At 41.0% G+C, this 72,089-nt stretch overlaps 2 long non-coding RNA genes across 2 annotated transcripts; both read right to left on the minus strand.

Annotated features, from left to right (window-relative positions):
• Positions 1 to 3,897: 3,897 nt before the first annotated feature.
• LOC311262514 lies at positions 3,898 to 7,475 on the minus strand. Its single transcript, XR_014623268.1, has 2 exons — positions 4,990 to 7,475; positions 3,898 to 4,854 (listed from the first exon to the last, which is right to left on the minus strand). It is a non-coding gene; the product is annotated as an uncharacterized lncRNA (long non-coding RNA).
• An 11,291-nt stretch (positions 7,476 to 18,766) lies between these two features.
• Positions 18,767 to 34,827, minus strand: LOC311262552. The gene is made up of 4 exons (XR_014623272.1): positions 34,688 to 34,827; positions 34,138 to 34,237; positions 20,875 to 21,017; positions 18,767 to 19,086 (listed from the first exon to the last, which is right to left on the minus strand). It is a non-coding gene; the product is annotated as an uncharacterized lncRNA (long non-coding RNA).
• Between the last annotated feature and the right edge of the window lie 37,262 nt (positions 34,828 to 72,089).

Raw genomic sequence — 72,089 nt, forward strand, 5'->3', positions numbered from 1 at the left:
CGCTACAAACACAGCTCAGCCACTTCGCCGACACAAATAGAATCCCAGTCACACGCTCTGACACACATACACTCAAGAAGATGTATGCTGAATGTGTACACCGGTGTGTGTGATCCTGTGTGTGTGTGTGTGTGTGTGTGTGTGTGTATGGTTGGAATACAATGACTGTGTGTGTGTGTGTGTGTGTGTGTGTGTGTGTGTGTGTGTGTGTGTGTGTGTGTGTATGTGTGTGTGTGTGTGTATGGTTGGAATACAATGACTGTGTGTGTGTGTGTGTGTGTGTGTGTGTGTGTGTGTGTGTGTGTGTGTGTGTGTCTGTTGTGTGTTTTCAGGCATTGTGAGTATTGTATAGATATATAGCAGCAGGCTAGGAGGGAAGTCCAGACGTCCCTCTCCCATGCTATCTCCACCATGTTCTGGGTCTGCCCCAGAGTTTTCCATCAAACCTCCACAGAAAGGCAAGCCGGATGCCAAAGCACTTAACAGTTGTCTTTTGACGTATTCCCTAAAACTACAAAAATGTTCACAGATGAATGAACTATGACATTTTAGTCAACAGGTTTACAGATATCACAATTTTAAAATATGACTAAAATTGGAAAAATGTTTCAACTTAAATCTCTGAACAAACACAATATTAGAAAATGTATTTTACAACATTTAGATGCTGGTAACTGTAAAATATTACTCAACTAACAGTTAAGGTGATTTAGAGTTCTGTGGCATTTTAACTGCTGTTATGATGTCATCAGGAATAGAGCTGTCCTGAATGAGGGAGGTAAGTGAGTTCAGACCACATCCATTCTCAATATATAATCTGTTCTCCTCTGTGGAGATCTGTCACATGAACCTTGCCACGCCATGAATACATTTTTTTTAGTTATTTGGCAAAGTAGATTACTCAACCAGAGCAGAGTGACTTGGAAGGAGGCAGACTTTTGTTGCCCTTGTCACTGACAACTAAACTTGACCAAAGTTAGAAAAACTCAACTTATATAAAAGCAACTTAATTTATCACCACCCAAACATTGCTACACTGACATCAAGTTCATCAAGAGCAGCTGTGTATGTCAGTCATTTAATCTACAGCAGACTCTGTGTAGGCAGAACATGTTTATCTCTGGGGCATCTCAGACTGCTAAAAAAGGCAAGTGATTTAAAGTTACTTCTTTTAATAGACATTCACAGCACAAGTATGAAAACTGTATGGCCATCCAGATCAAAGCACAATTAATCTAATACATTTAATTATAGCCCACCATGACAAAAGCAAAAAAGCAGGAAATGTTTTGGTGAGGAAGAACAATGAAAGCTAATGAATGGCTCAATAAATGTCATGAGTGAATGGTTCAAATTACAGGAGAACTCATGTCCGACAAACACAAAACAACCCAGGATAATAAATGTTTGCAATGCTACAGATAAAAGATGGACTATTGCCCAAAGCAAACAATTATCAAGCATGGTTTAAAAAAAAAAAATCAAGTGTTTACATGAACAAGAACATGTCCAGACCAGAATCAAATACAGTCTCAGAGACTGATGGAGGCCACTGGGAATACAGTACAGAGGTGATTTACAAAAATTCTGACCAAAACTTTGACTCCGAGGAGTGAGGTTGGGCATCATAGACAGGCATCTGCGTTGTCCACCTCCAGAAGCCTGAGCTGTACTACCGGACTACTGCTCTATAGGTACAAAGTGGTATTACAAGACAGGGTGGGCTGGGGCTAGCTGGTTAGCATTCTAACTTTGAAAGATATATCCACAGCATGATCAAGAGACTTCTTTGATGTAACGTCAAAACTGATATTTTCTTTTGCTTTGTCCTTTTGTTATTTCTGCCATCATAATGGTGTTATTTGTCATGCAAATCACTAGTGAAAATGTAAAATCCTTTATGTTAGCTCCCCTACGTGCATGGAAATATAGGTACTTAGGTTACGTTCTTCTCTGGACTATAGGCAGGATTATTTTAAATAGTAACGATAGTAGTGTGGTATTCGGTGTGTACCTTATCTGACTGTGCTGTCAGGAGATGTTTGGATCTCAAACTCGATTCAGCATTCTGAAGAAGCCATTCCACCTCTCTCATTGAGTCAAAGGTAAAACAAGCTGATTGTGGCGATAAGAGAAAGTGCTTAGTGTCATTATAACTGACCCTTGATAAGATCACAACAGTGGTCAAATCTTCCCCCAGTGTTATATGTATGTGCTCATATGTGAACGTGTGTGTAAATGCATACGTGATTGTGTGTGTTTATAGCTGTCCTTAAGGATCTCGACCTCCCTCTTTGGCACTGATAGTGCAGCTGCATTATGAGGTCAAAAGTGTGACCCCATTTAAAAAGATGAGCTCCTTTAATAGACACAACAGAGCCCTGCTTCATGCAAGTGGTCTTCTGTGATATCAGAAGATTAGTGCAAATTAGATTTGCTCTAATCTTAAAATTTAATTTATCAATTTCAAAGTTTGTCATTAAAGGAAATTCATTCGTTGAGACTGAAACAAATGCATGTCCTCAATGCTGTTATGGCAGTTCATCTGAAGGTCGGAAGAGAGGATTTGAGTGGCTATTGATTAGTTTGGTGATCACTCTATTAGTGGGTTGCCATGAGGTGAAAAAACATAAAACCAGCCTGCTTTGGTCTTGGTTGGTGTGATCAGCAAATTATCTGTGGTTTAGTCATTAGATTGCATTAATGCAGCTTTCCTGTTGAAGTAGGTATGGTAGGAAAAATGGACTGTTTGATACATGCAGCTCTGGGAAAATTATTTTCAAGTAGGTGTGCTACATAACTCATTTTCTTTGTAAAGCTATGCCAGTTTACACATCTCCCCTCTCTCACACACTCTGCACAACCCCGCCTCACTCACAAGTTCTCCTGTAAAATGGTGTAATCAGTCTGTTTATTAGTCTACAGTGTGACATAGGCTTGTATGTTGCACGTGCTACGCAAAAATCTGCCATAAAAACAATTTATTGCAGTAGCTCACATGCAGAAGCCTTCATGTGAGACAGAGCCACTTGTTTGTGTCTGGTGAGGGTTTGTGTGCTTGTTTGTATGTGAGGTGAATCATAGTGCGTCACTATTCTACTTGGTAGTTGTCTACTGTAACAGTCAGGAAGTGCCTGGATGTGCAGTACAGGTGGTTTTATGCCTCCTCACCAGTGATAGTGGACGGAGGCATTATGTTTTTCGGTTTGTCTGTTCATCTCATTCTTGTAAATGCAATATCTATCTATAAGATCACCTACAGGGAATTTGTTCAAATTTGGCACTTAAGTCGACTTCAACTCAACAATGACATGATTAGAAAGTGGTGGTCAAAGGTCAAAGGTCACTGTGACCTGACATTTTTGTCCATTACGCAACAATTCATAATAATTATGAATAATTCTGACAACATCTTACACAAATGTCTAATAGAAAAAATGTTCTTGCCATTATTCAACAGCACAGCTCAGGAACAGCGACTTGACTGGTGCAGTAATTGTTTAAATTTGGTTAAAAATATATGAAACAAAGAAAAAACAAAAATGATTGGAATTTATTCTTTTATAAAAAGAACTATTTAATGTTTTCCATGTGGGGAGGCAAGCCCTGCCATTAAATTGGCCAAATAAGAGCTGCTAGCTTGTTTACCGTAACAGTCCAGGTAAGAGTTAGAGTAACTTGCCATTTATAGCATGTAGGTTGCCAGCTCGGAGAAGGTTGTTGTTTCCCATAGAGACGCAGACACAGAAAGAAGGAGAATGCTGATTGAAATGGTCAGCCACTGGCAGGCTTATAACAGTCTACATCAGTGAGTCAGACCAAGAATCGTTAAACTGCAAACAACATATTAACTACTCCTGTGAGAAAATGAGGGTAAAAAAATAAACGTGAACAGGCTTAACCAACATAGCATGATGTTTATTTGGTACGTTTTTGGCTTGATTGAAAAAAAAAAAAGAGAAAACTTTCATGTCAATGTAATGCATTTTTTCCACAATGAATATCTATAATGCAGAAATGAGTCATAAGGTGGCCTCTAAAAACAAAAACAAAAAATAAGATCAAAACTGAGGATAAGCAGAAGTCAGAAACAGCTATTTCAGCTGGTCACAAAATGTCTAATCCTTGAGAGGCCATGGTTGCGGTGCAGATAGACAGAGCTAATGGCTAACTGTGCTATTTGCTCACGGCAGCCAGTCACTGCAGCCAAAGGTAGGTACAACAAAGAGTATACCAAGCAGGTAAAGGAGCAGAGAGTAGAACTACAAGTTGAGGTGGTTTGGATATCTGAACAGGACCCCCCTGGAGACAATCCCTTAGAGGTACCCTAAACATGTTCAACTGGTAGGAGACCTGGGCAGGCCCAGAAACACATGGAGTGAATAAACATCCCATTCCATCCCATCCCATTAGATAAATGCATTTTCTGCATTAACCAAGGCAGAAACATTGTAAAAGTTTGATGCCTTAGTGCTATGACATTCAGAACAAGTAATACTCAAAACTGATTGTGTCGGTTTGAAGGTTTGTAGATGGACCCTAAAGCGGACAATCAGACAATTGAGGGTTATAAGGTGATCTATTCAACAATCAGAGGGACAATAGTGCAGTTTAGGGGTAGCTCGTCGAAGCAGGTAAAGAGGAGAGGAGAGGGGTTACTTGAGGTCATGAAGCTCCGGAGCGTGCAGTGAAGCGTAGTGGCTGGCTGGGTTAGGATGCAGGGTTACCAGAGAGTAGACGGGGTCCTGAGAGCGTCTTGGCTCGGGGAGTCTTGGGTAGAGTGTGGCTGGTGGCAGAGGTACGCAGGCAGGAGGCTGGTTGGTGGAGAGGCTGGAGAGCGTGGAGAAGCCAACACTGGGGAGGACGAGGCGAAGAACTGGGTTAACTCGGGTAGAGAGACAAAGTAGCACCAGGACATCTGGCTAACTACCACGGTGTGGTGTCAGAAACAATCTTGCAAAGAATGCAAAGTTGACCAAGGTATCTAACCAAGGGGTGATGAGGAGATTCACTGCAGGTATGTGTGTCCAGCTTCAGCCCTCTGGGGAAACCACGCCTCAGCCTAAGACGCACCTCTGAAACTCAAAAGCAGAATTCCACACCAAACATGAAAAAGTCCATACCAAATACCAAAATCATGAAACTGATAGGCCTACTGCCAGTTTATATTTGCTGTCACTTTCCAAACTCACCTCTTGTGCTCTTCAAGTCAGGAGAACGAGGGTTAGGGCACTCACTAGTCTGTTTGCCTGATATCCCGGAGATCACACCCCTCTCACTGCTCCACTTCAAGCTCATTATTGCGGTTAAATTATTTCCTCCCACAAGAACGTTAATTAACACACACGTCCAGACCACGTCTGGCACAAATTGATTACAACATCAGAGCCAGTGAGTGTGTGTGGTTGGCCTGTGTAGGAACAAAAGGCGATTGGCCCTCAGTGGGGCCTGCAGGCCTCTAATGGCAGCAGAAACATATTACATATGCCACACAATGTATAGGATACTACCCCCTGTGTGTGTGTGTGCATATAAAAAAGAATGCATGTCCTCTCTGCATATGCTAATGAGAGAAGGGAGGTAACACATGTGTGTAGCTTTAACAAAGGGATAGTGGTAATCAAGAGGTATCAGACACAAACACAAAAAGACAGCGCCTGTGTGGCAGCACAAACACACACACATACAGACACACACTTCAAACTAAGGACGTGAATGTCATTACGATAGAGCAGGATGGGTAATTTCAGGCTTGGCCTCAATCACCAGTGTTAAGCATAATTTCAGTCCTGAAGGGGTTAATTAGGGGCTGTGAGGAGAGGACTGAATTAATTGGCTTGTGTCTGAAAAGACAGAGAAAATAATAGGGGGGGAGAGAGCAGGGTTGTGACGTTTTCATACATCAGAATCTGTTGACAGTGTTGACTTGCCATGGCTATAACTATTTGTGTAGTAATTATCAGACGTGTTTGATGGAAGGTAAATTACTTACAGATGTTAAAGAATGAGGCAGTATGCTATATTATTTCTAACTGTCAACAAATCTCATGGAAAGACCAAAACCAACACTGAACTGATTCTACTTACAATTATTGTTCTCTGTGTATCCAAACTCTGATAGATCTTATTCCTCTGGGCCACGGAGCTTCACTGTTGTCCAAAACAGTCAGTGAGTCACACTGTTGCATGTACTTTTTGACTCATCGGACATCCGTCCCACCATCCTGCCCTAGTAGCGCTTGCCTAGCTCGAGAGGTATCACACAACAGACCTCTGAATTTCCCCCACTTTACCATTTCTCTTAGGTCTGGTTGGAGAAACAATTGATCCAATTAAAGGTTTGTAGGCTTGGAATTGGGACATCACCTTACAGCGCAATTATATAGACATCACACAAATGCAAGGGCATTGGAAAGCAACACAGATGTAAAGATAAACAGGTGCTCACTAATCAGCACGCAGGTGTTAATCTATTTCTAACAATATCTTCTCATAAGCCAGAAATAATGGCAGCAAGGGTGGAAGCCACTGACAAAAAAAAAACAAAAACATACAACCAATCAGAAGACGACAGACATGAACATAAAGATTATTGGACTTAACTAGCATACCATGTATAGCTGTAAGCAGTGAATGTGGTAACAGACAATTTTTCCACTCAGGTCTTAGTGTAGCTACGTACTCACTGCTGAGATCGTTCAGCTCTACAGTCCAGCTGTGGAATGTAAGTATAATTACTCAGGTACTGTACTTAAGTTCAAATTTAAGGTCCTTGTATGTTACTTGAGTATTTCCATTTTATGTAAATTTGAACTTCTACTGCACCACATCTCAGAGGCAAATATTGCACTTTTTACTCCATTTCATTTGTCTGAGAGCTTAAGTTAATTTTCAGAAACCCTCTTGGATTAGTTGGAAAACACATCTTCACAAAGATGAAAGCAGGCTGTTTTTCCGAGCTCATGAAAAGCTGACTTTTTACGCTGCAAACATATGACCATCTTTTAGAACATGAGGCGTTACGGTAAACTATACTACCCAACCATATATAAAGACGCTAAAATGAGCTCAACCATTAACATCTACAGCAGTAAAGTGTAATATGTACATTTATACAGCAGTAATATTAATCCAGTAACATCAAAGATAATAGTAAAACACTGACAGGGGCAATTTTACTGCACAATGAGCACTTTTACTTTTGATACTTAGGGAAATTCTGCTGATACTACTTACACACTTATTATGTTGGTAATGAGACTTTTGCTTAACTAAAGGATCTGCATACTTCTTCCACCACTGTTACCAACACGCCCAACTTGACCTGACTTGACTCGGCTGAATGAATACCAGCTCTCAGAGATACTGTACCTGCTGCCCTCAACACTTGCCGTACATGCTGAACTGTACACTGTAAGATGAAGACTACCGATGAGACTGCTATGAAGCTTCGGGACTCACCAGGTTTGTAATGTAGCTACCAGAGTCAGACAGTAGAGTCAGTAGATTAAGCAGTTAGTTGATATTTTTATGCCTGTTCGCGCTCCATTTTGATTTAAACGTCGTAATCATCTTGGTCATTTCTTATTTCTGCTAGTCATAATAAAACATACACACTAGTTGGTAGAATGTTATTTACTGTAAAATACATGTACTAATGATGCCGTTAGTTCAGTAAAAACACTTCTTGATTTCATAAGTTGTCATCTCTGTGTTGGAGGATAATTAAAAGTAAAGCGGAAGTAAAGCGATTTGCTTTACGTCCAGTCAATACCTGTTTATCACATTTGTGTGCCCTGTGTTATTGTGGCCTGAAAGATGGGCAACACAAACTCAAAAACTCAAAACAATCAATACATTTATAGGTCCAAACCTGAGTATACTGAGGCAACATAACACTTGAACCACCTGGTGCTACTGACAACTACAGTGGGCTGGTCTTGCTTATTTTCTTTATAATCAGTCGGAACATATAATGCTTGAGTTTGTCTCTGGAAACATACCTGTAGATCAACACAATGACAGAAAAACAATGCAGGATGAAACAAGAGGCTCAGAAGGAGTGATGTGGACTGGACAGGTGAGCACATCTGAGACGAACACATAAGCTCTTTGAATCTACAGTTTTTTTTTTCTCTCTTCTTTTATTTAAGTGTGGGTGTGTTGATGGGCGCCACGCCTGAGTGCCCATGAAACAGAGCTGGCAAAAAGCTGATGGGAAAAAAAAAGAGTCCTCCATCCCCTCACTCTGTCTCTCTCTCCCTTCGTCTCTGCAGCACTGAAAGGCTCATCAGGACTTGTCATCGCTCTAATGAATATCATTTAAATTGCTTTGTGTATGGGAGTGAGTTTGGATGTCGATTTAATTTGCGCATGTGTTTGAGCTCTTGTGCTTGGCGGGGCGGACGGACGGAGAGCGGCAGCCCTAATGAAACGCCGGCCTTGGTGACAGGCTGACGAGGCCCGACCCGATCAGACGGCTTTGAAAAGAAATTCTGACAAGGCGGTGGAGGTAGGGAACGTAACACACACACAAGCATGATGACAGAATGTTAGATACAAGGATGCAGAAATACACAGACACATTTACACACGCACGTGGAGATTAAGACACAAGATACACACTTGTGCCAGAATATTAATGTGTGCCTATTTGCATGCAAACTCAACTAAACACATGTACAGAGATAAACATCAGCACACATCAAATCTGCATTTCAGGAAATAAACTGACTTCAAGCCAGGTTTTGTGTTATCACAGCATCCCAGTGTGTTGTGCTAGCAACGCTAGCTGAGCACCTGTCCTAATTTGCAGATCCTATCCCCTTTTAGTGCAGCCTTGCTAATGATGGCACCTCAGTGTCCCTGAGCTGGGGGAATATGTAAAATAACACCCACTTCACTCAGCTCAAGATGAGCCTTACCAGGCCATAAGCATGGCCTTATCAAAATGAAATTACAATATATGCTGATACCGTATTTCAGCAACCCAACCCCCCCTCCCTCCAAATCCTTGCATGTGCACTCCCACTTCCGCACACCCGGTGAAATATTACAACCTTTCCCAAAGCAAAAGATATAAATCCGCATTGAGGAATTGCAAAAACAGCACAAAGCATTCCCAGGCCAGCCTCTATCTAGTGAGGCGCTTATGATTTAGCATTGCAGGTGTATCAAGAGCTCACTCTCCCCCTCTCTCACTCTCTCTCTGCCTGTGGCACACCAGCTAGCGTGGTCGCGATGCCACCCGCTCAGCCGCAGCGCCCTGTTTCATTACTATCACCCAGAGGTTTTTTAATTGAGTCAGATCCAATTATGAGGCAGCAATTAGCTATTAATGTAATCAATTACTCCTCCACGCTTGTCACATCAGAATGTGATGCAGATGTGGAATGTGTGTATGGTGCATTCAGCGTATTACCAGGTTTATCACAGTCATGGTGGGGAAAGGGAAAAGGGTCCAGGTTAAAAAAAAAAAAAGAAAGAAAGAAAAATATAATAATCACAAGAACTGAGAAGACAGCAAGGCTGCTTTGAAGAAGAGCCCTGCATACGATCACATCCCAGCTGCTTCACATCTTTCTGTCCATCAGTTAAGAGGCAAGTCAGGTTGCTTTTACATTGATACAAGAAGTAGAGCTGGAGCAGAACATATTGGTATCTGCATACATTTCCACGCACAAAATGAGAAATTAGGTTTCACGCATTGCAGTACTGTGAAATTTACATATACATGCATTAGGTCATTAATCAGATCACTCCCTTACTGATCACCTTAATTTGGAGCATTGGCTTAATTATTTAAGATTTTCCTTATGACACAATTGTATCTGAATATTAGCTGTGAATATTAGCTGGATACAAGAATTCTTTATTAATTTGCTATATGTAATGAGCTTTCCATTCATCCTTCCCAATTGCTGAATTCTTATTTATTCACATGCACTCATGTAAAACATCTGGTGGGAAACAAAACCGCACATATACTGTACAAACATGGCCATAACAAACATGTTCTCACTTTCAACTCATCAATATGGCAGCTTTAGTCAGTAGCCCTAACCCCCAGTTTCCATTGGGCCCGTCATGGCTGCAACATGGTCTACGGAGCTGATCGCGACTGTTCTAGAAGATGCTAATGTTTCTCCTGGCACGTTTCAGCAGTGTCCCGTGGCAAGTCTATTTTCATTGGAAGCGGACCGCTTCAGGTCAAGCCACACAGGAAGTCAGTCGGTGGAACACTGTAGTGCATTCGGTCAGTTTTCAAAATAAAACACCCAATGCTGACTCAGTCTCTACAGCACAATGAAGTCGGAAATATTAACAATAAACACACTTAAAACAGACAAATAACCAAACAATGTAACTACGTAGCCTACTCAACTACAGTAGATGCAAACAAATCAAGGAGAAATGATGACACAAACACAGTCTGACAAAGTCAACATCATCATTCAGGCATGACACTCAGCTTCTGAAATTCTCGGGATATGAAGTCGCATGTATATAAACATTATAAAGTTAATTACTGATGAGAATCACATAATATCAGCTTTGACTTTTGGTTTCACATTGGACTCGACTCAGGTCCCCTGGGTGAAAGTCCTGTGGAATGTGTTGTCAGGGTCCCCAAACTGTGGAAAGGCTTCCTGTCAAAATTAGACTTGCTACCTCATTTTCTCCTTTCAATCATTATGAAGAAGATTTTAGGAACTTCTTTCATTCCTTCATTACAGCGAAAATAGACCACTTTTCAAGCTTCCTTCTCTAGCATTTTCCTGTGGTATTACTGATGGCGCTGCTGTTGAAGAGACAGTGATAGCAACATGGCCACTGCTAATGGTGGTAGAATCCCAATTTGACCTAGAAACCTTGATCTCAGTGCTATGAAAAGGTGGACTAAAACATCCGGTTATATTAGTAAATAGCAGATTTTGTTACTTACTGATCTATCAGAAAGAATGCCCTTTTTGAACCGTCTCAAGGGGAAACACACGTCAGCAGGGGAACAAATTTTGACACAACACCAGAGCTTTTCTTTGAGTGAATGCCAGTCCATTCACTTCTGTTTTACCTTGGTTTCTATCACTCTTCACCCTCATTGCCTCCTCCATCAGTATGGTTCTTTTTCTTTTGCAGTATAGAGACCAATCTTTATGCGGATGGTGTCATTTTTCTGCAGCCATTACACTGTACAATCAGTATTTACTACTTCACTTTTGTTTTGTGTAATATTTTCCATTTTTCAATTGAAATGTTTTTATGTGTTGAGCTGGTTTACATTATATTGCACTTTTGTGTGTCACATCCGCAGCTCCTTCCTCAACCTTTCTAAATGACACAAATCTTCCTCTGGAGGCACAACGTGTTGAATAAAAAAGCATATTTGAGCTCATAAGCCCTGGAAAATATTGAAAAATCCCCGAGAGCGAGATACAAAGAAAGAAAGAGAGAGAGAGAGGTCTCTGACAGTCCAGGCAACCAGGCAAGTTAAACAGACACACATAATAGGATATTAAACTTTAACTACCCCATATTCATTCCAATCATCCAGGAGAGAAATGGGCAAAACTTCAGGCTCCAAATTTCATTTGTGTCTCATTGGAAAGGTTGAATTTATGAGGCCTTTTTGTTAACAGAGAGGTATGTGCTGGATTAAAAAGTTCTCCAGGCCTTTTTTCTCCAGTCTCTCTCTCTCTTAGTGACATATGTCTTCATTTGTGAAGGCTCAGCTCTTGCCAGGGTGGAACTTTCATTGGCAAGAGCCTGTTTCCCCCAGGAGAACTGTTAAGCAGTGCACAGGAAATAAAAAGGAATGCCAAGTTACTTCCTAATGTCGTGAGTGATTTCATTACCTCAGACACCGGACTAATTTAGGGCAAGCGAAGGAATGGGATTTCAACATGCAAAACAGCCGACACTTACCCACCAGCAAACTGCATCACTCTGAATTCACACAAAACTGCATTCATAAATGAAAACAAATGGGGATATGAAACTGCATGGAGGTACAATGGAAAATACACTTAACTGCCTCACATCCTGAAGGCAACTTCTCTTACAGCCAACTAAAAAGGGTGATGAGTTAAAAACCATGCGATTAAGAGGGACTATAAGGCAGGAGAGGAAGACGAGACGGAGAAATGAGATCTCACTGCGGGGCCGACGTGAAGCTTAGAAGATCCTGTGATGAGCAGAGCGCTTGTCAGGATGGCAAGGTTGTCGCCAGCCAAGATCTCTCTCCTCTTAACTAACCTGCATCTTGACAAGGCAATCAAGTCCCTCCCCAAGTGTAATTAAATGATAAGTTCATATTTGAGGGACAATTGTGAGGCGGCCGGTCGGAGAGCGCTGTCACGGCGAGCTGCTGCCGTGACGAATACCCTTATTAGCAGCCACACTGCACCCTGTCAAGAAGAGGGCTGACCGGGAGAGTGTGTGTGTGTGTGTGTGTGTGTGTGTGTGTGTGTGTGTGTGTGTGTGTGTGTGTGTGTGTGTGTGTGTGTGTGTGTGTGTGTGTGAGTGTGTGTGAGTGTGTGTGAGTGTGTGTGAGTGTGTGTGAGTGTGTGTGGTAGAGGTAGTGAACGAGGTAGGGTCGTACACTCACACACACGGCCTCTATCCCACAAGAGCATGCGTGTGCACAAATACACATTGTTGCACCGTGGCAGAATAGACGCACGCAACGTGATCGTTTAAGATATGCCTACAAAGGGCAGATGGAGGTAAAGGGGACATGCACTCCAGCATGTCAGCACAACATGCATCTCCCTGTAAATCAATGAGAGATGATGTGAGCTCTGTGTCCCAGCTGTTTGATATGCAAAGGGCTTTTCTATGCAAATCTGTCTCGACAGCGTTAGACACAGAGCAGGAGAGTGGCATCACGGCCCAGGTGTACTGAGGGAAAGAGGATAAAAAAGAAGAAAAATCCCCACCAATGACAAACAGCCGATTTGGACAAGAGGTTTGTTTAAGCACCTGTGATGTTTGCTCCCCCACTTGTCCCTTTTTGCTCACCCTAATGCTGGGATCATCTCTCAAAACACCAAAAAAGGTGCTTGCCAGACACAATGTACCTACAGCTTTTATGAAAGGGTTAGCAAACATCACACTATTCACAAAATGTCTTCATCAAAAGAAGCTCCCCAGATAGCATTTTGTGTTCTATTTTCTCTGTTGGTGTCTGTGTGTAAGATATATCCCCTCCCTTTCCTTTCATGGGGTGGATCTTGAAGTGTGTGCTCGCTTTAATCCTGTGTGTGCGCCTCAGTGTAGTGCAGGCCTGCTCTCGGCATGACTCCCATTGTGGCGTTTGCTCATTGTGTCTGTGGAATAAAGCTGCCTCTGTTGTCTAGCCAGCTTCCTGCTTCAAACACCGCACGGCTGCTCTATGGAGATCTCCCTCCTCCCATCCTCCCCTTTTCTCAATCTTTCTCTCTCTCTGTGTCATTCACCCTCTCATCTCAATTGTTTAGCTCTGTCCTTTCAGTCTGTCTCGCTCCCTCTTACTTATTTCTAGAACTGCCCCTCCTTTCTTCCCATCTTAAAAAAATAAAACCTGCTCTTTGGAGCTCAAGCTGTACAGTAAGAGGGATGAGGGAGGCGGATCGGACGGGGTTTTTTTTAACATGGGAGGAGGGAGTAAAGAGGTGAGGGGATGAAATGACACAAGCAGCCAAAGAAAACCAAAGACCAAAGAGGGGGAAATGAACTGACACATACGGCACAGAAGCATGACTCACTATTCATGATTGCTTTTCAATGCCTGAGTCATTTTTGAGCTGCCACTTGAGCTAATATACAAGCGCTAATGTTCAACTGGGGAATAGCTGAGACAAAACCAAATGAGAGCATGTAACTCACACCGATACAAACTTGGAAAGAGTTGCAGACTCTTGAAATCCTCCACAGGTGATACTTTTCTCTCTGCCCATGATTTCAGAAGTGGCACAGCAGCAAAGAACTGGGCTCCACTTCAGATTTCAAGTTAATAAATCATAGAGGAGAGGCTTGTTAAATTGAACTTTATATAACTTCTGTGTAAAGGTCAGCGCTCTCTTTTTCGGAGGTAATTTAAAGATTAGAGGAGTCAGTGTTTCCATCACACTCACACACACACATTTGGGTGGGCATATGTGCACGCACACATATGGACACGCACAGTTGCCAGTCATATAAAGCAGCAGGCTGTAGGTGAGAAGGGGCCCAAGGTGAGACTTTTTAATCATTTCTTCACTGGTGCAAACTAATCTAGGTGCCACTTGCACATACCGGAGCACAGTCTAACTCTAACTCCCAAAGCAGCTAATGATATATTTTCCATTCTTTTCTTTGAATTGAGGCCTTGTTTGACAGATTAGAATGTCATTATAGGCTGCCCATGCTGAGAAGCTCCAGATGCTGTCATTGATTGGTGTGAGAGCCTGCTGTAAGTTTCAGTAGCTAGTAGTAGCAATATTTATGGAAATGTTGACTGAGTGAAAGTTACCTGATTTTATTGTCAGAATTTATTGTTAGAAACTGGTGATAGCATTATTTTCACGTCATTCATTTGGAACCGCAACTGATCCAGTCCTGTCATACTGCACTAGTGTCCTGCCACCATGGCCCTGGATGGCTATCAGAGGGAATGTAGACATGTTCCTCTGGCGGGCAATCATTATGAGAATAATGTTGAAAATACAATGTCAGTGGTGGAAAGGTACAGTGGAAGATCATTGGAGCCAGACTACGGCCAGTTGTTGTTTAAGCAGGGCCAGTTAAATGATCTTTGAAACTGAACTCTCATTTCAACACTGAACTGGTTCATAAGCATGGTGAGACAGATCATCTAAAATAATAAGTGTTGCTGTCAGAGACACTTGAGTCAAGGAATTAACCATTACAGCAAATGTTTAAGCTGTTCGGTTTTGGCGGGAAAAGTTCTAAATGAATCAGAGTAGTGATGTGGTTTCTGCTGAGAGAGCAAATATCCCCTAATAAACAAATACATGAACCTAAATTTTGGTTAAATCAACAACAAAAATACCAAATAGGGAACAATTTGGGGTGTGATGTGGCTCTGCGGCTCTGACATGTTAAAATCAGAAAGGATGCATTAAACTGACTATAGACGCGTCCTGAGGCGCACCCTCATTTTTTCCTTGACAATGATGCATTGTAAACATTAAGAAATAAACATTTGTCACCTTTTTTACCCCGACAAGCTTGCATCCCTGCATGCTGCAGTTCAGCTTAGTGCTTCTTGTTCATTCTCAGAGAATACATGAATGAATATCTACATAGATAAAGCTGTGGCAGGATACTAACAATATCCTAAATCAATGGAAACATTCAAGAATAAATGCATCGCATGAGCATCTTGCAATTTTAGTTAAGTACTAGCAAATCATGTCTCATGAAAAGCTCCATCAGAATGCCTCAGCTGAACAACGAGCAAAGTTCAGCATCTTGATTCAAAGAGAATATTCTAAACTAAATGTACCTTATGTGTGAGCAGCAACGAGCATATTGCCAATTTTCCTTGAATGCTACTGATCTGATGTAGGAGATTTAACTCAGTGCTATGGATCACAACCAGAAAGACACCAAGAGTACTTTATACAAGAGAAATATTCCAGACAAGTTAAAGTATACCTAGTAGGGGTGTGCATCTCTCCCTTATAAGATGATGCGATTCGATACGTATCTAGATACATGGGCTATGATACGATTCAGGGACCATTCTTTTATAATGGAACAATTCGATACGATTCTATTCCAATTTGGTACGAATCGACCTGGTTTCGGTACGATACAATACAATTCAATTATTAGTTTTACGTAGACTTTCATTTTCTATTAAAAAGTTAGAATAAGTCAATTATATAAAAGTGGCATTGCTTACCTTCAAATAAATATTTTGTAAGAACAGGGAAGACCAGGGAATCCTATGTATTTTTCTTACTATTGATCTATTACTATCTTCATCTGTTTTTACCTCATTGTATAAAAAACACACCTGTTGTCTCATCCTGATCTGAGGAACAACTATCCTGTTGTCTGGGTCTCCATGAGCAGAGTCTCTCTGAGCTGGATCTGTCTGCATTGGACCTCTCTGAACTGGATGTCCCTGACTGTCTGTCTCTTCTGCTTCCTAGTAATGATCAGTGTATAAAATCACACCTATGATTAATAATCAGACAAATGTTTACTACTGACAACAAACTCAAAAGTTGGATCATGCACTGTGCGGCAACTGTCAGTAGACAGTAAACAGTGTGCAGTATGGTTTAATTCAGTACATAATTTCAGTAGACAATGACAGTTAACAGTGTGCAGTACTACCAGCAGTCACAGAATACAGCTAATGATAGCAACATGTTCAAAAGTGGACAGGTCGTAAGTCCTTAGCAATAAAATGGGATATAGATGATGTGACTACCTTAGACCTCAACAAGTTGTGGCTAAGTTGTGGCTTGAAAAAGTGTTTGATCTCTGTGTCTTTATCATGTGTGTTGTTGCTAGTGCTAGCTTTACTAGCATCCTTGTTGTCTGCACAGGTTTCACCGTGCTGTCTCACCAGGTGAATGCTAAGATACGTGCTACCACTGTACTTAAATGCTGTTCTACAGAGTTTACAACTGGCCTGCCTCTGGTCCAACTTTCCATCCTTCTTATAAAATCCAAATCTCTTTCAGACTTGCATTGTAAATCTTGTCGCTGTTGTTGGACATATTGCTTTTGTTTCCTTGGCAACGCTACCCTAATGCTTCTATGCCACATCTTGCAAGAGTCTCACACTGACATTCATGAGAGTTTGAAGATGCTGTGAGGAAGTAGCAGCATAGCAGCTTCATTCAACTAATTCATAAATTTAAAATTGGGCCATCGGCCGGTTGACGGTACATTTAGTTTGATCGGGAGGTCTGCGTATCAGTATAGTGGTATCTTGAACTTTAAAACCCATTTCCGATTCATATCGGTTCATTTTTACACCTCTAATAACTAGACTAAGTTCAGAAACAGGCTTTCTCTCCACTCTTAAAGCAAACCAAATTAGCCATTATCAGGAATTCAGCAATGAATTCCATTATGATATGAACAACCATAATCCAAGTTTGAGTAAAGTATTCTCCACTGATTAGTTAAATAGCTTCCATGAGCTAAAAGAAAACTTCATATCACTTCAGCCAAGGGTTTTAACCCCTTTCCTGATGACAGATTTGGACATGCGTTTAATCTGACTAATCAGAGCTTTCAGAAATGCCATTGGTGAGTACAGTGTTATCATATTGTGCACCACTGGTCACAGTAACAAAAAAATAATTACAAAAGTTGTGTAACAAAATAAATGTTGTCCTCTAAAGAACCCTTCCTTTGGTAAATATTCCATGGAGACAAGCCAGTATCAAGAAAGTCAAGACCATAGTTTGTGTCATCTTTAAGCTCTAAATTGACAAAACCACAAACTAACCAAGACAGTTGAGTGAACTTTCAAGACTGGCATTTGACTTTTGGGTTTGGACTATGTAGTTACTTAAGTAGTTCATCAAGATTTAAAGTATGTCTTGTTTTCTATCCTGCAAGCTAGTTAAGTGCATTAGTCTGGCATACCAGGTGTGAATGAGTCCCTGATGGCTTGATGGTTTCTAGATGACTGGAAAGAGAGCCAGCAAGTGGAGAAAGAGAGTTTGAGCTCAGATGTCTATCAGAGTAATACTTTTAAAAAGCACCTCTCTCCTCTTCTCTCTTCCTCCTCTCAGAGAGGCCTGTCACATGCACTTTGCGCTGATGGCTGACGGATCGGGCCAAGACACTCGTCTCAGGGCACTCCTCTATATATCGTTAATTTAATGCATGATGACGTGGCCAATTACAGCGGGCCTGCACGCTCAAATAGCATGTCAAAACCTGTGTATCAATCTATTAGGTCCCGTCTCCTTGCACATTACAAGGCACCTTAAAGCCCATCCCTGGTGCTGGAAGAAAGTGCTGACCTCATGGGAAACATGCCTCTGATCCTCTCTCCGGCCTTTTAAAGTCTATAAAAAACATAACAGGACTTAAACTGGCATGAAAGTAAGCTCAGGGGTAGGAGTAAGAAATATATGGCTGTATACAGTATATGTATAGATTCATATGCATACATCCAAAGAGCAGCGTTATTGTTATGCAAGAGGCTTTTTACCTCTTAGTGTTTGAAGATCACTAAGTTGGCATGGTCTGTGGTAATGGGAAGTGGTTGGTTGGTGCTCTGCAGTGATGGGCTTTCACATTTCCTCCCTGAAAACTTCTCCTTTGTCTCTTTGTCTCTATCTCCCTCCTTCCCTCTCTCTTTCCTTGCCTCCCTCCCTCCCCGTGGGATTCTTGCTGACAGGAGGGGCTGTGAAGTTTGACTGGCTCAGCTCAGGCTTTGATGCTGTCACTTCCCATCCACTCAGAGAGTTCAAGGCCATCAAGCTCTTGCAAATGAGCAGACACCGGTGCAGGGAGATGTACCAAGTGGTGAAGCCAGGGGCATCTTGTCCGTCCCCATGCCCAATGCTACACTTTCTCAGCTACAGGGTGATGATGTGCAGCCATCAGTCATTTGCTTTCTACCATATATGAAGGATTCAGTAGGCCAGTCTTTACCTAATGACTAAGTTTACAAAATGAAGTTCTTTCTACAGTTATTTCATATTGTGTGACAACATGTTGGATTTGGCAACATACCTCACAGCAAGAATTAGTTGCTGTTTGGTGCAAAAGAGGAACTACATCCTGTTTTCCAGCACAAAAGGAGCCCATGTAGCCACAGTGTCTGATTAGAGATGAAAGGTCTTCCTACATGTGAATGTTTGTGATGGAGTTTATAGGGGAGGTGTTATAGTGCACTCAGACCAAACAAAGTACATTTCTTGCAGGTTTAGGTTACATACAAAGTCAATGCAAAGATGTGAATTGACACAAATTCACCTCTTCTCAAGATGGCCAGTGCTAAAGATGCATATTCATCAACCTGCCTGCAGCAGTGATCCGCGGCTGTCCTCCATTGTAGGGTGTTTATGTACTGTGTTGACTGTAGCTAACTGGAGCTGGAGAGGAAATGTACTTTATTTTCTGAACATAGAAAGGAGAGAGGAAAAAGAAGAAGAGAGAAGCTGTGAGGCTAAACTGAATTTAAACAAAGACATACTCACTGCCCGCTGTTGCCCGCTAGCTTACAGCTAATGTACATTAGAGTGTTCTGGCCTTTGCGTTTGGTCTGAACACACCATTAGGAAATAAGGAACTGCCCTGCAATACCTCTTATAAACTGATTGACATCTTTTAAGGTAAATTCACAGCACCCTTATGAAATGATGTATATAATACCACTTTTACATGAAAATTAGCACCTACTGTATATGTTTGTTTCTTAAACATATGTAAACAATAGGCGATTGAATCCGTTCACATTGCTCGAAGATGAGTATGCCTTTTTGTTTTTGTTTTTTTATGTTGTGTGTCACATTCATCAGCACGATTGCGCTGGAGTTAACAGGGAACAAATGGAAAGCAAATGGATTTTATGCCTCATCAGACAACATCCAGAAGACATTAAACTTGTTTTTAAAAAGCCTTAATCAATAACAATCTGCATTGGACACATTGTTTTTTTGTTGGAGCAAGTTGATTAGGAGTGAGACATCTCAAAATTATCATGTCCATCTGGGTGTTTTTTGCACAGCCGAGAGGAGCTGGAGCCAATAAACACCTGTGACTACTGCTGAGTCATTTGACACAGGAGTGAATGCTGATTGTACACATTCACATTAAAGGTACAGTGTGTAATATATAGCGGCATCTAGCAGAAAAGACTTGGCAGAAATGGAATATAATATTCATAAGTATGTTTTAAAATCACCCAAAAATAAGAGTTGTTGTGTTTTCAATACCATAGAATGAGCCATTTATATCTACATACGGAGCGGGTCCCCGTCCATGGAGGTCGCCATGTTGCACCGCCATGTTTCTACAGTAGCCCAGAACGGACAAACTGGCACTGGCCTTTTGCGTTTTCGTGTGTCTGCCAGAAATGACCGGGTTGGATGACGAAGAAGAAGAAGAAGAAGAAGAAGAAGAAGAAGAAGAGCAAGTGGCTACTGTTTCCTGCGAAACAATTTGTATTTTGAGAAGTTTGGAAACCAAAATCTGATAAAGGATGAATGATCATACTTATTTTGTCCAGGAAAAATGACAGGAGCGTGATTTGCTGTTGAAGAAACAAAAACTCAATCTGGTCAAGCGACAGCATAAAACAAGAATAAACACTGGAGTTGCCTTTCCAAGATGGAAATGTGATGATAGAGAAATGCTGATGCAGAAGTGTCCTGCTTTCTGCTGGACCGGTAAGAGTAACGTTAAAGATTACAACTGACAATAATAAATATTTCTCCCTACTGCTAATGGTACAAAACCGAGATAATGTACGATCTTTATTAGAAGTACATTAGTTTCTCTGAAAAGAAATGCTGCCACGTATAACATTAAATATTATCACACGGTAGCCTCAGTTTGTGCCTCTCAGAGAGCTGGCAGTCACGTAGCTTTATTTAGATGTAATCCTTGTCTGTTGCAGTAAGACAACACATGGGGTGATAGCTAACTAAGGTGTTTAGGGCTGGGAGTGAGCCAAAGACAGCCAAAGTAATGACTTAGTGTGACAGATAAACTGAGGAGAAGTCTGCTCATCACCGAATTAATACATTCTGTGAATATTTTTCACAGTGCTCCATAATTTCTTTGTATGAGCCTAATTGTTTTGTTTTTTTGTTTGTATGTTTTTTTTGTTATAACCAGTACTTTTATAGAGTAAATAACTAAATACATCTTCATCTCATCACTTGAATTAGTAGAAATACTCACGATGTTGTGGATGAGTCCATATTTAGAAAATTGGTTTCTTGTCCGTGAGGGCCACCGTAGCTTCTGGAGCGTCTCTATCATCTTCGGAAAAGGAGGGGTGAGCGAGGGAGTGTTGCAATCTGGAGCCTCACCACTAGATGCCCCTAAATAAAGACAAAAGTCAGATATTGGCATGTGTTAGTGTTTTTTTTTGGGTATAGCACAACACATAGTAAAGATGCTGTGTAGTCGATGCTAGTTCCTCAGTGCCATACACCCTGTGATCCAAACAGTTTCTGTCAAAATTGTCTATGTCTACGTATTGCATAAGTGGAAGATAAATTCTAGAATACAGGTTTAACCCAGAAGGTTTTGGCACCAGTTGCTGTCTATCAGCTTTAGCGTGCTAGTCAGCTTAGCCTAGTTAGCCAGGTTAGCCAAGCCCACATGGTGTTGCTACCATCCAAATAGCAAACACAAATGAGAGACCAGAGCTGGAGGAGACTTCTGGGACATTTAGATCCACTGTACAGGCTAAATGACACATGAGCTTATTTATTTCAGACACAGGGACAATGGTGGTGTTGGTGACTATATTAGAAAACTATGTAAACCTATTCTAGTACTAACCCAAAATAAATGTATGAAATCATTAAACTGAAAATAAGCATCATATATCTCCTTTGACCTCAAACTCTTTCCCTTTTGAGATAGAAGGAAAACAGGAGGACTCTGAGTTGGAGTTTATTGAAATGCAATGTACCGACACTCTCCAAAATCACCATCAGCAGCTCCCACTGTCAGCTCTTCAGGGGAAAGGTCCAGGTTTCCCCAGATGAAGCACCATGCTCTGTTTATTTGTCTGTACATACATATGTGAGCAAACATTTTCTCTTATGAAACTGAACAAGATCAGACTGAGGTCCAAGATAACTGTCACTTTGTGATGTACTTGAACTTGACTTACCTGACATTCTTCATTCCAAGGCTCAGCATCATTGTTCCCTTTAGGGATTTTATTCACTAGTAAGTGAAGTTTAAAAGTGACCATCTTACTGTAGAATCACTTTGTAAACAGCAACCACCACCACCACCAATAAACAAACTACTCTTACAAGATAAGCATAACTTGAACATGAATGACAGTGTCAGCAGAGCTACACTCTACTCACTTTCCCCAAAACCATCTACATAGGCTACAAGGAAAGACAATTGTGTGTGTGTTTGTGTGCATGACTGTTTTGCAGTTTTCAATGGTGTTATGTAAAAGATCCAGTAGGGTTTTGTAAACTGTGCACTACCTTGTTGCATGTACTACATAGCTGACAGATACAGTGATAAGAGGAGAAGGTGTGTGTTTGTGCCCGTGTGTGTCGAGAGCAGTAATGTGGTTGTGTGGGCTTCAAATCACAATGTTTGCGCGTCCTTATGAGCATGGCCATGAGAGCTAAAGCCATAAGTGCAACTAACAACAACTACATGTGTGCTGCTACTGGATGTGTGTTTGCTTTTTTGGAGAAATCAAGAATGTTCAGTGTGTATGTTTATGTGTGTATGTGAGCAACAGTGATGGGCACTGATCTGTGGAGTGACAGGGCTAATCTCCCCAGTTACTGTCCCGCTCTCCTCATCCTGTCGTGCTCCAAGTGGCTCTCTGATCAGCTCGCATTAAAGCCAAACACTTTGACTGATTTGGAGGAAAATCAAAATCAATTTGTACCAGGGCCCTCTATTTCGAGCTGTCCCCCCCGGGCCCTGGAGCTTGTCACATCCCCTTGGTGTGGAATTGACGTTTTGACACGCAAAGTTAGATTAAAAAAGAGACTGAGAGAGAGAATAAGAGAGAGACAATAAGAGAGAAAGAGAAGGAGAATGAAGTTTTCTTCACGCCTACTTCCATCATTTCCCAAAGCAGTCATGAGATCAAGGTAGCCTGGGACGTGTCACTGCTGAACGGGTTCAATCATGAGATGTCAGTCAGTGCAGCATGGCTCTGAGCTACCTGGTAGCTCGCCGTCCCGTTATGTATGTGTTAGCGTATGTTTTCAAGAAGGTCCAATGATACTGAGAGGAAAGTGGCGAAAGGACTCACAAACTGATGAACAAATTAAATTGGCGTTTGACGGACGGGGAGACCAAAAGACGGCTTGGGGACAAGCTGACTGACAGGCTTGATTGAAAGCGGGGCCACAGAGGAGAGACAGGCTGACAGACAGATGGAGTGTGACAAGCTAAAGCTGGTGCGTGACACCGAACACCATCAGACATAAGGCGACAATTGTGGCATTTGATGGACAGAAGGTTGTCACTGTGAGTAAAAGTAGTGAAGGGTGATTGGCACAGGGAGTCTTATCTAAGAGGTTTAGAAGTTTTAACATTTGCATGTGTGTGTGTGTGCGACAGGAGCAGCAGAGTGGAGCGGGGAGGAAGAAGGGCATATTGAATTAAAGTGACAAAAAATGGGGATGTAGGATGAGGGAGAAAGACAGAGGAAGCCAGGAGAAGAGAGATCAGGTCATATGGAGGTGAGTGGCCTTATCACACACACACACAGAGGATGTGGTCCATTTGCAGTGACATGCGTAGTGATATCTCAGCTGGCGTCGGCGCGGAGACGAGCTGTTTGTTGGTCTTGACAGTTTTGGGTGGGCTCAGTGCATCACACCAGCTCCTCCACTGTGAACTCTGCTGAACAAACGTCAATCTCCAGTTGTCTTATGGGGATTTCAAACTTGAACGAAACGGGGAGGGCAGAGAATTAAATAAGGGAATGAGAGGATGAGGAAAAATGTCTGGAACTGATATAAACCTACAGTACTCTTCATTTTTTTTCAATTTCCTCACACCTAGGAATACATGATTTAGGTTTGCATCATGATCCTCATCTGTTTTTTCCCTGTGTAATCTCATGCACTTGTAATGAATTGAGGTACTGTTGTGACTTGTTTGTAAAACAAGCTGTTTTATGTGTTTGTACATAAACACATGGATCAACTTCACTTTATTTTCAGGCATCATCGGTTCTTGATAACTGCAGGGTTTCAGACCACCCCCATTTAATTAGCCTGATTATATTGTTAGTTCTTTTCTTTTTTTTACTTGCTGACATAACCATAGCCGCTCTTTTAATTAGAATTAATTGCGCTCTAAGTTGAGGTCTTTCAATGAACATTAATATAAATTGTTAACTAATTAATCATCCTGTTGCTTCCCCCATTTATTAAAGCTTATCCTGACCTCCCTGTGTCTCTGGTTTCCTGCAGAGGATGTAAAATTGTCACCAGCGATATCAAAACTGGGCAATTGACAGAAAACCATGTGCCATTCAACGCATCCTATCCTATTGATATTCATTAGGGTCACTCCTCCTTGGCCTCTCGGCTAATATGATATCATGGTCAGTGTGTAAGCGAGTGAATCAGGCGTGTCACAGTGCTGACATTATAGGCAAGTCACGCTCACTAATGGGCAACGGCTATGATGTCCAGTGCTGTCACGTGGTTCGACCCTGCAATGTCACAGCGCTGACAGGCCTATTAGCTGTGGTAGACAGTGTGGGGGGGCATTGACACAGATAGCCCCTGACAGAGGGAGATGTAGGAGAGACTAGGGTCTGTTGACACAGATAGCCCCTGATAGGAACAGAACGGTAGTGGGGGGCTGGGTGTATCTAAGGGAAGAAACATACTGTAAGTCTGTTTGGAAGTCAACTGTCTGTTGACTCCAAATTTATTTTTATCTTATCTTTATTTTTACCCCTGTGTCAACTCACAAGATATCAATGCTGACCCAAGCATGTCTGTTAAAAAAGTTTGGCATGGTTGAAAAAACTTTCATTCTCAACATTCTCAACCTGGCCTGCAGACTTAAGCACCCTTGTCAACAACAATGGATCCCAGTTAGTGTCTATGTTTTATGACGTCTTCACTATGATTATGATGTATCATATAATAGCACATTCATGTCAGCAGAAATTGATTCATTCAACTTTTTCAGTGATTATTATTGTCTTCCATGTTGAACAGGATGGTTTCTAAACTACTGAGTGGTTTCTTTGAAAGGTCCAGTGGATTTAGGGGCAAATATGGAATATAGTTTTCATAATTATGTTTTCATTAGTGTATTATCTCCTGAAACTAAAAATCAGTATTTTCGACTACTTTTGAATGAGCTTTTTACTTTCACACCTTTTACAGCCACCACAGGGGATGGTGACGAGGGGTGTTCATTCTGCAACTATACCCCTAGATACCACTTAACCCTACATGTTAGGACCTTTATGTATCCATAGCCAGGAATTACAAAAGGTTTGTGCTGTTGAGACCAACAACAAGTTCAGAAATGAGCTGTAATAGGCAATACTGAGAGACAAAACCTGGGGGTCAGTATACTGCAGTATATATGCAGGGAAATATTGCTTTGTTTAGAGGGCTGTATTCAGGATAGCAGAAGATTATTTTTCCTTCTAGAACTCCTGCAGAGGTTTATTTAGTTTCTTAATTCCTTTCTTTGATTTAAATGTAAAAGTGTAACGTAAAGGCTAGTTGCACTGTTATGTACAGTATACAGCATGTACTACACATTTTATCAATTGCTTCGTCTACATTTGCCCCTGCCTTAAAACACTGGGATTACTTTTAAATATGTTAACCAGATGACTTCATTTTTATACTATCTGCAAATATTTGTATCTGGAATGATACTCTGTGGCTCTCAAAATATAAATGCTTGATAAGATGTTTTAACTATTTGGAAGAGTATTGACCACACATCTGCAGAAATGAGCAAAATTGAAGTCAGATTTTACCTGCTGCCGACCAGCTATCCTAGGCACCATACTGGTGGCAATGTTTACCACCCTTATTAATTGCTGTTTATCTTTAATGTATTATAATGTGACTTAATTCAGCATAACAGTGTGGATGGGGATGCTCAACAAGTTTGTGGTATTTAATTGAAGCTGGGACAATGTTGCAGCTATGTTAGGGCAGCTAGGGCAGCTGGATACTACAGTATTAGTGTTCAATAGGTAGTTTGCCTCATTGAAGTTTTAAGGTGATTGAGTAGACCACAGTATTCCTTATTATCCTTTACTGAAGCTAAAACCAAATGTACTTCTTCTTTAACAATTTAGCATGTGGTCACGAGGAAGTAATTGGAAGTTATCAGACAGTGTTGAGGAACTAGAAGAGGAAGAAACCTATGACTGCTACTTGCAAAACAGTGGGAGCAACATACAGTAATGGCCTCGAATGCACCAATTGCAGAACTTGCCATTGATGCCCCTGAAAGGATGCAAAGTTGAAGGATCACCATACAAGAGAACACAAGCTTGGTGATTTTCCATGGAAAATGTCTGGATGCCATTTGTGGCAGTACAGATATTGACGATGGCAGTCAGGGAAGCTGTTGCCTATTTGGAAGTAAATTTTTTGAAATACTTATACTTAATACGCATTATCAGACTTGATGGCTTCACGTGTATGTTACCGAAGAGAGGCTTCCCTCTGTTCACTCTGCCATAAAGGCCAGATCGCGATGAATTCACCACATTTGGACTCACTGATTGAATCAAGGTGTAGAAACATCTCAAAGATAATCAAGATACTGTAAAATTCACCTGAGCAAAAAATGAGCTAGTTTCTTTTTCTTTTTAATGTAACTATGGGGTATTGAGTAAAGATTGATGGTAGACAAAATTGATTTAAGAGATTCTGGCCTACAGCTGCACCATAGCAAAATGTTGAGAGGGTCTGAATAGTTTCTGATGCACTCTGCTTCTTGTCCTTGTTGAGTATTGGGTGCAGATCTCTACTTTATCAGATAACCATATGCACATAACTCTAAGTGAAATAGCTGTGTTTGATCATTAGATCCTAGTGTTAGTTCTACACCATACAGCAACAGTTGCCAAGTCTTGGTTAGGCAGGCCTGTTCACTGTAGTCAATAAAACTCCATTTGAGCATGGCATCAATTTCCTGCCATCATCTGCATTTGGGTTCTTATCTCACTACCGTTGACAATGATTCCTGTTATGATATGGACTTTGTGAGATGAAAATCATCATAAGACCTGACTTCATAACAGAGGGGGTATGGGACAGTGCCAGCTAGGGACAAAGCACCTAATCTGGGATCAGTTCCCAGAATAAAAGGATATCTGACACCACCCAGCCTGTGAATGATTAGGATCAGTCGCAATCCATCCACCAGAGACCTACACAACAGACCTACATCAATTTACTGACGGCCTGGGTTGGATGGTTTTGGATGGACAAGGGGATCTTTGGGATCAGAACTGCAGCTGTAAGACAGAGACTTCAAGATTTAAATTGATATTAAGGAAGAGACTGTTATGTTGAAACAGGGAGCTCTCAAGCGATAGCATATGAACTATTCAGTATAGGAAGGGAGAGAGAAAAGGAAAGAAGGCAGTGTTCCTTCTCAGATATGCCAAATGTCTTGGATAATGGTGTGACATACCCATAATGCACTTGGGGCTTCAGGCCAGGCGAGATGACACTATCTCAATCATGCTCCACCATCGCAAAACACTGATGTTCCCCAGCTGGCCCAGTAAGACAGCAAGGTTAGAGGACACACACGCAAACACACACATATCTACAGAGACAGAGTTTATGGTTATAGCACACTCTCAGTCCTCTTCCCCGTCTCATTCATTGGGCTGTGTTGCACCGCAGGTAATGGTGATGATCGAAAACAACCAGGACCTAATAAGAGCAGCAGCTTAATGACACACTTCATCTCGGTTTCTCATTGCAACACGTGGAGCTTTTCAACTGCATTATTGTCCAGGCACGGGATTGTTGAATAGTTCTCAGAAAGTTGTTTTATTTCATATGTCTTTTAAGGTTTATTTTTCTCTATTTGAGCCATTTTTGCTGAGTGGATGATAAACCCACCAAAATTCAGCTAACCGTTTGCTGCGCACCCCAGCAGTATACATTGACAATGATGGCAGTTGCGGGACACATCGTAACAACTAGGACCACAGATGCTCACCAATGGTAAACTGTTGCCTGTTAGCCTGGTGTGTCAGGGCTTTTATGCTGAAAAGGACCACTATTGCCTGAAATTATAATACGGTATAGGTAGGCTACCTATTATACTATATATCTAAACTTTAAAATTCATTAGCTAATTTTGTTTTAAATAAATACACTGCATAATTATTGCTTATTCATTTACCTTTGCATCTGTGAGAGAAAGAAATTACTTATCGCAAAGGTGGGATAGTACTGCTTTAAGCAATTATTATTAATTACTATTACTTGAATTAAAATATTAAAAAGCCTGTTTATCAGATTCACTTTAAAACATCACAAGATAAACTCTTGTACTTATTAAAATAAAAGCACTTAATGCTATAGCCATTGAGCCTCAACATTATCCACCAAAAGGAGTAAAGCACAGAGTGCATTCTGGGTATTTTTAAGCATTATCCTCCATATTTGGCATCTCAGTCAGTGTTTGTCTACCTACTATCTCTCTCTCTCTCTCTCTCTCTCTCTCTCTCTCTCTCTCTCTCTCTCCCTCTCTCTCTCTGCTGTAACCAACCATCCCTTCTCCCCTCAATGCTGGGAGCACACAGGCAGACTCCCTCCACTCACCAGGGTGTAATCTCTCTTTGTTTACACTGCCAAGGGGTTATTTGGCTGTCTGTTAGAGTGTGACACAGACAGCGCTACACTGTCAAAGACAGCCTCAGCACACTGCAGACAAGCCGATTCTGTATTCAGTGTATCTAACACGTCAGCCTGCACTGACAGTATGTGATGGCCTACAATCACACAATACGCTCTGAAAGACAGGATCCATCCATATGTCAGAAAAGTTAAGATTGGAGAATAGCCATTGGCTGTGGTTATACTTGTCATTTCACCCTGTCACCCTGAGTTTTAAGACCTGATGTTAACGATGGGAAAGATTGCATCGCTGTATAACACACTTGGCATGGAAGTAGCTGTCATGTAATTCCTGTTCCTAGATTTATTGGAATCTGAGTCACTATTATTTTTCACTGTCCGACTCTCGTCTACCACGTGTTCTCATTGTAATGGGTATCATCGAACCTGGAATTTATTCACATGTAGAATAATAGAATATTAAGAAACATTCCCCCTCAATCTGATAACACATGTAGAAATCGCTTCAGATAGACATTTGCATTTTGTATTTGCAGCGTTTTTAATAAATGCGTCAAATTGATGTTTCAGCAAGTCTGATCTCTATTAATTATTAAAGATAAAGAATACACACTCACAAAGATAAATAAATACAAGAAAACTATTTTCACTTTGAATGAATGAATGCAAACTTATTTCGGACATGTGAAAACAAAACAAAAAGTTAAATTAATACTGATTAATAGTGTTCTCCACACTGGCCGCAATGTATTATATGTTTTATGTTTATTTTGTCACAGCTTAATTTTGATTAATATATTACTTTTGTAGTCATCTTGTTTGAGTGTGTCTACAACAATAGTCAAATTTTAAGATATAGACTGAATGCGAATCCTCCTTAGGTCTTTAAAACCCCCACATTCCCAGAAGAGGAGAGGTGGACATGACCTTGGTGTTCTCAATGGTAACTGCAGCCCTGACTGTAGGTACATACTGTACAATTCTGCCATACTGCACCTAAAATAGGTACCCGACGACAGGCTTTACACCAACAGCCTACAGATGTTTCTCCTTTCAGAGGACGCCATTGCCATGGCGTTAAAGGTAGCACGGCAGAAGAGCAGGGAGGACTTTGATTTTATCCAGCTGATTTTGCATTAGCTAAAGTGCACACCACCAACCACCAGGTAGCACATGTGAGCAGTCCAGACTACAGTGAAGGGACTCGAGTTTCTCTCTCCTCCCTCTGGAACCAGACACGCTGTTTTATTTCCTCATTGACTCAGTCCGTTTCTACGGAGCCCCTCTAGGGTCACATGGAAGGAAAAAAAAAAACTGGATGTGGATATCTGTGCAAGCGGTTTTGTAAATCCATGCTCTCAGAATCACAATCCATACACACGGATTTTGCCCCCTTCTCATTGATCAGCTAGAGGCACCATGGATACAAGCAGCCCAGCACAGCTACTGACAGTCCTGTCTTTCTACATGGAGTTTGCCTTCGACATTTGATCAATAAACAATAAAAATGATGACAACAACTCCGTTTTACTGTATATGAGCAAAATGCTCTATATAACTGGAGGAGGAAGAGCGCTGCGGTGCTGTGCGTCTCTTTGTGTGTATTTGGGTGCACGGATCTCAGTCCTACCCTAACCGGACAGGTCATACAGACTATCATTCTGATTAAAAGGGGATGTGGTGTGGGTGAGTGGAATAATTCCTTTTAGATGAGGACAATATTAATAACATAAACTGCAGCAATCCTCCAGCATCAGGGCCCATCTTTTTGCCGGCAGAAGTGGCACACAGCACAGCGCAAGTGTCGTTGCCAGTTTTAGACCGACAGTCTTAAACTGAGATGTGATCAGGTGCTTTGCTGGCACATCTCTGAGCAGCAGAAATCGTTTGCAGTAATAAATGTCAACGGGCCCTTGATCTAAAGTCAATGTTGCAGTGTTTTACCTGCTACACTACCGTTCAAAAGTTTGGGGTCACTTGCAAATGTCCTTATTTTTGAAAGAAAAGCACTGTTTTTTTCAATGAAGATCACATTAAATGAATCAGAAATACAGTCTAGACATTGTTAATGTGGTAAATGACTATTCTAGCTGGAAACGGCTGATTTTTAATGGAATATCTACATAGGTGTACAGAGGCCCATTTCCAGCAACCATCACTCCTGTGTTCTAATGGTACATTGTGTTAGCTAATCGTGTTAAAAGGCTAATTGATGATTAGAAAACCCTTGTGCAATTATGTTAGCACAGTTGAAAACTCTTGTGCTGATTATAAAAGCTATAAAACTGGTCATCCTTTAAGCTAGTTGAGTATCTGGAGCATCAGCATTTGTGGGTTCGATTATACTCTCAAAATGGCCAGGAAAAGAGACTTTCTTTTGGAATTCGACAGTCTATTCTTGTTCTGAGAAATGAAGGCTAATCCATGCGAGAAATTGCCAAGAAACTGAAGATGTCCTACAACGGTGTGTACTACTCCCTTCAGAGAACAGCACAAACGGGCTCTAACCAGAATAGAAAGAGAAGTGGGAGGCCCCAGTGCACAACTAGGCAAGAGGACAAGTACATTAGAGTCTCTAGTTTGAGAAATAGACAACCCACAGGTCCTCAACTGGCAGCTTCATTAAATGGTACCCGCAAAACGCCAGTCGCAACGTCCACAGTTGAGAGGCGACTCTAGGATGCTGGCCTTCTAGGCAGTGTGGCAAAGAAAAAGCCATATCTGAGAATGGCCAATAAAAGGAAAAGCTTAAGATGGGCAAAAGAACACAGACATTGGACAGAGGAAGATTCAGGAAGAATACACAACTAAGTTTGAGGTGAAACAGAAAAGAAAAACATTTGTGAGACGCAGAACAAGTGAAAAGATGCTGGAGGAGTGCCTGACGCCATCTGTCAAGCATGGTGGAGGTGATGTGATGGTCTGGGGCTGCTTTGGTGCTGGTAAAGTGGGAGATTTGAACAAGGTAAAAGGGATTTTGAATAAGGAAGGCTATTACTCCATTTTGCAATGCCATGCCATACCCTGTGGACAGCGCTTGATTGGAGCCAATTTCCTCCGACAACAGGACAATGACCCAAAGCACACCTCCAAACTATGCAAGGACTATTTAGGGAAGAAGCAGTCAGCTGGTATTCTGTCTGTGATGGAGTGGCCAGCACAGTCACCAGATCTCAACCCTATTGAGCTGTTGTGGGAGCAGCTTGACCGTATGGTACATAAGAAGTGCCCATCAAGCCAATCCAACTTGTGGGAGGTGCTTCAGGAAGCGTGGGGTGAAATTTCTTCTGATTACCTCAACAAATTAATAGCTAGAATGCCAAAGGTCTGCAAGGCTGTAATTGTTGCAAATGGAGAATTCTTTGACGAAAGCAAAATTTGAAGGACAAAATTATTATTTCAAATGAAAATCATTATTTCTAACCTCGTCAATGTCTTGACTATATTTTCTATTCATTTTGCAACTCATTTGATAAATAAAGTGTGAGTTTTCATGGAAAACATGAAATTGTCTGGGTGACCCCAAACTTTTGAACGGTAGTGTATATAGAGGGCTCGGTATTCATATGGTAAGATTCACCTTCACAGGCAGGTTCACAGTGTGTGTACACTGTGCTTCAATGATTAGAGAGGCTGCTTTCAGTCATTTAAAGGTTTCCTTTCCATGCACATAGTAATGTCACTGTAGGAAACATCATGGCTCATTTAAAGCTGGGGTCAGTAAGTTGGAAAAACCGTCAAGCCAAGGCTAGATTTTTAAAGTATCCAGCCAGTAAACCCCGCCCCCTGCACTCAGGCCCAAACCATGAACGCACACTGTCCGACAACTGCTGAATACCGCCGACGGAGTCCTCACGAGCGGTGAGTATTGGACTCATGATAATACGATGTTTTGCATGTTAGAGCTTCCATGATGACAGCATAGTTGACTCTGATGACGCGGACACACCAGAGCGAAGCATATCATCCCATCAGAGGACAATGGGAGGGCAACCAGCAGTGTCCGAGGAAGTGGAGGCAGAGGCAGTGGACATAGGAGGGCGACAGGTCAAGGAGCAGATGTTCATATATCGAGTAGAAGATCTTCAAGCTCAAAGGATTGCACATGAGCAGGTCAGCATCTAAAGTAGAACATTACGTGTGCTTTTGTCTGATAAACACCACCTACAACTATTTGTGTTTGTACAGTATATTGACCAGGCATGTAACTTGGACACACAAGTGCCCTAATCAGAATCAAATTTTTTGCCAAGTAGTTTTTGACCATTTGAATTTGTGTTTTGGTGGATAACAATAAACACAGTAAGTAGAAAAATGTAAAGAAAGATAAAGGGCTGGTACTTAAAAATGTAATATAAACTGGGGCATATTTACAGTTTTGTCCAGGAATGTCTGAAGTATTGACCATTGGAAGTCTATATGTTCACAGTATGCTGAGGACAGTCGAGCTCTGTTCCATAAAAATATCTAATCATGTTCTAATCAATTCAAGGACTACGTTTGGAGCAATCACATCAAGTGCTGGAACTCTGCCTGACACCTGTTTATTTGTTGTTCTGTGTTTACTTATTATCTCTAACTTGTTTGAATAGAGTCCTGAAAATAATAAATGCCTTTTCTTCACACTTCCAGCATAAACAACCAACCCATTACCGTTCTTACACTTTACGTGATGCACTAATAATAACAACTGAATTAGGTACGACTCTTGTTTATTACATTTTTTGGAACACATGTAAATAAATAACACTACAAATATAGTATACCTTTTATCGTTTAGACAATATTCGGTACAATTAGCGTAAACAACTATATACAGGAAGGACGTCCAGAGGTTTCTGGACTGATTATAAACACAGACCAGTGTTGGCTAACAGGTTAGGCTGCTGCCGCAATCCTCTACTGTTTTGGCAGTGATTGTTATGTAGAAACAATAGCACAATTACTTCTCTGACAGTAAATACAGCTTTTCAAGGACGTTGAAATAATTTGCAAGTTATTATATCGTCACAACTATGGATGCATTTTATGCAGTTACAAATATTCCTGAAAACAACCAGAAATTGGCTCTGTAACATCAGAATTGTTATTATTATAATAATTACAGAAAACTGGATAAGGATGGAGAACTAAATGTGTTTACAGGACATACAGTTACATCTGAATGTGTTTATGGGGCATAATTTATGGCATGTTATTGATTCTGTGAAAGACAACACAGGGCTGTTGCTATGTAAAAAAAATGAAGTCTGGAGTTAGGTGGGTGATAGGAAGCATATGTGATTGGTGGCAAGTGATTATTTCATGAATCATGAATTGAAATGCAAAGTCTATTTTCTTAAAAAATGTCTTACTAATATGCAATAGTCTCAGGCAGTAGGCTAACATGTGACTGCTAGGTACAGTACTTGAAGCATTTTCCTAGTGCAGCTAATGAACTGATGCCATTCCTTTTTGTATTGTATCTCTGCTAAGGAGCACATTCATGCACATAAAGCAAACCAACATGATATGAAAGAAGGACACATGTATGTATGAAATGTATCCATCAAAGACACATATTACATGAATAACAGTGGTCTGATCCATGTTGCTACCTGCATCAAGTTACACTCACCTGTTTGAGAGAGACTCTACAGAAATAGTAGAAACATCAGGACATGGTTCTGCTCTGAACTGACTCTTCGAAGGCTGGAAGTTGATACTCCCTCTCATAACTATAGGACACAGAAATAGGCAACATCAACACATTTGTAAAACGTCCAATTCAAAGGCTATATGAATGACGTCACATAAATACCATCTAACAACATCTGCTCACAACTACAATACAAACTATATTCACAGATATATGTAATCTTCCCAGGACCTCTGAACAGTGGACTTGGCCTTTCACACGTGTAGCACACAAGAATTAGTCCGCCCCTCACATACAGCTTGTCTGGCTAATGTCCAAACAGCCCAGGGTAGCAGTGCATGTGTGAACACTGCTATGTGGATTAGATCCACAGTGCGTGGTAAACGGTAACGTTATATGTAAATATGTTTCATAACGCAGTAGTCTTTCATAGCTAGCTAGCTAGCGTTAGCGACAAGCTGACGATGCTAACAATGTTAGCGTTGGGCTTTTACATACTACAGTACTCCAATGTTGACTCTCGTTTCACCTCTTGAGCTCTCCAACTCTCCAACTTCTTTTTGTTTGTAGCCTTCTCCAGTTCTGTCTTTCTTTTCTTGCTCTGGTTGGCAGTACAAGCTGCTGTAGGTACAGCTGCTAATGAAAAGTGTGGCTGTACTTTATCTGACATTGTTGTCCGTAAACAGTGAGCTCACTCCTTCACAGCTGCGGCAGTGCGGTGAACAGACTCCGGTCACTCGCAATGAGTGGTGGGAGGAGTCAGCGCAGGGTGGGCAGGTAAGGACCGATTGATTGACAGGTAGGCTGTCCATACAATTTCTTCGCCGCTAAAATTGATTGGAAGAAGTTTTTACAGCCCTGTCGCTGCCACAGACCATGGACTTTTGTCTTTCTTTTCCAAATCATTTTATATTTTGATTGCTGTCTGGATGTTAAGAGATTGTATACAAATACAATAAATGAAATATGTTTCTGAACAGAATTACCAACCCCAGTTTAAGCAGCAAAACTAAAATCTGTAGTTGTAAACAGGCCAGTACAGAGGATACTCTCCAGAGGAAACAGCAGTGATGGAGCTCAGGACTTGGGAGATTTCAATAATCAGTGAAGTTAAACTATACTCTGTCTTTTGCGTAAACGCGCACATCATCTCTCTTGAGAGGGAGAAGCACTTAATGTTTTCCTTCATACAGGTCATATAAAAGGAGAAACATCTGTACATCCATTAATTCAGACTATATCTGTGGCAAAGTGATTCTGTATAGTGTCTGAATTATGCTTAACCTCAAAGTCATGTCACAAAAGGAAAAAAATATTTCTTACTCACTAAATGGGTTAGTTGAACAATCACAGTCTTGTGCTACTAGAAATGAGGCGTACTTCAAGAACAGAATGACGTTTCCCTCTGACAGCTCAATGAACTGGCTCAAATAGATGTTAATGCTAAGTGTGTAATGGCCATTCTCTAAAAACAATGACAGTTGTTTTCACTGAAGGACAAAGGTTAACAGCTAAGGAAATAAAAAAGTAAATTCTCAGTGAACTACAGTAAGGACTCACACTTAAAGAAGTACGATGGGCCTTGCACAGAACTGGGCTGTCTAGTCAGGACAAACATGTTAATATTCTTGAAACTGGTGCTATATGACCAGGGAAACTTCGTTCGTCTTTTTCTAGTGCAGCTTAACAGTATGCTAAAATATATTTCTGTAAGCATTTTTGGGGATAAATATGCAGTGTTGTAAGACAATCTCAGTTTATAGTTTATCAGCATCATGTAGTTTATACAGTTTGATCGGGGTTTGGTGAGATGCCCCTCACTTGATCCAAGAGAGAGGGAGAGTCTTGAGCCAACTACACTCTTTGAGTCCATGGGTGCAGGTATGCATAACTTCTGAAGTACAATCTGTAGTTGATACAACAGCTCTGAAATCTGCCAGGTGACGCTTTTTGCATCACTTGGTGGAGTGGGGGGGACTCTGGGTGTAGGCAAAATGGAGAGATTCCTTTTCAATAAGAAGTGGCAAGTGTTATTTTCCCCAAGAAGACTCACTTGTGAAGAATGAGCTCCCAATAAGGATGTCGTAGAGAAAATAAAGAGCAATCTCCTGAACCGGTAACCGGGCCACCAGTCAGTTATTAAAATATGATGAAAATTAGCTGATCAATGTTCAGAGAACTTTATTCTTCCGATCTAGCAGCATGATAGGCATATGACACGCTGTATGTCTGTGTGCTTGTTTGTTCTGCACATCTCCATGCTTGTGGTGTGTGTGCATGTATATATGTCTGTGTGTTTGTTTGGTTTGCTATTCATTAAGGAGTCTGGTACATGGTGTGTATTTTCATTACTCACACAAAGGTGTGCGCCAGCTAATCAGACTGAAATCACCTAGTGTGTGTGAGTATGTGTATGTGTGTGTTCTTAAAAAGCTCAGAGACAGATTTCATCCATTACGTCAATTATGAATTAGCACCTCTCTGCCATCTCTCAGCTCTCTCTCTCTCTGTCGACTGCTGTCTTAATTAGCCAAACACAGGGCATCAACTCATTCTTCCTGCTGCAGGGGCTCTCCTCACACATGCACAAACACACACACACACACACAAATAGACAAAGAAAGGTGTACAGATTCATTCAAGCACACACTGTACACGTGCACACATATGCAAGATGCAAATTTGAAGAAGCGAATACACACACACACACACACACACACACACACACACACACACACACACACACAGCGAGTGTAAGCTAGTGGTTTTAGTGTGTGGAGACACATAATGAGACAGTCCTTCACATAGTGTCATGGTGTGACGATGTGTTACCAGTCCTCTATCTGGCCTGTTTCAAGTGTAATGTGAATCAGGGCCCTGACAGGCCCTTAGCACATAGATCTGTCACTTCTTAAAATGCACTCTTCTGAAAAGGAAGTGGAGTTGAAACGTGGCCTTCTCAGCCAAGTAAAGGTTTAATGTGACTAATGGACCTATTAAAAGCCACTGTTTACATGTAAATGAAGATTTTAAAGATATAATATGCATCCTTTCTGCATTATAATGTCTAAAAACAGCTAGACCTTTGTTGTATTTTGTTGAGTTGTGTACTAACATAATCTGTTATGTTTCCAACAATGATCACATCCAGAGATGTTGCCTGCTGTTATAGAGTCTGAGAGTGAGGCAGGCAGTTTGCAAACAAGACAAAACATGAATAAAACTTTAAAAGATAATTTGTCCACAAACATTTCTGCTTGAGTCATGTAGTAATGGTGACTGTTTATATGTCAAGACAACAACTCCCATGATCCCACGCTACTTATGTCTTTTGTTTTGATTGAGAGACCTTCAGCAGCAGAATTTATATGCTTTGCGATTGAAATTCATGTCAGCTGATGAGCAACAGTGTGACTGCAAAAATTGACTGGCTTTAAGAAGATAAGAGAGATTTGACTCTCAGCTCTACAGAGCTATTTAGTGTCTTTAAGTACATTATTTTGGTTTTACCCCACTGCAAACCAGTTCAAAGCAGTTACACTCCAATTGTGCAACTTCATTAACATGCCCACTCACCTGGCCGAACTTGTCGAGAGGCCAAAAATCACTTACTGCTGCTAATGAGACATTCAACAGTCCTACCTTTTCTAAAGAGTATAATGTTAGTTAGAAAGTAATGAACTAAATAATTATGTGTCAGTTCAGTGATGAGTTTTGAATCAATAGTTAGTGATAAGTTGTAAAATATTGCGCTGCGAGATGCTTCTAATAACCTGTTCACTCTGTGATGGGACCAAATATTAGACTATTAGAAACCATATCAGCATATCCTGTAAGGTTTGTTGTGTGATCCTACAGTAAGTGTGAATGAAATAGTGAGAAATTATTGAGAATATTATAATACAATTTTTTTTTCATAATTCCAGGAGTTAGATATATTTGATTTTTTTTTTTTTTTTACTATTCAACAAACTTCATTTGCATTTAACACATTGGTATTTGGAACAGAGGTTCATATTTACTCTGGGTCCTGCTCTCGACACTATGACATTTGACCTGTTTTGATATCTTAGCTACATGCATTTCCATTAGCTACAAGAGGACCGAATAACTGACATTAGCTTTAACAAGCTTCTTCAAATGGCAATAGTTAGCTACTGCACCAACACACATACATATACATGCAGGCACACACGCAATTTCAGTCAAACTTGTATCCAATAATGTTACTCCTTATCCAAACTAATGACGTGATCAACTAAATGTCGCCAAATAACAATATCAATTATAACTTTATGTGTAAATAGTTTATTATGCATAGCTAAGGAGGATGTGTCTCTCTACTTCTCTACCAGGGCACTCTTAAACTTAACGTTACACAAACACACAGGTAACTTTTCATGATAAAACATAGCTCTGATAATTATAATAATAATAATTTAATTATAATAATATAATTATAATAATTGACAAAATGAGCTTATTACCTTGGAAGTCAAACGCTGAAGATTCTTCTCAATAAACTCTTACAACAAAATTGTGTGGAGAAAAGCAGGTGGCCATCAGCTTAGGCTCATCATTTATGTAACTGTTAACATTATGAAGGCTCCTCCTCTGTCTGCATGATAACAAAAACTAGAAAATATATGTGTTATAATGGGAAAATAAATCATCAGCAAAAACAGATCATTTCTACTGCTGTAAAAAAAATCCCACTCAAAATGACTGTATTATCTGTATTCACAGTAAAGATAGATTTACTGTAGAATTCACCTGCCAATGAATGTTGACCATGATGCTTTGCAGATCTCCAGCAATACCAGCTGTATTCAGGTTCTACAGTAAGCATTATTTCATTATACAGTAATAATGCTGTGGAAAACGGCAAACATAAAGAATACAGGCAAGTTTAGGAACAAGTGCAAGGAAAAACTGTAATTGTTTGTACTGAATTGAGGGTTGTATTAAAGCATGAGCAGTGGTGTGGGCTTAGATAAGGGAAACTGACCTTTCTATTCGCTGCAGAAAATGTTGTTTGTTTGTGTTACTTTGTATTTTGTATGCTGCTTGACTGTTTTGTTGTGATTATTCAAACCTTCAGTGTTACCAATGCATGTTAAGAACTTTGTCAAAAAATTCTACAAAGCAACATGGACATCATTAACTAAAGAGTAATGTTAATTTAGGGGGTTCTTAGTATAGTTAGTCTGAGTAATCATTACCAGACATTTACTTTTGCTATATATTTGATTGCAGACCACTTTGTATATTTTGATTGACAAATAGACAACCTATCAGACGGGCCAAGGTAACCAGAGTGTGTAAAGGGCCGCTGCCTCCAGCATGGCATGTGTTGAGTAGCAGACAGTCTGACAGGCAGTCGGGCTACTGAGCGGAGCGTCCTGCACACGAGGCTAAGTGAGTTAGCAAGGGGCTGCTGGCTCTGTAATAAAGCGTTTAATGGACACACAGCTTCTCCCTGCCTTCCTGGGGCTAACACTAAATCCCTCTTTACTGTCGCTTGCCCAGATGTTAGTGAGTTATTAATTTCACTCTGGAGGCTGGTGCATCCATCTCCAAGCTGAAATATACGTAAAAAGTTAAGTCAGACATGTTTCCATTTTGAAAAAAATGAGGGTTGAAAATTTCCCTGTATCTGTTTTAACTTTTGCTGTTTTAGTGATAAAAGCATTATGAGAATTATGTCAGTGTCCCTAATATAGCAATTTGTATCTTACAGCCAAGGAGTGTCCCAAGCCGATCCCAAAGATCAGTTTTGTGCTATTTCAGGCATATTTTAATGGATCAGTGTCGACTAAAATAAAGCAGATCAAATTCCAATCCTTTTTCTTTAGTACTGTAACCGTTTGTGTAGTCTTGTCAACACACAGTCATATGCAGACTACATGGTAAGTAAAGACTTCATTTACCAGCTCATCCTCATCAGAAAGACGTCAATATGGGTCAACTCTGAAAGCAGTTTATTATGATATTATCATATTTACGTTTTTTGTTATGTGGCGACCTCTAGCACCTGTAGTAGTAATTACAGTGGCAAAGAAGGAAGTGAGGAGAAGTAGTGTGAAGAGCGAAAACTCTAATTATGGATGTGGTCGGGGATGGATGGGCTGGTTAAACAAGCACTGGAGTTTTATTTAGGAGACCTCTGTTTGTGTCCAGTGTGGCAACTTTTTTAACTTACAAATGTACTTGAGTTAAATCCTACATGGTGTTATGTAAAGTACTTATGTAATGCAAGTACATTTGTAACGGAAATTACAGAATGAACATACGTATTTTAACCCAAAAGATGATGTTTTCCTGAACCTAACCAAGTACTTCTCGTGCCTAAACCTAAGCAAACTGCGAGTGTAAGATAAAGGTCCAGTACCTGTCACTGTTACGCTGCAATGGTCATGTTGTTTTGGGAACATAGATAAATGCCGTTCTGGGATTTGCTGGCAATTGACTTATTCAGTCATTTTGGTATGAGGGTGTGTTATTATTTACACCTTTTATAAACCTAAATCTTCACTGTAGTAGTTCCAGAAGCTCAGCCGTGTGTAAATTTTCAAATTGGATTTTCACATTTTAAAACAAATCCTCAACTATTTCATTTGATTAAGAGAATGCTGCAATGCTGTTTTGCTGTGCAGCTCCGGACATGTTTTGTGGATTACAAAACGACTGACAAAATTGGTTCATTTTTGGGTTCCTTTCCTTTTTTGTGATCTCTTTCAAACATATAGGACAAAATGCACGGTCACCTGGCAAATAGGTTGAACGTGGCTCAACTGTTGTCAGCACAAAGCAGCATCATTAAGGCAAAAGACTGGCCAATACATACTCAACATGCACTGTTCCTGGCAGAATACTTTGTAGTGTAAACAGCGTAATTATATTGTTTATGTGGTGGATAAAATGCCACATGTTAAATTTAACGAGTTGTAAAATCTGAAACTACATGCAGACCCTTGATTTTGCAGTGACACGGGAATGATGCGGTCCAAACAGTCCAAGTTGTTGGTATGCTGATAAGCAGGGAAAACACAAGGAAGGAAAAAATATAATCTGTGTGAGAGAATGGATTTGGATGCGCATATTGTGGTTCAGCAATGACGACATTGTTACAAATCCTGCATAGCTATTATTGTGCCTGATATAAATAAATAAATAATAAGACTTTGAACTGTTGACACATACCGATAATTGTTCACAGGATTGCGTGCCGATCAGTTTCTGATTTAGGGCTTTGTGTTGGTGAACTCCAAAAATGTTCAAGGAGTGTAAGATCAGGGCTAAAATCCTTTAGTATGAACTTGAGAATTTGACAAACGACAAATGGTTTGCTTGTGAGTTTGCATGATTTTGGCATCCACGAGTTGCTAACTTTGACTTCCTTTTGAAGTAAAAACTGTAAAAATTCTCCAACATTGGTCCAAAACAAAGTAAGCACAAGGGATAAGTGAATTAAATAGGCGTGTAGACCCAGCACCCATGAAAATGTCCCTGAACAAACAAATTGCGACTGTTACAACCTTATGGGGGCAATCAAACCCATCTCAGGCCCCCAAGTCAGGGACAAGCTGTATATCAGCAAACTGCTATATTGGTCTATCCAAAATGTTCCATATCACCTGGAAGTTTATAGAATATAGAACTGATACAGGTGGAAGATTCAAAGGGCATTATTCAGTCTCACAGACACACACAGCCCTCAGGTCTTCATCACAGTAACAAGATTTTCCCTGTTGGGGTCACTTATCATATCACTGTATTTCTGTTGAACCTTTTCGAAAAAAACAGACGGCACAAGAAAACACAATTAAGCTGTCGGGACAGAGCAAAAAGTGCCACACCACCAAGTAAGTATGAATTACTCTGATGTACCCAGACTGTGGTTAATGCACGGAGACTGGACCGACAAGGAGTGATCTGTTATGGAAAGAGAGGAATCCTGAGTAAAATAAACCCAGGAAAAAGGAGCCAGTGATTTCTGCTGTATTCAGAGATGCTTGACACTAGCTCAGACACAAGCCTCGGAGTGGTAGCTACATGGCAGACAGGATCTCTAGGGCACTGTTTTGTATTTACATCTTCTCTCTCTCTCTCTCTCTCTCTCTTCTCCTTTTTTTTAGTTTGGTCTTTATTTCCTCCCACACCAGGACAAAGTGTTGTCTGGACAGCTCTGATGAGCCAGGGCGTCTCTAGTATTAAACATGTAAGCAGGACAAAGAGATAGAGGGAACGGGGCTGGGTGGGAGGGAAGAGAAATAGTGAGACCGAGTCGGCATTCAGCAAAATGCAGACGCGTCGAATCTGGAACCGTGACAAAAATGTGTCCGGCCTAATGATGTCAACTAGTGTTCTCACCACCCCTCTGCAGTGTATGTATGTGTGTGTGTGTGGCTCGTCGATTTCAGCTTTTTGTGTGTTTCCTCCTTGCTGTCTGACAATCTGGTTGTCAGGGAAAGGCTGCACGACTGCAGGGATGAGACATAAGCCCCCCTCACCACATTTATAAACAAAGAACTGGTGATACAACTGAACTCTCATTCTCTTCTGCTTTATCCACCTCATAAAAGTCTCCAGTGGCCAAATTCTGGCAGTCCATGGCGCGGGCTTGTATCTGCGTCTTTAAGGCTAACTAGGTGCTAAGGAGTGGAAGTTGGTGAGGAGGCTCTGGAAAAGGTCACGCAGAGTTCAGAGCCTGCTGGGGGATGAGTGATGGCCGTGGAGAGGGGGCTCTGTTGCCGGGCCTTGTTCTTTTCTGTGCTGCCTGTCAGCCCCCACAGCGGTAGACTGAGCCTTGATGGATTGGCAGCTAGTGAAAGGAAACGTAACCCCCTCCACACCACCTCCACCAATTCCCTATTCCCTTCTAGCCAGACTCTCTCCTTATGCAAATGCCATTGTGATAGTGTAAATACAAACATAAAGACACATGACAACAAGGATGCATACCACAATGTCCAAAAAGGATGTTTTTAGGGGTGTGTGATTGAAATTAGTATTATAAATTCGGAAGTCCTTGAAAAGGTTGCCAACTGCTCAACTGTCATGCCAAAAAAAGAAAAAGAGTACATATATGCACACAAACACACAAGTCAGTTAATCAAACAAGAGTCAACATGTTAATAGCACTCTCCTTTTTTACCCCTGTGTATAAACAGGCTGAAGGTCACGGTGTATGAGAGGAGGTGATAGGTGACTATGAAATGGAGAGGACGAGGAGAGAGGACACATACAGCTCAGGACTGAGGAACGATTGGAGGCAGGGTGAGGGGTGTTGGCAGGTTAAGGGTTTAAGTACAGGACATCCCCTGACCCGGGGTCAAGCGCGGAGGACGCCTTTTTTTTTCGGGGGGGGGCTTGTTGTACCTGGCCGGACACAAAAGAAGGCCAAGCAGCGGGGGGAAAGTCTACTAAAATAAACATCAAAGCCTGCTGGCCATGTCCCGCTTTTGTTGCCTGGAAATGGCAGGCTCCCCCTCAGGGGTGGACGAGGTGAGAGGGAAAAGGAGGATGGGGCGGGAGGGGGCTGCAAAATGAAACGTGCTCCTTCTCAAGCCTGCCAAACTTCCTCTGGAATTTGTTTTTTTCATTTGATTAATCGTGCGGCCTTCTAAACATTTATGTACTTTTTAAACTTCTCAGGATATTTTGGTCATTCTGGTGTGAAAAAAACCCAGGAAGAATCCAATTCAGTATTTGTGATTAGCCAAACTTTATTATCAGACAAAATAAAAAGTGATTACAGTGCGTTACTCAAAAATGAAGAGAAAACACTGAAGAAAAAACTACTTTTCTTAAAAGCCGAGGTCAGCAAAAGATGTCACTTAGAGTCAAGGTCTGAAACAATATAAATCCTATAATATTACATAACATAACTTGGCTGGTAATTACTGTACATTACTGTATATTTATATCCCCAAATAATGCATTTATTATGCTGTTTTTTTTTTCCAGTACATTATGTGAAATTAAAACTCTTTAAATCTACTGCTGATTAAGTTATTTTTTTGTTGGATTAGTTGGTAGTGCTGTCAAATGTGCCTTTAAACAACTCCAATCTTCAGTCATATATCTGCATTTGTGTATAAATAGAAAATGAGACATTGTGGTTTTCGAAGTGGTCACCCTACCGTTTTGATGTTAGCCCCACTAACTGCATGCATCGTTCCAGAAGTCCTGACCTCACAGTGAAGCTGTGTGGATCACAAACTTTACAGCTCTGAACAGAACCAGGTGAAGTCTGAATGTAGGAATACCAGCCAGGTCAGTAGCATGTAAAACAGACAACTTTGCAGCTTACGAGTCAAATTCCACCTCTTGGTGGCAGCTAGCTATCTCCCCTCACTTCCAGCAATCCCACTAAGCTAACACATCAAAAATAATTGCCACCACCCCTCAATCTTCCTGCAAGACAAGGAACAAGATCTCATTGTCAAGCATCACAATGACTAATAAATACAATGAAATTACTGAATTATAAAAATGTTGTCCTTCAAATGACTTACCTTATGAAGCAATAGCCTATGTAACAAGTTTCTTAGTAATGCAGCACTGCCCAACATTGTTTTATCACTTTAAAACTAACCAAAAACTCCAACAAGAATGTATTGAGGTCATTTCCCTCCAGACCACCTGACTATTCCTTTTCTTTGTCTCTGTCAGATCGTGAATGGAAGTCATAAATCTGTTTCAGTGAAGCACACATTTTCACTCAAGTTGAAAGATTTTCAGCTCCTGAATTTGTGCAACCCACAGTAGCATGTTCGCATTGACTGTACAGTTGGAGCACATCTAAAATTCTCTTCTCATTCAGTCTGAACACACCTTAAGACTCACTTTGATGAAATTTTGAAAAATGCATTATGTCAAGCCTCAATCCACGTTATTCTTGAATCATTTGTGAAGAGCAATTTGTTTCAATTGTAATTCAATTATAACCAAAGAAACAAACTTTTTTTTTTTTTTCCAAAAAAAGGCTGATTCATATTTAACAGAGACACTTTTTTATTGGTAACAGCCAGGAATTTTATTCGGATGACAAACAAACATAGAATGAGAGTTTTTGACTCTAATGGATGGTAATTGCTTTTGTCAGCTGGACCAATTCAGACAATCTAACTCTGGCATGACTGCTGCTCGAATCAGGGTGCTGTGTGAGTTGACTCGTTTAACAATGCATGTGTGTGTGTGTGTGTGTGTGTGTGTGTGTGTGTGTGTGTGTGTGTGCGTGCGTGTGTGTGTATGAGAATACCTCGGCATGGATGAGGGGACAGGAGAGGGGTATGTGTGGAGGGATGGGGGGTTGGGGGTTGGGTGGGGGTAGCAAGGGAGATGATTATGCCCATCTGTGGTGGATGCCAGGTGTGCAACCCTCCTTTCTCCACCCCACCAAATCTCTCTCTCTCTCTCTCTCTCTCACACACACACACACACACACACACAGCGGAAAATGCACGCACACTTGCATACAATCACACTCCATCAGCACTCTCCAGCTGGCAGGAAAGGCAACAGCCACAGTCATTGCTGGTTTAACTGGTATGAAGGGACCTGTGTGCGTGTGCACATACAGATTGTGTCTGTGTGGGTGTGTGTGCGCGCGCGTGTGTGTGTGTGTGTGTGTGTGTGTGTGTGTGTGTGTGTGTGCGTGTGCGTGTGTACATGCATGAGTTTTTGTAACCCTACACATGTCACTGTATATGTATGCATGCCTGTGTCTCTTCAGCTGTGTACCAGTCTGTTTGGTGACAGTATCTAGCCAATATCGACAAGAACACATGCAAAAGCATTTTGACACTTTTTTGCTGCATAATATGAATGTGTCCTTTTATTACCACATGCAGTTTTATTCATAATGGAGGATTTCCTCAGAGCCAGAAGGTTAAGCTGCTATTGCTTCATATATGATGGACCAAGAGTGGTATCAATCTTCTAATTTAACTAAGAAGTGTATTTCCCAAACTGTTGAGGTGTTGTGTTTTTCTCTATGTTTTTTCTCAAGTAAGCAAGTATTGGGCTGAGGCAAGTAAACATCAAACTTGATTTAGACATGCAATTTTAAGACTGTGGCTTTTTATTTTCATCAACTACACAAAGTCGTACCCAAATAGCATTTCTGGTTCATTGGACTGCCAACAAAACAAGCAAAGCACTTGATAGTGGCATTTCTTCAGATTTTAACTTAGAACTCAACTCCTAAAAACAAATAACTATAACCATATTTCCTAAAATTACAGCATGATTCAGTATTTTTGGAAATTGGGTTTTGGATAAAGGCTGGTAACAATGAAGAGTTTGATGAAAGAGTGAGCTTTATACAAAGACCCATGTAAAATTACTGTTCTACTGCCACCATGGAAGCAAGACACCTTTAAACAGTGTTATAAACTCATGTACTGCAAAGGCACTGACACACCAAGCCGGCAGTTGGCCATTGGTGAGCATCTTTGGCCCTAGTTTTTGCAGTGTGTCCAACACTGTTGCCACTAGTCGGCCCTTGTTGGTGGCTTTCCAACTGAGCACACAGAATCCGTCCCGGAGCCCATCGGTGAAAGACATCACTCTGGCAGTTCAGCTTAGCAAATCAGTGCTTTAGAAGAGAAACAGAAAAAGAAAGGACAAACCCCCTGTGTCTGTTGCTTTAGTATCCATGATTTCAACCCGTGTGGTTTTGTGGAATATTGTTGATTAAAACTGACTCCATTAGCAAGACTTGTGTGAAAAATTAAAGGCAACTTTATAATAATAACAATGGTTTGTATATCCATAGCCTTTTGGTTGTCCTTTTTGAATGCAGCTTTTTGGCCAAGACATAGGCAATGTAAGGTGACACTAATTCTTTGTTGTCTCTGGACTCTAATGTGCGTCTTAACAACATTTAACAAATGTTTCAACACACTTTTTCAACTGATTTCACCATTTACACTAAATCTATGAAAGATGATAACATTTCATTGATGGTAAACATGTTGATTTTTAACCAATATAGTCTACTCGTGTCGCTCATGGAGAAAGTCCCCATTCCACCCTTAAAAATTGCTCAACTTTTTGAGTTATTGAGATAAGAGAAATGTTATAAATGCTGTGAAACTCTATTTTTAATTCCTGTAAATTCAGATTGCAGATGCTATATGTTAATTTCTTTCTTTCTGTTTTGTAAAAAAACAAAACATGTTGTCCATTTGTCCCAGTGATGTATGTGTTTATTTGCATATAGAGGGGGGAAGTGAGATCCAATTACAAGTGGCCACTCAAGACGCATATTAATATCAGGTGGGAACTGACTGGTTTTGAGTGCCTTCCCATTCGGGACCTGGGCCCGGATCTGAGTAGAGTTGACCCAAAAGTCCAGTTCATTTTATCAGTCACTCTTTATCAATCAATCAATCTTTATTTGTATAGCACCAATTCACAACAAAAGTCATTTCATGACACTTTCCAAATTGAACAGGTCTGCACCATACTAATTACTTACAGAGACCTAATATTTCCCGCATGAGCAAACACAATAGAGTTGTTCCGATTCAGATACTAGTACCGGAAGTGCCGCCAGTACTGCCGAAAATGCAGGTATCGGTATCAGTGAGTGTAATATTCACATAGAATAGGTTTGTAAGACTGTTTAATAATGTTGTTAGAGCCACAACAACGTAAGAAGCCATTCTATTGGATGGTTATGAATGCTTGATGGTGATTGGTTCAGGCATGTCAGTGCAGCCTTGGTGGAAGTTTGCCTTCTAACACGACAGTCATCTGTATGTTGCTGTATGTTGCTAAATGCTACAGTTATAGCACGTCGTCCTGAGCATCAATGTACACATCGTACAAAACAAGACATGGTGTCAGAAGTGGGATCATTTTGCAAAGGTGTGTCATTCTAAACAAGGGAAAGGAAAGGAGTACACACAGTAAGTGAAGATAAGCCAAAAGAAAACAGAGACAATGAGGATTTGTTTATTGATGCAGTGTCACAAGGAAAAGACGCTAATGATACAGAACAAGTTTTTGCAGATGTGCAAGTTGGTCCAACCAAAACTGCAGTTAGCTTTAAGTTAGACACTGGAGCCTCAGCTAATGTCATTCCCACACATGTTTTCAGAAGATTGGAAATTCAGCATGTACTACAACCATCTACTCACCCACTCTATGGCTATGGCGGTGAGCGACTGGTTGTCAGAGGCAAGTGCAACATTGAGTGCCAGTATAAAGACATTCAGCTAATGCTTAAAGTTTACGTGGTTGACACATTTGCACCCCCAGTGCTAGGACTGAAGACGTGCTTAGACTTTGGGCTCATTAAACTCATATTGTTCGTCACTGGCACATCTGACGCATCAATCCTGAATGTGTTTGCAGATGTCTTCACGGGAATAGGATTATTTCCTGGTGAATGCACAATTCACATTGACCCCAATGCAACACCTGTGGTTCATCCGCCGAGGCGCGTTCCTCTCGCCCTGCGCGATCGCCTGAAGGATGAGCTGTAGACGATGGAGAAACAACAGATCATTGTGAAAGTCACTGAGCCAACATAATGGGTCAATTCGATGGTGGCAGCAGAGAAGCCACGCACAGGCAAACTGAGGGTGTGTCTCGACCCCAAAGACTTGAACAAGGTTATCAAACTACCACATTACCCTTCACCTACCCTCGATGATGTCACATCCAAGTTGACAGGAGCCTGCTACTTCAGCACTATGGATGCCAGGTCAGGCTACTGGACTATAAAGCTCACAGAGGAGCTGTCCAAGTTGACTAAATTCAACACGGTCTTCGGACGATTGCCCAGGATGACTTTCAGCGAAAAGTCGATGAAACTTATGAAGGTCTACATCCTCATCTATGGCAGGACCAAGGAGGAGCATGATAAAAACCTCTGTGCTATGCTGCAACGCTCCAGAGAACGAGGAGTTAAGCTCAACCCAGAAAAGAGCACAATCTGTGCCACTGCAGTCAGCTACTTTGGGCACTGCATCACAAAAGATGGAGTCAAGCCTGATCCAGCCAAAATCACAGCTGTGAGAGACATGGAGCCATCCAAGGACAGAGCTGAGCAAGAAACAATCCTTGGCATGGTTAACTACTTGTCTAAGTTCGCCCCTATGCTCTCAGACGTGAACGCACCCATGCGTCACTTGTTAAAAGAGTCCAGTGAATTCATATGAGATGCACAACATGACGAAGCATTCAAAAAAATGAAAGTGCTAATCACTCAAGAGCCGGGCCCTGTCCTAACATATTTTGACCCCAGCAACGAGCTCAGGCTGCAGGTTGACGCATCTTAATATGGACTAGGTGGAGTCCTGCTACAAGAGGGCAAGCCCATCGGCTATGCATCAAAGTCACTAACTGACAGTGAAATCAACTATGCTCAAATTGAAAAGGAGCTATATGCTATCTTATTTGGATGCAAACGTTTCCATCAGTATGTCTATGGCCGTCACACCATTGTGGAAAGTGATCACAAGCCACTTGAGTCCATTATGCGAAAACCACTCGCAGCAGCGCCTCCAAGATTACAGAGGATGATACTACAACTACAGAGATATGACTTCACTATCATCCACAAACCAGGCAAGGATATTCCTGTTGCAGATACTCTCTCCAGGAAGTCACTATCTGACCAGGACGACAGCCTCAGAGAAGGTATGGACATGCAGGTTCATACTGTATACAGCAACTTACCCGTCAGTGACACTAAGCTAAAAGAGATCAGAGCAGAGACTGAAAAGGACACACAACTCATGATGCTGAGAAAGACAGTCAAAGAAGGATGGCCTGAGGAGAGGAGAATGTACCCTCAGAGAATAGCAGAGAACTGGAACTATTGAGATGAGCTATCACAGATGAATGACATCATATTCAAGGGAAAGAAAATCATCATCCCTACCTCACTGTGTGCAGAGATGCTGTCCAGAATACACGCAGGTCACATGGGCATTGAAAAACTGCAAACAGAGAGCCTGTGAGATCCTCTTTTGGCCTGGGATGAACAAACAAATTGAGGAGATGGTAGGAAAGTGCCCCACCTGTCTTGAACACAGACCTTTCAACACTAAGGAGCCCATGACAAGCCACAAAATCCCAGACAGGCCATGGCAGACTGTCGCCACTGATCTGTTCACATGGAACAATGAAAACTATATAATCCCAGTAGATCATTACAGCAGATATTTTGGGCTAGACAAACTACACAGCACAACAGCTTCCGCTGTGATACACAAGATGAAGGTAACCTTCGCCAGGCATGGTGTACCAGAGACTGTGATATCAGACAATGGCCCTCAGTACAGCTGTAAAGAGTTCCAACCCTTTGCCAGCGCATGGGAGTTTACACATGTAACCACTAGTCCGCACTATCCCCAGAGCAATAGTCTTGCTGAGAAGACTGTGCAGATTGCCAAATCACTGATAGAAAAGGCTAAAGCTGATCAGAGAGATGCTTATCTGAGTCTCCTTGAGTATCGTAATACTCCTGTAGACAACTTCAGATCACCAGCCCAGCTGCTCATGAGCTGTCACTTACGCTCAATCTTACCCAGCACCCATCAACAGCTTCAGCCCAAGGTGCTCAGTCACAGGGATGCTCATGCAAGGAAAGTCCACCAACAACAGCATCAGAAGATATACTACCTGTATGACAGATCAGCCAAACCGATGTCATCACTGCATGAAGGACAAACTATCCGTTTCCAGGAACGTGGGTACTGGAAACCAGCAGTTGTCATCCAGCCAGCTGTCACTGACAGATCATACCATATACACACAGCAGTATTTTACTCTGGATGACCCCACCAGTAAAATAGCGACATGTTCAGTATGCAAGGCTGTAATTTCGAGGGGTTTCATGAGTGTTGCCAATTTCAACACCAGCAACCTTATAAAGCATTTGAAGATGCATCAGGCAAAAAAGCACAAATGAAACTGCTCTCCCCAAATTTTATGAGACAGTGAGGGAACACATGTCATGTACGCTGAAACACGTGCAGGCAATCAGCTTTACTGCTGACATCTGGACCTCTGACGTGTGCCCCATGTCTTTGCTGCACACTGGGTGGACACAGTATTGCCATCAACATTCGGCCTTCAAAGTGTGGTGCTGCAAGTAAACAAGTTCCGTGAGTGAGTTTTAGGGAATTATTTATTCCTAGATTTATTTAAGTTGCTGTTGCTTTTTTAAACTGTTCTATTGAAAAAGTGGATGCACTTTAACAGTTTTTAGAAGGAAAAAATGTTATTGGAAGACAGTGGTGAGAAAACACTGCCTTTTAACAGGCAGAAACCTCGAGCAGAAGCAGACTCAGTGGTAGATGACCATCTGCCTAGAATGGATGGGTTGAAGGAGAGAAAGAGAGAGAGACAATTGTTTGAGAAGGATTGTTACGGGTTGGCCCCTCGGAGGTGGGTTGGGCGCAGCTTGGCCCTACTAAGATCCATCACGGGCTCGGCTCAACTCGGCGCAGTAAAACTGGTGATGTAAAAGCAAATCGGTGCGGCTTTGTTTGACTCAGCACAGCCAAAAGTGCTGGAGGAAAAATGCCATTAGAGACTGTTCACACCTGGTATTACCATCTGTCCTGAGTGAGCAGATCATAAGTGGACAGCTCTGAGAACAGGAGAGCTTGCACACATCACTCCAGTTCCAAGATCTCAACACTGTCTCCTTGTGTCAAATAATTTATTTAAAATACTACTGTTAGTTTATAAAGCACTGAATGGTTTAGTGGCAAAATAAATATCTCGTGGCTCATCTGGGAATAGGTCTGCTTACTATCCCCAGGGTCAAAATTAAACAAGGAGAAGCAGAATTTAGTTTTTATGCACCACATAGCAGGAACAAACTCCCTGAAGACCTGTGATCTGCTCCAACTCATTTCTGTTAAATCAAGTCTTAAGACTTTTCTCTTTGCCACTGCCTTTATTAAAAATCTTCTCTGTTTCATTTTATTTAAAGTTTATCTTCTTCTTAAAAACATAATTAAAATGTCCTTTTAAATTTAACATATTATGTTTCTTCAATGTCTTGTCTTAATGCCTTTTATTTTGATACTTCAGCTCAACTAACTAAGACATGTAGATGTAGATGTTTGCATAGTTACCAGAATATCACAGCTATACTTTGGGTTTAAGGAGTGGGAACATGGTTTACCTTGATAAAGGCCTAAAACAGCACTGATGCTTAATAATGTTATAGAATAGAGAATATTCTTTATTGTCACTATACACATGTACAATGAAATTGTGAGTGGCTTCCTCTTCAGGTCAATAGAAACAAATAGTGCAAAGTAAGAAAGGTAAACTATACAAAATAAAATATATAGTAAAAATAAACGCATATATACAGTAAAAAAAAACTGAATACAAAATATATAAATATATACTGTATACAGTTTACAGTATACAGTACAGTAGACAGAGGTAGCAGCTTTGACAGTGCAATTGTGCAAAACAGTGGTGGTGCAAGATGCTGCAGTTTCTGTGGGTGGGATTGTTCATTATGGGGGGTGGATGGAGGTCACAGCTCTGGGGTAGAAGCTGTTTCTCAGACTGTTGGGGGTGGATTTTATTGTCCTGAACCGTCTGCCTGAAGGCAGCGGTTCAAATAGGGAGTGTCTTGGGTGTGTACAGTCCTTGCAGATGCTGTTGGCTTTTTTCTTCAGCCTGGCAGCACAAACAGTGTCCAGTGTAGGAAGCTCCGTCCCAATGATGCGCAGGGCTACATTAATCACACGGTGCAGCCGCGCAACTGGCATACCACACCATTGCGCAGTTGGTCAGGACGCTCTCGATGGTACTCCTGTAAAAGTTGACCAACACTTTCTGTGGGAGCTGGGCCTGTTTCAGCTTCCTGAGGAAAAACAGTCTCTAGCCCCTTTTAGTTAGAAAATGCGGCACATTTGCGGCCTGGTAAAGGCTGCGTGTTTACACGTCAATGTAAACATGTGACGTGACGTCACGTTGGGCGTGAACAGTGACGAGTGATCTGGTTATTGACAATTCTCTCGGCTGTGATGGTTAGCATCTCCTGGATCTCAGCGACTTTCCAGTTGCTCATCTTGATGTCTGTGGATGAAGTGATGAACTGACTGCTGTGATCAGCTGTTTCCTGCTTTTAAAACTCCCGGCTGTAGGTCGCACAACAGTGCATGTCATCGACACCTCCACCCATGTCACGCAATTGCCGGGACATCGACGACTTGGATTTACATAGCAACAGAGGTGGCAAAAAGTGTACCCTCCGAGGCGTCATATTGGCGGACCAAAACAGACCCCCAATTTGCCGCGCTCTCTGTCTAAATTTGCGGACCTAGCCGCAAAAAGGACAGCCAAATTGGCGGCTTGCTGTCCAGTATGAAAATGGCTATTGTCTGAATCAGGCCCACCACAGTTGTGTCATCAGCAAATTTGATGGTGGAGTTGGAGGGGTAGATGGGGGTGCAGTCATGTGTGAAGAGTATGAAGAGCATTGGGTTCTGTGCCTGTGTTTAGGATGGTTGATGGTTTAATTCTACAGATCCGGGGTCTGTAAGCTGGGGTGAGAGCGAGGGAAATATGGTCTGACTTTCCGAGGTGTGGAGATGGAGCTGCTTTGAATGCTCCTTTAATATTTGTGTAAACCTGGTCTAGTACATTGTTTCCTCTGGTGGGGAAATTCACATTCTTATGGAATTTGGGCATGATACGTTTTAGATCTGCATGATTGAAGTCCCCTGCTACTATGATCACACCGTCTGGATGAGCCGTCAGCTGTTTATTAATGACGTCATGTAGCATTTCCGGGGCTATATCAATGTAAACAGTACTGTCAGTTGTGAGTGTTTTCCATTTAATGTTGGACAGCCTCCCTTCAAAAAGCAAATTTCATAAAACTGAGTGCACAGTATGTTGCACCATTCATCTACAGTATCTACTGCTGTTTATCCTGTGTTCCCTGCAGTAGCCTAGTTTCGAAGTAACACTTCCTGCAGCTAATGTTCCTCAAAGCTAACTTGAGTATTCAAAGGATGTAGAAAATAGCCTTGTCAACAGTGTATTTTACACCAATCTATGAATGGTCTCTGTAGTCTTCCACTAAAGTGAAACAAATTTGTTTTCATCAGATCAGCATTGTTCTCATTGTAATTCCTCCAAGCTAATATAGAAACTTAGCAACACCGAGCACCCACATGTAGTTCTTGTATTCTGTTAAACACATGAATCATTTTCAAGTTGAAAAGTTGACTGCTTTCCATTTTTTCCTCTGTACAACAAACAATTGTTTTTCTTAAATAAGTTTAATTTTGTGCATACCGTACATACTGTTTTAGCAGGAGGGTGTGATTTGTCACCATTCATCATAGAAAGAAATGGTAAAATGAAATGGTAAAATGGGTGACTAATCTCTTTAAATGCTCATTATGGAAAGAGAATGAGAACGGAAGTCTGAGAGAAGAACAGAGGACAGAGAGGCTGTTTGGGAGCATGTGCAAAACTGAGGCAGATATTACAATCCACTTTATTGTCAATGCACAGACATATGTTGAGATTAACAGTATACAGCATGAACAAAAGATAAACATTGCAGATAACCAATACCTGCTTTATATGCAAATAAACATGTATATCACTGGGTCAAACAGACAAAATGCCTGTTACACGAAGAGAGAACGAATTTAATGCATAACGTGTTGAATTTACAAGAAGGCCCAAATAGTTGAGCATTTGTACAACATTTAACAAAGTTTGTCAAGTTTCTCCTAACTTAACAACTTACAAAAGGTGTGATTCTTTAAGGGTGTCTAGGGACTCGTGGGTAAATCCAGGGGGTAGAGGGCATCCTTGGGTGGGGATTGGGGGTTATCACAGAGGTGCAGATTTTAAGGTGACAGCTGAGGGGAAGAGGCTATTCTTGAGCCTAGTGGCCCTGTAAAAGAGAATCATGGAGTGCCTCCCAGAGAGCAGTAGGGCAAACAGTCCGTGGTTGGGATGAGAGGTGTCTCTGATGATGCTCCTTGCCTGCTTGTGCATTAGCACCAATAGTAGGTAGAGTAGCAGTGTTGTGTAGGGACGTTTTCACTTCTTGTCCACACTTGAAGTATTGGGGGTCCAAGAGAGGTCCTCAGAGATGTGGACACTCAGAAATGTGGTCTACCATTCCAACAGGTGCTGGACCTCATCCCTGAGCACCACATCATCGTTGTTGTTGACATAAACAACCATCTTTACGTCTTTCGTGAACTCATAATAGTATTGGAATTATGTGCAGTCAAAGGTGGAGGCAGTGGAGGAGGGGACTTAGCACACTGCCCTGTGGGATGCCAGTATTCAGGGTGAGGATTGAGGAGGTGTTGCTCTCTTACCCTACCATTCTTGGGTCTGTGGTTTGAAAGTCAAATATTCAGTTGCAGAAGGAGGCGATGATGCCAGTTTGTTTGAGTTTGGAGATTAGTTAGGATGGTTGATGGTGTTGAATGCTGAGCTGAAATCGCTGAACAGCATTCTAACATGTGTGTTGCTATTGAATATGGCATCCTCCTGAAATCTGGTCTGGGGGAGGGCAAATTGGAGGGGATACATTGTCAGCATTAGAAAGATTTTAAAATGAGCCAGGACCAGCCTCTTGAAGCACTTCATGGTGGTGGGAGTGGGTGCAACGGGGTGGAACTCATTTAGCCTCAATGTAATGAGGCATCAGCAGAAGAGGGTGGTTTCAAAGCACATGGGGACAGCTGCTTGGTCCACTGACTGTAAGCGTTGTGTATGTGCCCAATGTTGAGCTTGTGCTGTGCTTGACCCTCTTAATGCCCCTCTTCAAGTTAGCCTTGGACGATCTAGTCTGTGCATCATGTGATCTAAAAGTAGGGACATGTGCCCTTAGCAGTATTCAGATCTCTCTGTTCATCTGAGAAGTTTTAATCTGTTTGGTGTTGATTTAGTCCAGAATAGAGTAGGTGTAGGAATCAGTGTCGGTGTGAGAGTCCAGGGTGACCTGAGTAGCAAACATTACCCAGTATTTGTGTTTTAACCAGTGTTATAGTACAAAGTCTGCTCGCTGAGGGTTTCACACATTTGATTAGTGGTGCGAACTAGAAAGTAGGAACAGAGACAGGTGGTTGGACCATTAAAACACATGGACTATATTAGGTTAATTCTCCAGTCAATGCCCTTGACTGAAGAGCTGGAGTTGGTCCCTGGGCACTGCCCAGTGGCTACTCACTGCTCCTCAGGGGTGGGTTAAATGAAAAGTACTGACTATGCTTGCATGTGTCAAAGAAAGATTATTTCTCTTAGGGTTTTTAAAAAAAAAAAATTTCTATTTGTTGTCTCTTCTATAAAATCACTCAGTACGTTTACATGATGTTAGAATAAGTCAGACTATTGTTTTAGTCCTCCTGAAACCGGACTTTAGGAGTCCATGTAAACATGTTAGTCCAACTGAAATCATACTAAATCGAATTTCTCAAAGTTGGACGAACACACCCAGATAATGCAGTTGGAAGTCGATTTACTCTTTCATGCATAACAACTTAAGTGTGCATGGACACGTACTGACTGAAACTCAGACCCAAACAGTTGTTCTGCCCAGTGTCCCCACCTTTAATTATGGGTAATGCACTGACTATGGGGTAGCACTTTGTACAATTCCACTTCAAAAAAGTACCATCCCTTTAAATTTGTAATTTATTAAGATAGATATACCTTTTTCTATATACAATTCTATATATATCTATATTTATACTTTTATTCTCACATGGCTTAGCATGACTATTGATTTCTTTTTTTTCTTTTTAAAGGACAAGTACACAATCAAACAATTTCATTACATTATCAAAATGAATGTCATTTGTTACTCCATCCCCTGATGTCCACTTTATACTGCATGGCAGATCACAGCGATCACAGGAATCCAAGGCTTTCATCTTCAGTGCTTAACCTGAATTACCTCAGTGTTATATATCCAATTCTGTAATTGAATTATAAACCATCCACTAAGCCCCTCAGATAAGGGAGGCAGCTAACCAAATGGAAAAGGATTTGCTCAGGTTTGCTCTGAATTATGATATGCAGATCGTCTTTGGTGGACAGTACACTTCTTAAGACTCCAGACAGGGACTGTGAAAGAGATATCATTATCCCCTGTGCTTCAGGAGAATACAGCATATTCACTGTGTATTGATAAAATAGAGGGTATACTTAACCTGATATTAACCCTATTTTCATTGCACCAAAGTTAAAACACAAATCTATCCATCTATTTATCTATCTAACTGTGAGTCTATCAATCTGTATCTCTCTCTGTCTTTTTCTCTATCTCATGGACACCAGCACAGACACACACAGCCTGACAGGCAGACACACACACATATTGTGGGCCCACAAGCAGAGAGGCTGCAGCTCGCAAAGCAAGCGGTGACGGGCTGATTGATCCCCTGGTGAAAATGGGCGATATTCCCCCAACATCGATATCAATAAAGCCTCTTAGGCTCGAGGCTTTTCAGGGCCTGCTTTTGTTTCTCTTCCGAGGAGAGCCAAGAAAAATCTATAGACAATTGATGGTGTCTGGGAGAAAGGCTCTATTGGAGTATATCAAATCAACGTATCGGAGAAGGGAAAGTTTGCCCTGTGAATTAGACTGTTTTTGCTCCAAGTTGAGTGCGAGTGAGAAGGATGGACGCGGCCATGTTTTGAGCCATGGAAAAAGGTGGACAATAGGCAAAAGGATAGAAAAGGGAATGTCTGTTTTTGGTTTGATGGATGGATATGATTCAAGTAAAAAATCTATCCTCATTGGCTCACAGCCAAGTGTAGTGTAGTAGTATAAAAAAGAAATGCAGCTATAATACAGCTGCTCTAAGTAAGTAGAAGTGAGTATTTTAGATCATGACGACACTGCTCAGTAGGTGTGGAAAAAATAATATTTATTATGTAGTTTCACAGTATGCAGTTTTAGAGTGTGACACCACTGTCATAAATACAAATCAGTTCTGTAACAATTTGTCTGACTTAATGTAGGTGCTAACTATAGACAAAACTCATTACATCACATCAGTGTTATGTCTTGAAAACTGTTTGTCTTGAAAACTATCTTGAAGTAAACATGTATGTAATGCTGTGATCCTACCCTCTCAATGAAGTTACAGAGTGCAGAAACAAGTGATAGGGGGCCAGAGTGGCAAAGGCAGAGACACCAGTCACCTTATTACAAGACACTGTACCATCAAAAATTATTTTGAAGCTGTTATTTCAAGGAAAAAAGTTACATAATGTTGCTTTAAGTTGTGTTTTTGTACGATGGGAGGGGCCCTGGATATTTTCATTCATAGCTGACCGTGCTAACCTGTGTAACAGCAATATTATTATTATCTAACCTTTTTGAAATGATTTATGAATTACAAGTGCCTGTGAAATTGAATTACTGATCTTAAATCCCACTAAAAATGTTAAATTGTAATATTCCCTTTTAAACTCAAAACACACCACAATTAAATACAAATACTCTAATGAAATGTAAATATGACATAAACATAGTACAAGTATCAAAGCATTGTGACCTAAACAGTTGGCAGTTTAACTTGCTACTGCAAGCAAAGAAAATAAATAGCATGTGCACTGGTTAGTTTTTACTCACAAATCCCTTAGTTTTAATCTATGACATGAGCAAAGGGTGAGGAGCTGGTCCACTGTGTACGTTGTCTCAGTTTCTTAACTCATCTCAAAGCTCATTTACTTCTCATACATGTGAGCTTAAAACTAGCTGATAACATTAGCACACACTAGATACACACAGTTACATTAGCTGCAACTACATTGAAATCAAATCATGAAAGCAATAAAGTCACAATGCTGTGGGGGTCACTAATACATTACCAACAACCATTATTTTAATCACAAATAATGAATTATTTCAATGTAATGAGTATGCTTCACATTAATGACATAAATAGGTTAAAAGAAACATGTTTTCCAGAGTAAATGACAGTGGCAATGACCACACAAGTCTCGCTTTCTGTGGTGTGTGCTGTCGTACCTTATATTTAAAATAGGGCTGTCAATCGATTAAAATATTCAATCGAGATCAATCGTATGATTGTCCATAGTTAGCTTGCGATTAATCACCAATTAATTGCACATATTTTATTTCTCCTAAATGTATCTTAAAGGGATATTTTTATTTTAAGTTTTGTAATACTTTTATCAACATCGGTGTGGACAAATATGCTTGCTTTAAGCAAATGTATGTTTATTATTATTGCAACAATCCCAAACAATGACTGTCCAGAATAATCTCCAGAATGACCTCAAAGGTACTGCATGCTCAGTATCCTGAAAGCAAAATATGGCAAACTCAAGCCCAACAAGCAACATCAGATGGACATACTGACATGAATGTAACATTCCTTAGTAATACCAACACAATGTAGTGTCCAACTTTACACTTATAAAGGTTTAACTAAATAATGTTAATTGGCCTGTAAGCTGTAGCCGACCATTTGTCTCATGTAGAGTTGTCCAGGCGTCTCCGTTGCAAACTGTCCATCGTGGTCTGCCTTTGGGGAGGGGGAGGAGGGCTCTCTGCATCAGCTGTGTGCTTGGCCAACAAGTGGTATATGAGACTCAACGTACTCTGGTGGTAACTCAGTTCACATTGACAGTAAATGCAAATAACATTGCTCTTGGGGAGAGAACCATCTGGCAGGGCTGTGAAGCTGAACTTGCCATTCAAAAGACCCTTTTCTTTATCCATTTCTGCTCAAGGAGGTTTGTTTCTGCTGCCATCCACAACATTACTGCTGCATCGCTTCCGTGATATTCCAAACTACGGGGTGGGCCGAGGGTCATAACACGCATGCGTTAATCATGCGTCAAAAAAAATAATGCCGTCAAGAGGAATTTGCGTTCACACGTTATTATCGCCTTAACTTTGACAGTGTAGCAAGAAGTGGACTGCTATGTCTGTGTGAAAGTCATGGTCATGGACCAAGTAATGAAGTGAAGTCACTAGTAGCAACAATATCACAGACAACCTTTCAAATCATGTGATACATTGTTAGATTTGTTGGATTCAAAGAAACTGTATAAACCTCTGAGAAACACTGTACAAAACAAATTCTTAACAATTTAGGCGCAAGTTAAAAATATTTAACTCAACGGAGGACTTTGCAAGACACTGTGTTGCAAAAGTCTATCGGCATGGACATTCACACAGACGATATGATGTTAACGTCGATAATGTTCATGAACAACAATGGAGGAGAGGATAATCACTAATTGCGGCTGTTTCTGGTAACCCAGAGCTGTACGATAATACATCTACTCATACCGAGACAGGACATAGTAGGAGCTTGCATGGAGGAACATGAGCGAGGAAGTTGGACTACCTGGTAAGTCATGGAAGTACTGCATAGCCCTGATCGATCCGAACTCAATTTAGGGAACAAGCATTTAAAAGCTGTTTGCTTGTCATCTAGTCAATGGACCTGACAAAGCATGAATTCAGGCTTTTTACAAGGCAGCATTATGATGTTGTTATTTCGGCATTCTTTTGATTCAGTTATTGCTGTCAGATCACAGAGAAATCTCTTTGATTTGGGTTCTTAATGATGTGGTAAAACAGATTAATTCAGTCTACGTCTTCTTGCTGATCACAGTAACTATTTATTTATTTTAACACATCCATTAACAAGCTGCCACCCACCGCAGACAGATGGACAGGTGCTCCGCAGCTGAGAACTGGGCACCAGTCAAATTCACCAAGCTGGGTGCCGCACAATTAATGCAAATACAAATCAGTAATCCAACTCTCGCAAGTAAGGTGCCGCAAATATGTTCTTTGTGTTTGGTCTGAACACACCATTGGGCTCTGCACTCTACAAGACTGTTGGCCTGCCTCCATAATGGTTTAAGAAGCTCCACATCAGGACAGCAGAAACTCCTCTTCTGTCACAGACTGCGCCTGAATAAAAGTAATGAAAAAAACACCTTTCCTCTATCATTCTTCTCCAACTGTGAGCTTTGGATCAAAGCATCAGGAAAATGAATGTAATATTATGAAATTGCTGTAGAAATGTTGATTTTACAATGTATGCATTGTGTAGTTCATTTTCCCCTTTTTTGCCTAGCCCCTCACACCATGCTTTATCTATTCACACGGAACATACTGTACCATGACACGACCACAAAACACGTCAGGAGTTGCCGCGACCTCCCGGTCCAAAACACCTGGGTTTGTTGCCATGAAACAGGCTTGTTTCAAACTGCCGTCACTAGCCCCATTCACACTGCCCTTTGAGTGCGGGGATCCTGTGCCCATTCTCCACATCCTCCTCTGTGTGAAAGTCTCAGATGCGGCGAGGGGTCAAATTTCCTTCACCTCTCTGATGCACCTCCAGAGGTAGTATCAGACGCGTAGCATCGGCAAACTGAACCAGTGTGAACGGATAAGCCGGCAGCGCGGAGTGGGGGCGTGCCGATCTGATGGTGGTGACTGTCTGATAACTAAACAGATCCTTAACTCAACGAAATAAAGAGAAATGCCCCACAAAGCAACGTTACAGGACCAAACAACAGTAAAGTAGTAACTGGTAGCGTCTTTGGGAACTTACATGAGGAAAAAAATACAGCAGTTATACAGCAGTTATACTACCGACTCTTCCTCACATTTCTTCCCGAAAAACGCCATTCCGACATTAGGCCCTAATTGTCGGAATGGCAACACTTAAACCTTTAATGAAACATCCCATCATTCCGACATTTTTTGCCTCCTAAGGTCGGAATGGTGGTATTTATTTATTTTTTAAATGTCTTGCCATTCCGACACATCTTTTAAAAGGGTTAGGGTTAGGGTTATGGGTTGCGGATTATGGTTAAACTTTGTCGGAATGCCGGGACGTTCGCATGTCGGAATAGTGGTATGTCAGAATGGTGACATGTCGGAATGGCGGTATGTCGGACTTTTGGGATGTCGGAATGACAGCATGTAACCAGTCTGCCTAGTTCGGAGACGTTAGGTTTATACAAGGGGCCGGGGAGGGAGGGTGGTTTGGTAACGAAAGCAGTTGCCTGCCTTTAGACCCGCTATTAGCAAAATTCAACTGCAATAACCAGGTTTCAACCTGTAGAGGGCAGTCGCTATGCATATATATAAAACAATACGTAGAATTCAAATACTTTGCGCTAAATGTCAAAATATGGAAATGAATCAATCGACAACACTACTAAACTCCCATATACATTGTTTTAGCTGAAAAAAGTGGTTTGGTTTGGGGGTTTATTTCCTCTTCAAATACATGTTTCATTTTTTTCTCTTTTGTTTTTCTACAGGTATCCTACTGTCTGTATACAGGTAGGTAGTATAATGCATTCAACATTTTCCCTCTGCACAGGTAAAAGCATTGATCAAAGGTAACACTTTGGGTTTCTATGTATTGGATAATGTCAGCGGTGCTAGATAACCTCCAAAATCTTGTCTGAGACAAGATTATTATTGTTCTTTGATTGGGTTTAACTAGAGCCCACACCACTACCTCTTTCTTCATGACTAGTGTAGGCTTGAGTGTTATCATGGACCCTGCATAGAATCTATACCGTTTTTGCAGCCTTAAAAAAGTTGTTAGTCAAATATCTATTTATTTTGTCCAGTATCACCAAGAACATCACAGAACTAGGGCAGCCTAACCAATTTATTTATGGTGGCTTATGGTATAGCTTTACAGAGGGTGAAAAATGTCAAACAAAGCCCCAGGATATAGACGACAACCAGCATGCTCTGGTGTGTCTAGTATAGCCTTAACCAGCCATAACAAGCTGTGAAACAATGTGGTGTTTTAATTACTAATTATGTTCAGTTATATCCCTGCTGGTCAAAATAATGTGTTTTTTTATTTTGATTTTTTAGCTATCTGAATCAACCCTCTTTCTCTTCATTTTCACTGGGGGCTGAGTGGTTGAAGAGGCCCTAAGCAGGCCAGCCTCTGGATAATTATTCTTTTCCAATCACTGTGACTGTCTAATTGCAGTCCTAGCCACTAATTTATGCACGCCTTTGTTTTCTTCAAGGCACGCATTTCAAAAAACACATCAAACGATTTCTGATATGTAAAGAATATAGCAAAGGAGTGCAGGCTGCAGCCGCTTAAAAATAAATTCCTTATTATTTTCATATGATAATAAGTCAGAGAAAATGAGGAAATCAAAAGGGAAGTCTTATAAAGATGTATGGGTACGAATATGGCACTTATTGTAGTTTTTTCATCGTCTTGAATACATTACCATATTTTCTGTGTTTTTATTTGCCTTAAGCTGGAGTTATGTAGGACAGCTTGCTGACCATCATTCACAAGCTGTTGGCATTTGTGCACATAGTCTGTCAAACACAGATCTCACAGACATAACTGGCATTGTTTTTAATGTAAATGATGTTGCTGTGATGAGGAGCCATTAAATGCATGCACATAAACATAAATACACATAGATGCAGTTATCCGGCCTAACCACCCCCTCACACACACACACACACACACACACGCTCGTGTTGACACCAGTGCACATGGGAACAGCAGTATTTACTTTATGCATGAGGACAGGTAAAAAACACACAAATCCACAGTGGACACCAACTGTAATTGAATGTGACTCCCTCTGTATACTATCCATAGCTCCAGGATCCTGGCAGCTAATTGGAATATACAGCTCCCTAAACCACTGGTGAACTCCACCGAGACGCTGGGTTGTCAGAAGCCGATGGCCTGCCGTGGGTTTAGCTATGTTAAGGTGGCATGGGACTCTCATACTGCTAACATTGAAGATGAGGGCTAGAATGAGAAGCAAATTGGAAGCTCCAATGCAGAATGACAAGATGTGTGTATACCTGTTTGTGTGTGTTTCTGTGTTTATACATGCGTATATACATTCACAAGAGTTTGTGAGCGTGAATGCAGGCTTGTGCATGGACAGGTATGTTTGTGTCGCCACTTTTATTTCAGTGGATTATGAGCGGTAAATGTCACTGTAGGTCTTATTGCTGTCCAGTATGATTGTTGTCAAAGACTGTCAGTATGCAGACTTCAGTTCAATTGCTTCAGAGGAGATAACTGTACTTTTCTGTGTTTAGTGGTTGTTATAGACAACAGTGTATTGGTAACAATAAGAAGGTTGTTTATTACTTTTCTCTGCCCTTATATATTATTTGATCTACAATTCTAAACCAATGTAAGCATGCACACGGGAACATATTTCAGCAGGGGGCGCCCCGGATACATGCACATGGGTATCCATTTTTAGAATAAACATTTGACAGATGTAGTATATTTTTGTGAAAACCTGAAACTTAGACAGAGGAGATAATGTTACAGCAGAATTAACAATGTTATCCATCAGGATATTTAGACCTACAGCATGATGCTGCTGACACAGTTGAGACTGACGGGCTCCGCTGCTAATTCTATGTCCAGTTAGCCAAAAAGCTGCTGACAGCCAAGGGCTAACTAGTGCCGATGGTGTGGAACACATTGTGAAAACTAGACCCACAGACGCTGACCGATGGCTAACCTGTGTTGCCCTTATGGTTTGTATCATTGTTTAAAGGTGTCTTTATTCCATTTTTAACACTGAAAGTTTGCCAGAGAAGTATGTAAAAGCAGGCAGGCAGGTATTACCATCATACTCAGAGTGCAAGGTTATGGTGATTATCTGAGAGCAGTACATACTAGTGCAGACCTGATACATACCAAAATCCACAAAGTAATGTAAGTGGAAAACACCAGTCTGTTAACTGTAGATGTTTGTTTAAAACTCATCTGACCACTTGTGTTTGTTGAACCATTACATTTTGAATCATGTCTCTGTAAACCCAGATCTTAGCAGTGATGGAATGTAACTAAGTACATTTGCTAAATTACTGTACTTAAGCACAGTTTTGGGGCATTTGTATTTAACTTGAGTACTTCCATTTTCCACGAGTTAGTCACTTATTTGATGTTAGTCACCACTTACTTTGCAGAGTGCGTGCTGCATCAGAGTCAGAGTAGCGCATTTGTAACTTATACATTTAATATCATTTAAGACTTATACTTCAGTCTTAAATGATATGGTTATTACATAGGTGACTTCTATGTACTAGGGTAGCTTTTACAACACTGGATCTTAGCAATTACTTTGTTAAGAACAGTGTTACCATAACTGATAGAGCCAGTATCATAGCTACAAAATTTTATATTTTTACAATTTTATACACATACACAAATGAATTTTTACTCATCCCTGTTGTAGTGTGGTAGCAGCAGAAGTCTCAGCAGCATATCTTACAGGTTGGACACACTGGATGTGTGTGCAGCGCTGCTGCGTGGCTTTACCTCTTGCTTTTCATGCATCACTGCTACTACCCAGTTAGCTCTGTAAGCTCTGCTAAACGTTACACACTAGAAATCAATTCTTCGGTGGTCTAAAAGGCAACACAGGAAGTTTGCACTGTGCTGCCCCTTACAACTACTGTTTTTAGAGTGGCAAAGAAGAAGCTGATTTCACGTGGGTCAGGTGGAGCTAGCGACATGTCAGCTATTTGGCAATATTTTACTTTCGATAACCCGCCAATAAAGCAGCGACATATTTCATATGCAAAGCTGTAATTTTGGCACGAGTTTTGCCAATTTCAACAGCACCTTCAAAGTGCGGTGCTGCAAGCAAACAAGTTCCGCAGGTCACGTACTGGCATGTCAATAGCCGAAGCAATTGAGGGGATGATGTTCAAGTGGAACATCCCCAAGTCCAACATCTGTGTTGTTTTGTGCAACAACGCAAGCAACATGAAAAAAGCCATTGATGAGATGGATGTGTCGAGTTTTGGATGCTTTGCACACTCTCTCCAGCTGGTGGTGCATGAAGGCCTACTGTCACAGAGAAGTGTGAGTGATGCCCTGGCGAAAGGTAGGAAGATAGTTGCGCATTTCAAGCACTCGCCACTGGCCACTACACGCCTGGAGGATATTCAGAAAGATCTTAAAATCCCCACCAACTGTCTGCACCAAGACGTGGCAACGAGGTGGAACAGCACCGTCTGAAGAACTGACTAGACAGATTAGCTCCTTCACCTCATCTGCAGCTGAAGTCATCCCCTCAGTCAGTTTAGCAGTTAGTGCTAAAATGGCTGCTTGCTCGGGACATAAAAAACGTGAAAACTACCCTTCTTGAGGCTGTCAAGAAACGATTCAGAACCATCGAGGATGCAGTTGCCACTCTCTTGGAACCACGTTTCAAAGACAGGCATGTCTAATCATATTTTTTTCAATAAATGTCCATATTGATTGCCATTGCCTTATTGCTTACTATCCTAGTTTACTTTGTAAATTGTTTGTTGTTGTTATTATTATTATTATAAACAGACCTTATACATGGCATTTTAGATAAATAGACATTGCACTATTAATGATTACTTTTGCATTAACCCATGTCTGTCACCACCAAGGGCTACTCTGGAGGAGGTTGTCCTTATTTTAAGACATTTATCATTTTTGATTGTTGTTTCAGATACTTCACAAGTGCACACAGCATCAGGTGTGAAAAGAAGATGGAGGAATCGCTGAGCAGGACCACCACAACTGAGGCCACAAAGACAATGCCAGAAAACCCCCATAAAGCCCCATGTCTGGAAGCACAGCCAGGCAGCAGCAGCAGAGAGTGCAGCTTGAAGGGCCTATTTGAGGGAATCCTGCAGGAGCATGATGAGGAACGTGGGGCAAGTAGCACAAGCACACAGTTTCAACTTCCAACATATTTGACATAGCAAACTATTCCACAGACAGGCCACAGACAGACAGTACTGGTGAGTCAACCAAGTTCAATTTCCCACCCTGGCTGCCACTGCTGCAACGTTTCTCTGTGCTCCTTGTACCAATGTGGACACTGAGAGACTGTTTAGCACAGCCTCCAACATTGTTGGAACAGGCTAGGAGGAAAGAGAGCAGAACCTACCATTGCTCTTGAAATTGTAATAGCAATGCAATGTGTATAGCCTACTTGAAGTTCTTTCAACTTATTTTCTGTTTACTGTGTAGCTGCTGCTCTTTTGTTGAACATTAATTGTGCACTAGTTGATGTTGCACTATTGTTTTATATTCTACTTTTTAAATGTCTTATTCTCCTACATTGTGGCTGCACTTCAGGTTTTAAAGGAATGATTTATTCCAAGATTTATTTAAGTTGCTGATGCACTACTGTTTTATAAAGTTCTATTAAAAATTATAAATGCCCTTTATTTTACAAATTTATGGCTGCACTTTAAGTTTTTTTAAAGGAATTATTTCTAGATTTATTTAAGTTGCTGTTGCACTAATGTTTTATACTAACTTCTATTTGAAAAAAATGAAATACCTTTTTTATTTTACAAAATTGTGGCTGCACACAGTTTTAACAGAATTGTTATTTATTCCTAGATTTTGTCATTCGTTCTTTTTCGGTTCTGACTGAAAACATAGATAATACGATGGCAATCATTCTCTGCATGTGTTCATGTTTTACAAAGGGTATAACTTGATCCAGGCCATACAACAATGATAGCAATCATTAAACATCCACATACAGGGATAGTAGTATATACAGCTCTTTTTTTTTTCACACACTGGTATCAGATCGTATTCGGTATCGGCCGATACCCAAAGCCCAAGGAACATCTCTGTCTAGAGATTTTGGTGTCTCGCCTATTTTTACAACTACGGTTTTAATGTCTATAGCTTTAGAAGATGTCACAGACATGAAGAGAATATACACAACAGGTGAAGGGCAGTCTTTTTTTTCCCGTGCTTTCCCTTTTCATTTCTCTCCCTTTCTTTCCCTCTCCTGCTTTCTCACTCTTTCAACGGGGGAAAGGAAAATCACATCATCATATTTATTGATAATTATCAAAGGCAATCTCCATGTTAACAGATAGTGCAGCCAGGAGCTGCGCTGCTGCAGCAACGCTGCCTATGTGAACACAAACATGTGAGTGAGCAGCAGCTGTTCGGCAACGCAGCATCCAGTGTGGCTAGCCTGTAAGTACCTCAGCTAATAACACCAAATCCACTGCATTGAAATACCACTTGGGGAGGAATTTTTTGATCCTTTTGATCCTTGTTTGCTTTGAATGAACAGAACATTTAAAACAACATTATGTAGAAACTTCACTCTATTGCTAAACACTTAACAATCAAAATGATTTTGAAGCGGTTATTTCAAGATAAAAGAAAAGTTACATAACTTTGCTTTAATTATGGAATTAATTTACAAAGGGTCAGCATTGATAGGAGCAGATAACTATCCTTCAAGATGATAAAAAGATAGCTCGACATCATATTGGACACCTTTACTTGTAGAATTCAGGAAGTTTGTAGCACTGCACGAGACTAATATGATATTTCTTACAAATTCAAATGATAGATGCAATGAAATTATACCAATTTTATGAGACCTTTAATAGATTGTGCCAGACTGTGATGATCCTCTGGTTTGTGCTGCAGTTGTAATGCACATCTTTATAGAATTTGAGCGACTCGCATGCTTTCTGTTCATCTCCTCTTTCATTTTATAATCCCCTAATGTTCATCTACCCGGCATCGTGCCTTCTCTCCTCTCTGTCTACCCACTGATGTTTTCAGCCAGAAGCCACCAGCCTTGTATCTATCCCACGTAAATAATGAAACACATAATTATCATATCATAATTGCAGTAAAGATGGCTTTGACAGAAATCATTTCCCGTATCTAATACAGCGCTAATCGAATCTGTTCCCCCACTCACTAACACGACCTCTGGTGATTGAGTTTCGGACATTTGTTTGTGTGTGCTTGTGTGTGTGGTTATGGTAGATGGGTGATTGGACTATTGTCTAACATCTCTGTTCTTATATGCAGAGTTGAAATGTCCCTTTTGTTTTTTGTATTGTTACTTAATTTAACCAAATAGCTGAAATGATCCTTCAAAGACTTGCAAGGTGCAAGGTTTAAACACTATACATCCATTTCAGATAATTATCGTAACCTCTTGTCAAATATGCATGGTTATCTTTGTCTTTTACCTTACTTACTTACCTTACTAAGCAGATTAATTAACATGCCTATGTATGGACTCTGAGCATCTCTTGTCTTTTGTTCCTCGGCTTGATTGATTGACAGCTCGTCAGATGTAGCAGAGTTAGCCTGGTCACATGACCCAGCAGATGGCTGAAGAGACAGCTGACAGCGGTGAGTGTGTATGCGAGCATGTAAATGAGTCTGAATCAACTTTAGCAATGACATTTTTTATATACATACAGACAGATATGAATTGTGAATAAGTTTCTCAGATAGATAGATAGATAGATAGATAGATAGATAGACATCATATGAGGTATATATATGTGTATGTGAAACGGATGGATGGTGTAAGAACAGTCTTAAAGGGCAGATTGAGATAGGCCTGAGGATAGGTTTCTAACAATGAGTGATTACTGCACTAACAAGGCTGGCGGCTGGAGGGGATGCGTATAATGTGATTGGTGCTGGCTGCTATTTATCTTGACCAATAGACAACTGACCTGGCTGTGCCCTCCCCTACAGGTCAACTAGAGTTCATCAGGCGGAGGACCAATGTTATCATTACACTCATAGACTAGACATGTGCACCCACACACAGGCACATGCACAAGCAGACTAGGGGGAATACCAGAAAAAAAAAGGGAATGCACATGATGTATATAATTACGCATTATAAACAGTATATGTTTCAGCACACAGTACTTGCACAGTACATACTGTACATGCAACAAAGACCTAGTGTTCAATGTGCATATGCACATGTATACAGACATGTAGATGATCCAAGAGGTGGTAACACTTTTCAACAACCATCATCAACAAAAGAAACATTTATAGTTAATCAAAATGTATTTGTAGAGGGTTATAAACATCGGTTGCAACTTTAGAATAAATAATCATAAATTTGTCATTTGCTAATGTTTTTAAAAATAGTTACCCGAGAGGTTTTCAGTGTTCTATAACACTTACAATTCCGTTTAAGGGAACGTTAATGTTTTTCAAAGGATTTTTTACCCAACAGTGAGGAGATACACATTCAGGACTTTCCAAGCTTTACATTAATATAATGCTTCTATCAAATATGTAAAATATCAAATGGTGGATTAATTTAACCTGTCGCAGCTAGTATTATTTGATACATTTTGCAAAAAATGAGAAAGGCAGATAAAGAGGGAGGTAGGTGATGAGAAAGAAAGGACTTACATGTAACGGGAGGGCGAGGCATGTTGAGTAATGAGCGCTGTTGCTCCCAGAACAATCAGGGTCTCCATTTTGCCGTGTGTTCCTACCTGATGTATAGCGTGAGCTGTGGGAACTGCTGTAATAAGACCATTTGGGCCTCTCATTGGCAAGCATTAGCAGCAAATATCTTCCACAGGCCTAAAGACAGCCTGCGGGGCTAAAGAAACAGCAGTGTTAGCTGTGCTGCTCATTTGGTCCAGGCTGATGTGAATTGCAGGGGAACATTGTTGTCAGTACACACTTGATTTGCTTTACTACTTTGTAGAGCTACACCAAAGAAAACTTCCATTTCAAAATGTTTGTTAATATTTAGTCTTGCAATTGTTTTTTTTTGTTTTTTTCTATGATACAAAAAGACTGTGGGGAGGAAGAGTGTTTGACAAGTCCATCATCAGTTTGAGACACACCTTCAAGCAGGTAGCCCTGTTGTAATGTAAATGTGAATCCCTGCCACGCTGGGCTGATGTGCTGAGTCAAACTGAGTCAAGCAGAGCCATCACATGTGGAATGGAAAGCCCTGATATTCCCCTGATCTGTTCTATGGCAGAATACAAGTGCAGGATGAATTGTAGATCTGTTGGGCCTGAGATGTATCTTAGCTTTCTGTTTTATTTGTACGTCAACCCAAACCCATGAAAAAAATGATCTCCACAAATTGTTTTAGATAATGTCACATTAACCACAAAAAAACATGAATGAATAACTAAATTGACCACCCACCCATACGAACAAGCCCCTTCCCATTGGGTCTGGGGCTGTTCTTGCTGGAGTTATGATTAGCTTTTCATAACTTCCGGTTTAGCGCCCGGTTAACTTGAATGGGGATAAAACAATTTAATTGTTCGTCTCTTCCAGACTTTTCAAATTTTATTGGACCGAATGGCTCAAATTCTGTCAGTAAAACGGGTCATTTTGTGGAGGTTATGAGGCTCAAAACAATTATCCACTGTTTTACAGACACGTCTTTCACAATCTTAGCTTATGGGAAATAGTCTTTTTGGCCCCAGTGCATCTTGTGATGATGTAATTAAACGGTTTGGCCACTATGAAAACTGGCTTCAAATCCTGGTGCTCCTCCTAGGGGCTTGATCTCAATGATGAGGCCAGCTGTCTTCTTTGCAGAGGAAGTTCCGGTCAAGCCAGCCACATTAAATACTCCTCCTCCTCTTCTTCGTTGGTTTTACTGGCAGACTAATAACCACACTGCCATCCACTGTATGGGAGTATATAACATCATGCTATTCACTGACAGGTGTGCCGTCTTGAGTGAGTGAGAACGGGATGTACAGCTCCAAAAATAGAAAATCAATATGTAGTGGCCAATGCTGATATTGTGGCGGACTGCCACAAATAAATGAATGTGTGGGAAACACTGAAGTAAATTGCTGATGCCAGAGCTGATTCATGCTGCGTGATGCACGCGTGTGTGACGAGGTGGGTGGGGCCGAAAGGGTGGATGTTCTGTGTTTACATTATATTGTTGGTTGGAAAAAAAATAGAATTCAGATCTGATCTTCCTGGGTGGGCCGCCCAAGTAGAGCCTCTGTATTGGAAACACTGTATATACTTACTCTAATCTACTTAATACTGTTACACTTTCCCTTTCAACCATCCCCCTTACTTCCAAACTGTAGTCCCCTTTTCTGCATCCAA

Source organism: Pagrus pagrus (genome assembly GCF_965226575.1).
Source record: "Pagrus pagrus genome assembly, chromosome: 1".
Lineage (NCBI taxonomy): Eukaryota > Metazoa > Chordata > Actinopteri > Spariformes > Sparidae > Pagrus > Pagrus pagrus.